The 72,089-nt window shown below is 40.0% G+C and overlaps 2 long non-coding RNA genes across 3 annotated transcripts; one reads left to right on the forward strand and one right to left on the reverse strand.

Moving 5' to 3' along the window:
* Nucleotides 1-1,015: 1,015 nt before the first annotated feature.
* Nucleotides 1,016-35,111, reverse strand: LOC149982863 (uncharacterized). Of its 2 annotated transcripts, XR_016496948.1 has the most exons (6): nucleotides 34,497-35,111; nucleotides 17,107-19,170; nucleotides 3,352-3,564; nucleotides 2,963-3,178; nucleotides 2,517-2,712; nucleotides 1,016-2,350 (listed from the first exon to the last, which is right to left on the reverse strand). It is a non-coding gene; the product is annotated as an uncharacterized LOC149982863 (long non-coding RNA). The 2 variants fall into 2 exon arrangements; XR_016496949.1 differs by lacking the exons at nucleotides 1,016-2,350; nucleotides 2,517-2,712; nucleotides 2,963-3,178; nucleotides 3,352-3,564 and adding an exon at nucleotides 16,432-17,015.
* A 19,219-nt stretch (nucleotides 35,112-54,330) lies between these two features.
* LOC149982864 (uncharacterized) lies at nucleotides 54,331-56,399 on the forward strand. The gene is made up of 2 exons (XR_016496919.1): nucleotides 54,331-54,624; nucleotides 55,306-56,399. It is a non-coding gene; the product is annotated as an uncharacterized LOC149982864 (long non-coding RNA).
* The last annotated feature ends 15,690 nt before the right edge of the window (nucleotides 56,400-72,089 follow it).

The raw sequence follows: 72,089 nt of genomic DNA on the forward strand, positions 1-72,089 counted from the left end.
CCATAAGAAGTTCGCCTGGCATAGAAAATATGCTCACTCGTCAGGACACTGTTGTTCAGAGGAGCTATCCAACAACACAGCTAACACAATCACTTCAAACTGTATCTGGAAAGACTGCAAACTAGCTGCTCTTCATTTCATTTGATCTTTTTAAAATGTACATGTCCATAAAAATTATGCCAGCTGATTCATGATCTCGATTGGCTGAGAAATGCTGCCTTCCTGTCTCATCCCGACTCACGACACATTCATTACTATGGCACAGCTGGAGATCGAATTTGAATAATGAAACAATGTTGCAAATGTCGGAGAGACAGAGAGAAAGGTTTATACAAACCCCAAGGTTTACATTGGAACAACATGAGCCTCCAATCACATGCGTCTCAGATGAGAAAGTCCTGATGAATTTGAAGTTCCTGATACAGCTCTCCATCGGGAGTTAAGAAAACTTTTCTGCTGGACCAGGGATGCCATAAAGTACTTCCTTGACAAGCAATGGAAGCATGTGTGTGTTACCGAAGCCTGACTGTCCTTTCAGGAATTATACCAACTTCCAATTAGGATCTTTTAAACAGCAACTGAAGCTAGCTACAAATGACTGGTTGGACGTCAAAGACATCCTGCCTGAAGCAGACATTGCTAAAAGTTGTGGGTAATTGATCAATTGTCTGTTGTAGTCGAGATGGTACAGGATGCTGAAAGTGGCTTGACTTCCATTTCAGGAAAGAGACTGTTGGACTGCTACATGCAGTTCATGCAAGATTTGCTCAAACATCTTGAAATCACTCCAATACCCATGGTCTGTCCACAGATCATTGAGCTAACTGATTCTGGATTGGGTGTGTCTTATTTTGAGATACGTTTTGTACAGTCATGTACAATATTGCTCAGAGCTCAAGATGTATGTGCAATGAAAATAGCTTACACATCATATGACAAAAGAGAGAACATAAGGGGACATTAAGTTTGATACCTGTCATGTTCGTCATACGAATGAGACCAAGGCGCAGCGTGGTATGCGTACATTCTTATTTATTAAAAGAATGAACACTGAACAAAATAACAAAATTAACAAACCGTGAAGCTAATATGAATAGTGCAGACAGGCAACAAGATCCCACGAAACACAAAGGGGAAATGGCTGCCTAAATATGATCCCCAATCAGAGACAATGATAAACAGCTGTCTCTGATTGAGAACCATATCAGTCCAACATAGAAATACAAAACCCCCTAGACCTACAACAACCCTAGACATACAATAACCCTAGACAGTACAAAAACTAGCATACCCACCCTAGTCACACCCTGACCTAACCAAAATATAAAGAAAACAGAGATATCTAAGGTCAGGGTGTGACAATACCATTTAAACTAAAATGGTGTCTTTTTAGGTATGATTTAGAGCAGCAGAGAGAGTCTGGATTCATTTAACACAGCTGCTGAGTCGCATTCACAGAACCTTTTGAATACTCCGGTCAAAACTAAGCAGAGATGTTGAATGCATCAATGGGTAAAAATATGCCTTTGTAACTTATTATAGGTGTAATACAAAATTGTTCAAGCTCTCCAAAGGCATTGTCATTCAAATGACAACCCGGCTGTTCACATGAGATTGACACTGCTGCTTTTGTTTACATTCTACTCTCATGTTTTCACATACAGAGCTAAGCACTTGGGCAGCCAGTGATGCTGTTTCACCCATTCCAGATTGCAGTTTATAACATTTCAAATTGTTTGACCCTCAGGTGACCCTATCTGTGATGGAGGTGCAATCCGGTGGCAAATATCTTCTGACATCCATGGTTTGTCAGAGACCGATATCGCAGCGATGACACAGTCAGCCCTTGACGAAAATGCAAAAAAAAATAGATGGAGAGCCATGCTTCGGTTGTGACAGAAGAAATCCGATTAAGAATTGACGAGTCATCTGCACCATCAGGTTTCACCAGAGCATTTACTGTGAAACCAGGTACTTCCAAGCAATTACTCCCATATTAACCTTTTTATTTACAATAAAACATTCTGGCACCTACATTGTAATTTGTGACATTAAATATTGCATACGTGTTTGAGTTGCTAAGAGTCTCTACACGTCGACATCTCATACCCGGTCTACTAAAGGCTTTTCTGCCATCATGCTACCCCTTTGTCTTTCCTTCAAGTGCCTTGTAAGGAAAGAATGACAGGGTTGCTGATTTGTACTGCCATACTGAAATTCTCTGTAGAAATGAAGGTATTGGTCCACTTGAGTGGGTTCTTTCTTCAGAACACGGAAGGCAGATGGTGTAATATACAGTGATGGCTCAGACAAGTCCTGAAGAGGTAGGTTTCTTTGACCCAGAAAATCCCTGTGTGAAAATATGAACAGTTGTGTTATTAACCAACACAACATGGTACCTTTACACACAACACATGTTGTGATGTTGTACAAAATGACTGGCTATTCAAATAGAGTCAATGAAAAAAACATTCAACAACAATTAATAACAACATGATCAAATCACTGGAACAAACCTGATGTCCCAGGAAGTACTGTAGGTAGGCTTTATCGTCCATGCTGATGGCCATAGCAAACTTTCTCCTTTCCCCAGCCTCAACTACAAACATGTGTTGTTGAGCAGGAGCCAAGTTTCCTCTGATGGTATGTAGATTCTTTGTCACACTCCTCCGTTTTAGGTGGTTTCTTTGAACGCTAAATCCCTAGACCCTTCTGTGGAATACATTGATGTGAAGACACTAAGAATCTGTCCAGACACATATCAAACAAACATACCATCATCTTTTACCCCTACTCCTCCTATTTCCACTACTACTACTAATACAAGAGGAGTCTGAAATAGTTGAGGCATGGCACAGATATTTCAGATGAATAGGGTGTGAGTATATGGATAAGGATATGGGCCGAATTTTGGCAGGATTTTATGAGTGGCATGTATCTCGAGATATGTTTAAACACTTACATGTCTCTTGCTTTGGATGCTTTGGTGTGTCACTGAGCAAAACAAGGACAGTCCTTGCTTCAGCCTTCTGTAATTGGCATGTTTCAGCAGACTCCTCATCGTCACTCTATTGTGAGTGTAGAGTACACTCATGAAAAGGCCATGAACTGTAGTTTTATCCTCGGAAACCCAGAGTGAATCCAAAATCCGTGGACAATTGACAGGTGGTCTTAAAAGCTATCAATTGTGATGTATAAAGTATAATGTGAGCAATGATAAAAGCATACCAACAATTCCTACAAAGTGGACTATTGTGGCTAGGCTTAATTTTTTTTTTTAATTATACAAGATAGTGTGTGACAGAGTATTTATGAATGGAGAACATTTTTCAAACAATGCACTTCACATACCTACGCACTTGGCCAATAAAATCTCATCCTCCGTATCAATCATATTTTTGGCACCCGCACCACAGGTCCTTTCCTTGATTCGCTGCTCATCTGTAATTCAAGCAAGCCTCTAGGCATCAAGATCTTCAGGAGTAGTTTTGCTGGCCTCCCATGCCACTAGCCTTTCCTCCAGATCACTCAACAGACACAGACACATATCCAATGCACCCTGGACTGAAAAGGCAGAAAGATAGGAGAAATGTGGTGGACCCTCTATTAAATAAAAAATGTCTTGAGGTAGGAAAATCGCAAAAATATAATCAATGGCTTATTAGAGAGAAGATAACCTCAGCTGTTATGACATTGGCCAGTATGAAATCTGACATGTATTATAGATGTCTTCGATCTAAAAGTTATCATCTAACTTCCAGTGTAGTGAAAGCAGCTTTATCACAATGCTACATAATACCGGCTGTATTTCTGCCTGCATGAACGGCAAGAGCTCAGATACACATGAAAACATGAAATGACCCCAGGAATCGATAGAACATCGCTTATAGATGCCCAAAAACAATATAATATCAATGAACAATGTGTGAATCTTTCCTTTAATGGGGATGCTGGTAATGGAAATGGCATCACTGACACAGTTTACAATTTAATAACACAATTTACTGGTGTAATTCACCCTTCCATTTCAAACATAATCAATGGTGCATTTTACAGTTCATACAAAAGTCTAATTCACACAACCCAAAGCCATGCATATCTTCATGCAACCTAGTTAGGAGATGGTGAACAAATCTCTTGCAAGACATACTACGCCTGTTCTGCATTTTTCACTAAAGATATGAGAGGTGGTTTGCATTGAAGGCTGTTTTTACTTGTATTAGAAATAGTCCATTCCCAAACTAGGTCTCAAACCATCTCACCCCTCTAATTTGACTTCAAACGTTTCCCTTCTCAATCTGCCTCATAATCATGGACAGGCTGGTTAACATGCTTTATGTTCACACAAAATCGATATTCACTAACAAATTACATGAAATCACCTGGGGACGTTGTTGTGATGCAAATCTCATACCCAAGCAGATCCAGCAACTCTGGCTCAATGGAGGTTATCGTCTCTTTTCTAGGCGGCTCAATTGATGTTTTGTTCACCCAAACTCCAGCCTTTCAAATTCCACAGACGTGTGTGTGTGTCTGTGTGCTTACGTGTGATGATGGAATTCTCTCTGTGTGTGTGCTTGTGTGTTTGTGATGAAATGCAGTGAGGTGAAGTTAGAATATTTACCTGCCACTGAACAACTCCCTGAGACTATCACCATAGGTGCAGAGGTAGGAGAAGAGGTGAGAGAAAGTAACAACTTGGAATTTCATAGACCATATGAAATCAGAGGCTCATAAACAAATCCCTGGCATGGAAGGAGTCTATTCACACACAAATTAGCGACAAGTTTGGAAATAGATTAGTAATCAAGATATTTTAATTTAATTGAAACACTTTTAATGTACTGTACGTGTTCTGTCATGAGGAGATGATAAAATTACAATGTTGAGTGATAACAGTAGCAAGTCATGAGGTGAAGTGAACAACAACTTTAATGTTTACTGCACATTTCCTCCATTTTGGGAAAACTTGCCACTGAAATCCTACACCTGAAATGAGTCACATTACCATAGCAATACAAGGATGAGGTGAAAAATAACTGTTATTTCATTTTTCGTCAATTTTTTCAAAGAAACTTGCCCTGCTTAGGTTTGAGTCACACATTGTGCCACTGAAAGACAGCCCAGTTTACTCAAGTGAGCAGCCTGCTCTCTCCTTTAGGAGTGTTGCGCCTAGCAACTCCTCACCTCGGGGTAACACAAACTACAAAGCATAATAAACGTCTGGGCTCATTTGCACTACTGTCAGTTCGCTACAGAGGGGAAAAGGAAGAAGAAACAAAAGTTGGGAAGTTATGAAGTGAAAAACAGCATGGCTAGTTTGTTTCATAACGTAAGTAACATCACAAACAATGTTGTTTAGACACTGGTAATTAGTGCTATGTCATGACAATTGACTAAATGCCAGATAATATGACCTAACGTAATGGTCGTCGGTGGAAGAAGGTGAGGACCAAAGCGCAGTGTGGTAATAATGATGTTAATATTTAATTAATCAAACTGAACACTGAAATACAAAACAACAAAGTGAATGAACGAAACCGAAACAGTTCTGTCTGGTGCAGAATACTCAACAGAAAAAAATCACCCACAACTCAAGGGTGAAAACAGGCTACCTAAGTATGGTTCTCAATCAGGGACAACGATTGACAGCTGCCTCTGATTGAGAACCATACCAGGCCAAACACAGAAATCCCAAATCATAGAAAAAAGAACAGACTGCCCACCCCATCTCACGCCCTGACCATACTAAAACAAAGACAAAACAAAGGAACTAAGGTCAGAACGTGACACCTAAAAGATGCACTCTATTCTGTTGGCCAGGCATGACACCATATCACAATACTGCTGAGCGATTAACCAACATTTCAAATCAAATCAAATTGTATTTGTCACATGCACCTGAAGCCTGTGCTGGTTTGAAAAATATTTTGATGTGGGGCGCCATCCTCAAACATTCGCATGGCATGCTTTCGCTGTAAAGTCTATTGTAAATCGGACAATGCAGTTAGATTAACAATAATTTAAGCTTTTAACTGACATAAGACACTTGTATGTACCTAGATGTTTAATATCCATAGTTTTTATGAATATTTATTTGAATTGCACGCCCTCCAATTTCACCGGAAGGTGTCGACAGGTTTCCCGCTATCCCAGAGAGGTTCTGTAAATTGCAGTTAAAACCTCAAGGATCCGCCCCTTTTCAATTTTCGCCTAAAATTACATACCCAAATCTAACTGTGTCACAACTTCCGCCGAAGTTGGTTCCTCTCCTTGTTCGGGCGGCGTTCGGCGGTCGGCGTCGCCGGTCTTCTAGCCATCATCGATCCACTTTTCATTTTCCATTCGTTTTGTCTTGTCTTCCCACACACCTGGTTTCAATTCCATCATTACATGTTGTGTATTTAACCCTCTGTTCTCCCCATGTCCTTGTCCGGAATTGTTTGTTGTAAGTGCATGTGCACGGTTATCTGGAGCGCCATCAATGTACCCATTGATTGATTGTTCGGTTATCTGGAGCGCCATCAATGTACCCATTGATTGCTTGTTCTGTTCCTGGTGTTTTTTATTATTAAACTGCTCTGTTGTAAACACAGTTTTTGCTCTCCTGCACCTGACTTCTCTGCCGTTCCTCTCCTTGTTCGTGCGGCGTTCGGCGGTCGGCGTCGCCGGTCTTCTAGCCATCGTCGATCCACTTTTCATTTTCCATTTGTTTTGTCTTCCCACACACCTGGTTTCAATTCCATCATTACATGTTGTGTATTTAACCCTCTGTTCCCCCCCATATCCTTGTCCGGAATTGTTTGTTGTAAGTGCATGTGCACGTTTATCTAGTGTGCGACAGGTTTTGTACCCATTAATTGCTTGTTCTGTTTCCGGTGGTTTTAATTATTAAACTGCTCTGTTGTAAACACAGTTTTTGCTCTCTTGCGCCTGACTTCTCTGTAGCCAGTACGCACCCCTTACAAACTGCCTGTAGCTCAGGACCTGAAGCAAGGATATTCATATTATTGATACCATTTGAAAGGAGAAACTGAAATTTGTGGAAATGTTTAATTAATGTGTGTGAATATAACACATTAGATCTGTTAAAAGATAGTACAAAGAACAGAACTTGCGGTTTTTGGTATTTTTTTGTACCGTCCTCTTTGAAACGCAAGAGAAAGGCCATAATGTCTTAATGCCAGCCCAGGTGAAATTGAGATCTTGGCCACGAGATGGCCGTGCAGTGTATGTGCAAAGCATTAGACTGATCCAATTAGACTGATCCATAGCATTTTTGATCAAAATGTTGTATCAAGACTGCCCAAATGTGCCAAATTGGTTTATTAATACATTTTCAAGTTCATAACTCAAACAACAGCATGGTATTATTTCACTGTAATAGCTACTGTAAATTGGACAGTGCAGTTAGATTAACTTCTTATGGGCTAGCGTCCCACCTGGCCAACATCCTGTGAAATTGCAGAGCGCCAAATTCAAAATACAGAAATTAAACATTCAGAAAAATACAAGTGTTATACATCGTCTTAAAGATTGTCTTCTTGTTAATCCAGCCGCTATGTCAGATTTCAAAAAAGCTTTACAGCGAAAGCATACCATGTGATTATCTGAGGACAGCGCCCCGCTTACAAAAGCATACAAACATTTTACAACCAAGTAAAGGAATTACAAAAGTCAGAAATAGCGATAAAATGAATCACTTACATTTCATGATCTTCAGATGGTTGCAGTCACAAGAGTCCCTGTTATACAATAAAAGTTTGATAAAGTCCCTCTTTATGCCCCAAAAACTCAGTTTTGTTGAGTAATCCACTGGCTCATAGGCGTTCACAACATGCAGACAAATACATCCTAATAGTACCGGTAAAGTTCGTCAAAACATGTCAAACAATGTTTATAATTAATCCTCAGGTTGTCTATTGTCTAAATAAAAGATAATATTTCAACCGGACAATAGCGTCTTCAATAGAAAGGAAAATCAACGAACGCCGCACAATCGGTCACACGCGCAAAACAGCTCTGGTTCATTCTACAGTCCACTTAGAAAATGGTCTAATTCTTCTGCATTTTCAGAATACAAGCCTGAAACAATGTCTAAAGACTGTTGACATCTAGTGGAAGCCATAGGAACTGCAATCTGGGTCCTATCCCATTCATTACTGTATAGGCATTCAATAGAAAAGTACCCACATCAAAAATGTCTCACTTCCTGGATAGATTGTCCTCAGTTGCCATATCAGTTATGTTATACTCACAGACATTATTTTAACAGTTTTGGAAACTTTAGAGTGTTTCCTAGCCAATACTACCATGCATATGCATATCCTGGCTTCTGGGCCTGAGTAACAGGCAGTTTACATTGGGCACCTCATTCATCCAAAATTCAAAATACTTCCCCCTACCCAATTAACACAAATTTAAGCTTTCTGCCAATATCAGATTTGTCTATGTCCTGGGAGATTTTCTTGTTACTTACAAACTCATGATAATCACATTACCCTACGTTAGCTCAACCATCCCTGCTGGGGACCCACTGATCCTGTAGAGGTTAACTCCTACATTCCCAATGTAATGCCAGTACATTATGGACTTTGAGCTACAGACTTCTGGGTTATAACATTAGATTAATATTCCAACCATTAGCTGTAACAACAAAATTAAACATTTGTTCACAAAAAAATTGTTTCACAGGGGCTGAGCTAGAGCGGTGTTTGTGAGATGAGGGCGGACCCCGAAGTGGCCTGGGTCTGGGTCTTTTTCATAAACATCTGCAGAGTATGAATGATTTGAGCTACAAACTATTTAACGCTATCTATGAAAAACTGAGAATCGGCTGTTTTGCTCAATGTTGCTCACAAGCTGCACAACAGTCGTTAGGTAAAGGGTTCTTCTACATTGAAGATCATAGGAAATTCCAGGATGTGGTTGTGTTATGTTCACATATTGTACCCGGTCAGATACGGTTGTTTTTCCCTCTTGAATCATGGTAGAAACAACATAGCCACTACCACTTCCTCAAAATAGTCAGAGTATTTCTTAATAAGTAAAAAAATGTGCATGAAAAAGTCAGTGCACTGCAGACAGTTTTGATTCAGCTGTTGATTTCCGGGAACATGTATACAACTTCATTATCAGCAAGCTGTCATACTATCGTAGATAAAGCACAAGCTGCTACATACATCTAAGTTCCATATCTGTGTTTGTCAATGAAGCTAGCTAATAGAAGCAAGCAGGCACATTTGAGGAGGCAGGCCACGCTAATGAAGTCAGCTTTTCAAGTCATTGAAGAAATCCCAGGACTTAGTGTCTATAATATTGTAATAAGCTCACAATTGTTGTTACTGAGTAATTGGATATTAATGTCCCAGTGAGCAAACAATTGATGTACTTACAGCAGTCATATAAATTAATTTTTTTATGCGTGTGCTTCAGTGATATTTAGTTGTTTTTTTACTATCAGAGTGTGCATCTGTCTGGCAGTGTTTTATAGTGAATCATGCTAATAAAACAAGTTGTGGTGGGACACTTGTGTACAGGTTTAGAAAATAGTTTTATATTGGCAAGGGACAGTTGGGATGCAAGTGCGCATCGTCTCAATTCTCATTTAGAAAAACCTCAACCAATTTCTAAAGATTGTTGACATCCTGTGGAAGTGGTAGGAACTGCAAGTGTGTGTCCTCGGGGTTTCGCCTGCTAAATCAGTTCTGTTATACTCACAGACATGATTCAAACAGTTTTAGAAACATAAGAGTGTTTTCTATCCAAATCTAATAATATGCATATCTTACTAATAATATGCAAATCTTATCTTCTGGGGATGAGTAGCAGGCAGTTGAATTTGGGCATGCATTTCATCCGGACGTGAAAATACTGCCCCCTGTCACCAAGAAAATAAACAGGTCAACATTCACAAGGCCAGACAGATTATCAGGACGTGTACTGCGAGCATGCGCTGAGCAACTGGCAAGTGTCTTCACTGACATTTTCAACCTCTCCCTGTCTGAGTCTGTAATACTAACATGTTTTAAGCAGACCACCATAGTGCCTGTGCTCAAGAACACTAAGGTAACCTTCCTAAACAACTACCGACCCATAGCACTCGAGTCTGTAGCCATGAAGTGTTTCAAAAGGCTGGTCATGGCTCAAATCAACACCATTATCCCAGAAACCCTAGACCCACACCAATTTACATAACGCCCCAACAGATCCACATGATACAATCTCCATTGCACTCCACACTGCCCTTTCGCACCTGGACAAAAGGAACACCTATGTGAGAATGCTATTCATTGACTACAGTTGAGCGTTCAGCACCATAGTGCCCTCCCTCAAAGCTCATCAATAAAGTAAGGACCCTGGGACTAAACACCTCCCTCCCTCCGCAACTGGATCCTGGACTTTCTGACGGCCGCCCCCAGGTGGTAAGGGTAGGTAACAACACATCCTCAACACAGGAGCCCCGCAGTGGTGCGTGCTCAGTCCCCTCCTGCACTCCCTGTTCACTCATGACTGCACGGCCAGGCACGACTCCAACACCAGCATTAAGTTAGCTGATGACACAACAGTGGTTTGACTGATCACAGACAATGACGAGACAACCTATGGGGAGGAGGTCAGAGACCTGGCCGCGTGGTGCAAGGACAACAACATCTCCCTCAATGTGATCAAGTCAAAGAAGATGATTATGCACTACAGGAAAACAAGGACCGAGCACGCCGCCATTCTCATCGATGGGGCTGCAGTGGAACAGGTTGAGAGCTTCAAGTTCCTTGGTGTCCACATCACCAACAAACTAACATGGTCTAAGTGCACAAAGACAGTCATGAAGAGGGTACAGCAAAACCTATTCCCCCTCAGGAGACTGAAAAGATTTGGCATGGGTCCTCAGATCCTCAAAAGGTTCTACAGCTGCACCATCGAGAGCATCCTGACGGGTTGCATCACTGTCTGGTATGGCAATTGCTCGGCCTCCGACCGCATGGCACTACAGAGAGTAGTGCGTAGGGCCCAGTACATCACCGGGGCAAAGCTGCCTGCCATCCATGACATCTTTACCAGGCGGTGTCAGAGGAAGGCCCTAAAAATGGTCAAAGACTCCAGCCACCCTAGTCACAGACTGTTCTCTCTGCTACCTTACGGCAAGCGGTACCGGAGTGCCAAGTCTAGGACAAAAAGGCTTCTCAACAGTTTTTACCCCCAAGCCATAAGACTCCTGAACAGGAAACCAAATGGTTACCAGGACTATTTGCACTGTGTGCCCCTCCCAACCCCTCGTTTATGCTGCTGCTACTCTCTGTTTATCTTATATGCATAGTCACTTTAACTATACGTTCATGTACATACTGCCTCAATTGGTCTGACCAACCAGTGCTCCCGCACATTAGCTAACTAGGCTATCTGCATTGTGTCCCACCACCTGCCAACCCCTTTTTTTCACTACTGCCACTGTCTGTTCATCATATATGCATCGTCACTTTAACCATACCTACATGAAAATACTACCTCAATCAGCCTGACTAACCGGTGTCTGTATGTAGCCTTGCTACTCTTATATTCAAATGTCTTTTTACTGTTGTACACACACACACACCTTTTTTTCGCACTATTGGTTAGAGCCTGTAAGTTAGCATTTCATTGTAAGGTCTACTACACCTGTTGAATTCGGCGCACGTGACAAATACACTTTGATTTGATTTGATTCACGAGGAAGGTGGATCCTTTTGAATATGAAAGTGGACGAAAAAGAGATTTGGCTCATTAATCTATATGGTCCAAATCAGGATGATCCACACTTTGAAAACATTAATACCAAATTATTGAACTTACAGGCAACAAATTATCTAATCATTATAACACAGTGTTAAGTACCTCAATGGACCGTAAAGGTAATCACTCTACAAACTATCATCACCGTGCCCTTAAGGAAATCACAAATATTATGGATATTTGGAGACTAAAAACGCGATCGGATGATCATCTAATTGGCATTCACATAACTCATAGATTTTCCACATGGACGGGGATATTGGAAATTTAATCAAAGTTTACTGGAGGACAACTTATTTTTTAACTAAGACAAAATAATTTATAACTGAAGTTTTCCAATTTTCATAAATCATAAAAAAGCAGTTTCTGGCTAAAGAAACAAGACTAACAAGGGAAATCCATGAACTAATAGTACAGGTAGATAGCAATAAAACGGTACTACAGAGATACAAAATAAGTTAGAGGAAAAACAAAAAGAACTTGAGGAACTTATTCAAGAACGATCTAATGTAATTATTACAAAAATAAAGCAAACTGGATGAAGTATGGAGAAAAATGCACAAAATTCTTCCTGAATCTCCACTTGTTACTGAAGATGGAGTCATCTATGATTCTCCGAATGATATTTTAAAAGAGGAAGCTAATTATTTTAGGCAGATGTTCTCTTTTTCATCTTATCCTCCCCCACTGAATGAAGATTACGGTAAGGACTTTCATCCAAATAACATGAAAAATTGAAAATTAACAAATGTACAGAAAGATCAGTGCGAAGGCCAAATTACAGAGGAATAGCATGATGCCGATGACTCAAGTTTTATGTTAAGTCCGCAAGCTAGATCCCTGCAATGTCTCATTAAAGATCTAGATAATTGTTCTGTACTCTCTGGACAAAAACCTAATTATAATAAGTGTACAATATTACATCCTTAAAAAATACAACTTTTACATTACCTTGCAGCTTACATATAAAATGGGCTGATGGTGAAGTAGACATACTTGGTAATCATATCACAAAATATAAGCTCTCCACAATGAATTTCAATAGAAAACTTGCAAAAATAGACAAGATCCTGCAATCATGGAGAGGTAAATAACTGTATATTATTAAAATTGCCCTGATTAACTCCTTAGCCATATCTCAGTTTACTCACTTACTTATGGCACTGCCTACTCCTGATGATTCATTTTTCAAATCATATAAGCAAAAAATATTTAGCTTTATCCGGGATGCTAAACCAGAGACAAAATAAAACAAGCCTATCTATATAATGAATGTGAATTGGGTGGGTTGAGATTATTAAATATAAAAGCACAAAACCTCTAAAAGATTAATTCATTCTAAAGTTTTATTTGAACCCTAAATGGTTCTCAAGCAGATAAGAAAAACTCATCCATTGTTAAAAATGGCCGTTTTGCCTTTGTGCAGATTGCCATGTCTCATTTTCGATTAATTGAAAATGACACTTTTTTCAAAGTATCTGTCTTTTTCAAACAAGCATTGCAGAGCTGGCTACAATTTAATCCCCCTGACAGATAGACCAAATATTACAACAAATATTATGGCTGAACTCAAATGTGCTGGTTGATAAAAATCCTGTACTTATGGGAAAGATGTTTGAAAAGGGTATTTTGTTCTTAAATTATATTGTAAATTGTAATGGTAGAGTTATGTCCTTCATGAAGTTATCAGAATTGTACTGGAAGGTCTGCTCAATCCAAAAGTACAAACAATTGATTACAGCATTGCCCCAAAAATGGAGGAGGCGGGTGGCAGTGGGAGGAGGTAGGGAACTGGTCTGCCCAATATAAAGGATCAAAACTGGCGGAGGAATACAAATAGCATAAACAGGAAAGTATTACCAGTTTCATTTGAGGACCAGGATGTTGACAACTTTGCCAGACAGATTGCAAAATAGTTGGGAAGAGATTTTTGATGAACCGATTCCATGGTACAGGGTGTATGAGTTGACATATAAAACAACGCAAGATTCAAATCTTCGTGCTTTTCAGCTAAAATTATTATATAGAATTCTTGCCACCAACAAAATGTTGAATATTTGGGGCATATAAAATCATTGAAGCTCTGCAGATTTTGTTGTGAGGATACAGAATCAATAAACCATTTTTACAGATGCACAATCGAGAGCATCCTGGCGGGCTGTATCACCGCCTGGTACGGCAACTGCTCCGCCCTCAACCGTAAGGCTCTCCAGAGGGTAGTGAGGTCTGCACAACGCATCACCGGGGGCAAACTACCTGCCCTCCAGGACACCTACACCACCCGATGTTACAGAAAGGCCATAAAGATCATCAAGGACATCAACCACCCGAGCCACTGCCTGTTCACCCCGCTATCATCCAGAAGGCGAGGTCAGTACAGGTGCATCAAAGCTGGGACCGAGAGACTGAAAAACAGCTTCTATCTCAAGGCCATCAGACTGTTAAACAGCCACCACTAACATTGAGTGGCTGCTGCCAACACACTGACACTGACTCAACTCCAGCCACTTTAATAATGGGAATTGATGGGAAATGATGTAAATATATCACTAGCCACATTAAACAATGCTACCTTATATAATGTTACTTACCCTACATTATTAATCTCATATGCATACGTATATACTGTACTCTATATCATCGACTGTATCCTTATGTAATACATGTATCACTAGCCACTTTAACTATGCCACTTTGTTTACATACTCATCTCATATGTATATACTGTACTCGATGCCATCTACTGTATCTTGCCTATGCTGCTCTGTACCATCACTCATTCATATATCCTTATGTACATATTCTTTATCCCCTTACACTGTGTACAAGACAGTAGTTTTGGAATTGTTAGTTAGATTACTTGTTGGTTATTACTGCATTGTCGGAACTAGAAGCACAAGCATTTCGCTACACTCGCATTAACATCTGCTAACCATGTGTATGTGACAAATAAAATTTGATTTATTTGATTTGATTTATTTTGGTATTGCCCTGGTAACCTGTTTCTCGTCTCAGGTTCAGGAATGGCTGAAAATGCATAGCATTGATCTAAAACTGGACCCTAGTACTGTTAGGAGACCTGGAGAGACCGGGTCAGTCAATTACTAATATACTAATACTCTTAGTAAAAGTATTTACCTTCAACATGCAATCTAATCTGCAGATTCTATTCGATTAGATAGATTGAAATTGTACGTTAAACATAATAGCATAGTTGAAAGATATGTGCTGCGTAGAAACACGAAGTGGGTGGCCAGCAGAGATAGATGGGATGGGCTGAGGGAAGCTGAGGGTTGGTATGTGGAAAATGGAGACAAGTGGGAGTGGAGTTGCTGTGTGAAAGAGAGAATGATGGTCAAAAGATAAAGGGAAAAAAAGTTTAAATAAAACATAATAAAAGTACATTTGAATGACACTAAGTGGCAGTGTTTTTACAACTAATGCCGGTTTGCCTGAGACTGATGCCGTGCAGGTGTTTGTACACATGCATATACACACACTCTCAAAATAAACACATACAAGAACACACACATACATGTAATAGTACCAGATATGCACACAAACATATAAAGTAGGCATTTTTGTTATGATTTCCGTTGTCCTTTGTTCTTTGTTTAACTTTTATTTTTTTTGCATTATTGTTTGCTGTTTTCTTCTGTCTTTTCCTTTTTTCTATTTGGTGCAATTGGGGGGGTTCTTGGGGGTGGAGAATGGAATTTTTTCTTCTAGGCGGGGACTGTGGGAGGGGTCTTGAATGGTTTAGGGACAGCTATTGGGGAAATGGGGGGGATCTTGGAGCGTTCAGGTTTCACAAGATTGTGATCGTGAAAAAGGAAACTATGACATATTTCATATCACTTTCATGCACACACACACATAAGGATGGCTCTGTTGCGGAAAGACTGCTACATGTTTGATAGTGTCTTGATGCTATATTGTTTGTCCTTCATGTTCTAACACTGTAATGTTACCCCTTCCTTGTGTTTTTTGTAATAAAAATATAAAAATATTAGATTTATTTTGCTCTTACTGTAGTAATGTAGCCTACACCTACACCGGTCACATTGTACATTGCCATTATGGGCTATTAGCAGGGCAATAGACCAATAAGCCAAGAAGGAGGGTAGGGGGAGAATTGTATCGTCAAATGTATTTCATAGTTAGGTTGGCTGTATCACAACCGGCCGTGATTGGGAGTCCCATAGGGCGGCGCACAATTGGCTCAGCGTCGTCCAGGTTTGACCGGTGTCATTGTAAATAAGAATTTGTTCTTAACTGACTTGCCTAGTGAAATAAAGGTCACATTGCACCGCGCCATATTTTGATAATGGAGGGTTTTGTTTTTCTTGGAATAAAAACACCATAATATTAATACATTTAATTAAGCAAAATCCCATATACTATGTTCTTACAAAAATAGGTTTTAAATTCTCTAGTATAGCCAAAAAATGTCGGTTATTTGAAAACAAAACAATCTCCAAAGCATCGTAAATGTTTTCAAACACTTGGTTTTCATAAGGGATATTAGCAGGACAATAGACACGATGTGGTCCCAAAAACACCTCTATGACATAGGGTCCAGCAGAAAAAAAGACATAAAAAGTTATTCTAAAGTAACAAACTGGGTTTATTTACAAATTAGTAAGAATGTCTCACCCCATATTCAAGAATGGCATTTTAATCGCTCACTTTCGGTTATTTGAAAACAAAATCATCTCCAAAATATTGTTATTTTTTAAACAAGCCATAGAAAGTTGATTGCAATTTCAGTTTAATCCACCAGAAAAGACAGAACAAATAATACAACAAATATTGTGGTTATATTCAAATATACTAATTGATAAAGTTTTTTTTAATCAATTGTAACCTTTAACAAGTGGAAGGGGGGAAAAGTATTATTACTATTATTATTATTATTATTAACCCTGCATTAAAATTATACAAAAGCCCTTAAAACATTGTGTTTTTATTTACAGTAGGGATGGACAGCTGGAGGCATTTTATTTTTCACAAGCGTAGCAGGCTGTGAATTTCTAGGATGGGCTATTAGCAGGACAATATTTATTGGTCATATTAGTCATGGCTCCCGAGTGGAGTAGTGGTCTAAGGCACTGCATCTCAGTGCAAGAGACATCAATACAGTCCCTGGTTTGAATCCAGGCTGTATCACATCCAACCACTGATTGGGAGTCCCATAGGGCGGCGCACAATTGGCCCAGCGTCATCTGGGTTTGGCTGGTGTAGGCCTGTCATTGTAAATAAAAATTTGTTCTTAGCATATTTCAACCCTGCAGGCGCTACACAAAACACTGAAATAAAATATAAAACATGCATTACCTTTGACGAGCTTCTTTTGTTGGCACTCCAATATGTCCCATAAACATCACAATTGGTCCTTTAATTCAGTTATTTCCATCCATATATATCCAAAATGTCCATTTATAAAGCGCGTTTGATCCAGAAAAAAAACTACTTTTGTAATACAACTTTAGGTATTTTTAAACGTTAATAATCGATCAAATTGTAGACGGTGCAATCTGTGTTCAATACAGGAATGAAAACAAACCTGCGCCACTTGTCTTACGCAACTCACAAAAGTGTATCCAGTTCCTAGTTGGCCTACTTCTTCATTGCACAAAGGAATAACCTCAACCAAATTCCAAAAACTGGTGACATCCAGTGGAAGCGATAGGAACTGAAAACGGGTTGCTAAGAAATATCCCTTGGCAATAACAAGGCAGGGAACAGAGAGAGGCAAAACAAATAATAATCTGAACAGTTAGTTTTGCCTGCTACATAAGTTCTGTTATACTCACAGACATGATTCAAACAGTTTTAGAAACTTCAGTGTTTTATATTCAAATATATGAATAATATGCATATCTTATATTCTTGGCATGAGTAGCAGGAAGTTGAAATTGGGCTATTTACGCTATTTATCCAAAAGTGAAAATTCTGCCCCCTAGCCCCAAGAGGTTTTAATTAACTGACTTAATAAAAAAATAAAAAAATAAAAATCATCAAGCAAGGGTATCATTTTCTTAGCAAGGGAGGAGAATTCTCCACCTAGGCGGACTCTTAGAGGATCACGTACAAATGCAATGATATCCATTGGCATGCTGTAGTCTTCAAATGTGGTGGACAAATTGTCCCTCAGCTGCTTGATTACATTTTTTATCACCTCTGTGACAAAGTCCTTCTCCTCTGCCTGTCGTTTTTTCAGTGTGTTGAAGTACAGTAGCCTTCCAGAACAAGTCAAAATCGAACAACTCAAGCTTCCTAGAAAAGGCCTCAAATTTCTCCACCTTGACTGTTTCCCTCTTCATTATAACTGCAGATTTAACCCATTTAAGTTACAGAATATGTCAGCAAAAAAAGCTGTGTGCAGCTTGCCGTTAACAATTCAATGTTTCTGTGTCGGGCCTCGATATGGGGCGGGAAGGACACTGAAAGATCCATGCTTAGATTTGTAATTAGTCTGAGATTTAATTATTTGCAAACAGCAATATTTTCATAGCAAATAAGACACAGTTGCTTGGCATTGGGAAAAGATGGAGAGATGAACGCATATCTCTCTGTACATTCTTCTCTGAGACTGACTTTCATTATCCACCTTTCTTCCTGATACTTTTTAAGAGGGACATTTTATCTTGTTATCAAGCAAATTGTTCTGAACAAATGTTGACGTTAAATAAAGTCGGCCTTGGACTGGGGACCCTTGCAGCGAGCCCCGAATAGGCGGGAGACTCCGGCAGCTCCTGACTGACGGGCGGCTACGGATGCGCCGGACAGGAGGGAGACTCCGGATGCGCCGGACAGGAGGGAGACTCCGGAGGGAGGAGACGGAGAGACAGCCTGGTGCGTGGGGCTGCCACAGGAGGCCTGGTGTGTGGAGGAGGCACCGGATGGACCGGACCATGTAGGCGCACTGGAGGTCTCGAGCACCGAGCCTGCACAACCTGCCCTGGCTGGATACTCCCCGTAGCCCGGCAAGTGCGGCGGGGTGGAACAGACCGCACTGGGCTGTGCTGGCGAACCGGGGACACCGTGCGGCTTCATTCCTCCTGGCTCGATGCCCACTCTAGCCCGGCCGATACGAGGAGCTGTGATGTAGCGCACCGGGCTATGCCTCTCGTCCCTGTTGCGCTGCCGTCTAACTCCTCATATCGCCGCCACTCGGCTTTGGCTTCTTCCAGCTCTTCCCTGGGGCGGCGATACTCCCCAGCCTGTGCCCAGGGTCCCTTACCGTCCAAAATCTCCTCCCATGTCCAGGAGTCCAGAACCCTCTGCTCCTGGTTACCATGCTGCCTGGTCCGGTTGTGGTGGGTAGTTCTGTAACGGCTGTTGGAAGGAGAGGACCGAGTTGCAGGGTGGTATGTGTCCATATTTTTTTAATGAACACTGAAATCACAAAAATAACAACGCGAACGACCGAATCAGTTCTGGCTGGTGCAGACACACAACAGAAAACAACTACCCACAACTCAAGGGCGAAACTAGGCTGCCTAAGTATGGTTCTCAATCAGAGACAACGATTGACAGCTGCCTCTAATTGGGAACCATACCAGACCAAACACATAGAAATACAAACATAGAATACCCACCCACATCACACCCTGGCCAAACTAAAACTAGAAACACATATTCAGAACTGTTTCTCACTGCTCTGAGACAAGCATGGGGACTGGTCTTGATAAATCAAAGAGATTTTCATTTTCACTGAATCACCATTTGGGTATTGGTTAGCCTACAATTATGGTGTGAAAACAGTCACACTGTATAGCACCATATTTTCCAAATGGAAACCTTAAGGGTCTTGCTTTTTGTTTTTCTTGGATAGAAACACCATAATATTAATCCAATTAATGAAGCTACATTTTTAATCAATCCCATATACTATGTTCTGAAATTCTCTAGTACAGCCAATATTACTGTACTACAGAATATCACGCCCTGAACTTAGTGATCCTTTTAATGTCTCTATTTTGGTTTGGTCAGGGCGTGAGTTGGGGTGGGCATGTTTTGTGTTTTATGTTTTCTATTTCTTTGTGTTTGGCCGGTTATGGTTCTCAATCAGGGACAGCTGTCTATCGTTGTCTCTGATTGGGAACCTACTTAGGTACCCTTTTTCCCACCTGTGGGTGTGGGACGTTGCCTTTGTTTGTAGCATTATAGCCCTTAGGCTTCATGGTCGTTTTTGTATAGTTATTGTTTTTGTCAGCGTCATCCGAAATAAAGGAATATGCACGCTCACCACGCTAAATTGTCAAAGACACATTGTTAAACTAGCTGATTCTATTTAGACTCTTTCTGCTTGTTGTGTCAATACTAACACTCCCAGCTTCCTAGACAAAAGTTTTTTTTTTTCTTAATGATGAATGGTGGGAAGGAAACGCAGGCCAGCATTGTGGAATTGCCTCTTCTCCATAGTTATTCACTCACAGACGAAGGTCTAATGTGGTAATTTCTAACCAAACGGAGAGTGTATTCTCAACAACTTTATTATAAGATTTTCAAAAATGGAGCAGTTAACTATGCACTTCAACTGTTGCGCAGTTAAAGGCCCAACGAACAGTGTCGGTATCAGCTTTTATAGAGAAGTACATTATTTTTGTATACGTGGCAGTCAGCAGATAGTGTGCAAAAGTCAATTAGTTGTCTATGCAGATTTAAGATAGCACAAGGTTGATAGCCCGAGGGCTCAACCGTCTAACTGCATTCACAACAGCAAACATTGTAATGTGCTCCTTTCTGAAAGTTTCCATAATTCCTGTAGATAGTACCCATGGGATGTCACATGCTGCGGTCACACCCAAACGGATCTTAGCTACACACCCAGTCTTATGACTAAGACACACGAAGACACCATGTTATAAAAAACACTAGCATATAACAACAGACTGTTCTTTAAGCATTAAAACACAGGATAGCATGACTAATTATTTAATTTTCCACGACAGGTCTACAACAATCTGCCATATCTGCCATAGGGAGAAAAGTAATGTGAAATTGTGTGCTTTTGCTTTGGACTCTGGGAAAATAAAAAATCCTGTTCAGAGACAATTTCCAGAGAACCCAAATTTATTATGGGCACTCCTATAAGTTGATTAACTTCACAAGGACTGAAATTAAACTTTTTCTGCTGACCAATTTCTTTGACTGGTGGCTCGCTGAATAAGACGGGAGCTGGGGAAATTAGATTCCTTACCACTCATCTCTCAAAGTTAACTTGAATCATCACAACATGCATAGGCATAAAAGGCTACAACTTTAGGAGGAAATGAACACAGACAGCTCAACTTAAGTTTCTTCATTAAATGTCTTCCCCGGAAAAACATCCCTGATTAGTTCTTTGTGCTCCTGCATGGTGTCTGAGTTATTAATTATAGATAGTGATCCTTACAATGCGCTGCCATGTCCGATTGACAGGGGCAGAGATAGCGACAAGTGGGGTCAGATTATAGAACGCTTTGAGCTGTCCCAGAATGCATTTGTATTCATGCCATTTGCGCCAAGCTCACAGGCATAATGTTAAGCTGATGGGGCAGTGGGGCAATATAATATTTTGTGTGTGTTTGTGGGGGGGTGGGGGGGGGATGTGTGTGTGTGTGTGTGTGTGTGTATGTGTGTGTGTGTGTGTGTGTGTGTGTGTGTGTGTGTGTGTGTGGGTGACAGAGGGAGTTTGGTTTGGCTTATTCGGATCTCTATTAGCTTTTGCCGAAGCAGCAGCTATTCTTCATGGGGTCCGCACAAAAACATAAAACAGGACAAGTGATAGACAAGAACACTCACACCAATTTGAAATACAATGATATACAATAAAACTGAAGACTAATGTGTGTGTGTAGATTGTGTTAGAGTGTGATAGTGTGTTTGTGTGTGTGTGTCATTTCACAGTCTCTATTGTTCCATGAAATGTTATTTTGTAAACATTTTAAGGTCATTTTGTTGTTTGCTTGAGTAATTGTCGGGTATGTATGGGTGTCTCAGTTGTATATTATTTTATTATGCAGAGAATCTGGAATTTTCATCATAGTAATATTTCTCAAAACTAGAAGAGAAGCAGTTAATCTCTCATCAACCCTCAACTAGGAAAGACTGATCGTGGTGTAAATTACTCAAGTAAAAATACCTTAAAGTACAACTTAAGTAGGTTTTTTTGGGTACCTGTAGTTTACTCAACTATTTATATTTTTGGCAACTTTTACTTTTACTGCACTACATGCCTAATGATTTTTTAATACATTTTTACTCCATACATTTTCCCTGATACCCAAAAATACTTGTTACATTTTGACATAAAAATTGTCCAATTCACACACTTATCAAGAGAACATCCCTGGTCATCCCGTTACTGCCTCTGATCTGACAGATTCACGAAACACAAATGTTTTGTTTGTAGATTGTGTTATGAGTGTTGGAGTGTTTGCCCATGGCTATCCGTCAATTTAAAAAACAAGAAAATTGTGCCATCTGGTTTAAATTATTAATACTTTTACTTTTGATACTTTAAGTACATTTTAGCAATTCCATTTAATTTTGATGCTTAAGTATATTTAAAACCAAATACTAGTATTTTACTGGGTGACTTTCACTTTTACTTGAGTCATTTTCTATTAAGTTATCTTTACTTTTACTCAAGTATGACAACAAAGTACTTTTTCCACCACTTCATTTTGCTGTTAGTGCAGTTAAGGGCAAGGCGTGCTGCTCTGTTTTGAGCCAGCTGCAGCTTTGAAGGTCTTTCTTTGGTGCACTTGACCATATTACCGGACAGAAATCAATATGGGACAAGACCAAAGCCTGATCAACTAGTACAGTTGATTTTTGTGTTTTTTATAACAGGCAAACCCCTCCCCATCTTGACAATAACTTTTTCAATATGACTTGACCATGATAATTGACCATCCAATGTCATACCTAGGAGTTTCGCTTCCACAACATGCTCAATGGTCACACCCTTTATGCACAATTAATACAATTAATACAATTAATTTTTTGATTAATTTAAGACCAGTTTATTATGACTCACCCATGCTGATACTCATTGTAACTCCTTATTTAGAATGTCAGTGAGCTCACTGGCTTTGGGTGCTGACATGTAGAGTGTGGAATCATCCGAATATGTAGTAATTCTAGCTTTGGGTAAGACCAGTGGCAAATAATTTGTAAAAGAATAGAAGCGTAACGGCCCAAGGCAACTGCCCCGAGGGACACAGCAGTGTACATATCTGATGTTAGAGAAGCTTCCATTGAAAAACACTCTCTGGGTTGTATTGGATAAATAACGCTCCAACCATGTGATGGCAGGTGATGTAAAGCTATAGCAATTGAGGTTTTACAATAACAATTTATGATCCAAAACTTCAAAGGCTACACTGAAATCTAACAATCCAGCTCCAAATGTCATCTTATTATCCATTTACTTTAACCAATCATTAGTCATCTGAGTCAGTGAAGTACATTTTGAGTGCCCTTATCTATATCTACGCTGACACTTGTTCTCTGTAAAAAAAAAAGTTAAATACCTCTTTTGCATAATTTCTTTGAACCATACCATTTTCAATTCATCATCAATCCAGGGGGCTCTAAAGTTCTCACAGTTCATTTCTTAACAATTGGCGTGAATATTTGTACAAATACTTCCGGAGCTGTATCTGGAATCACTTCCTCATACAAATCAGACCAACATCTTCAACAAAAGTTTTTGTATGTCCTCTTATAAATTACTTTAGGCCCAACTTTTAGCACTTTGGCTTTCCTTGTTATTGTCACAATATTATGGTCACTACAGCCAATGGGAACTGATATTGCTTTGGAGCAAACTCTGCAGCATTAGTGAAGATATGATCAATACAAGTGGATGTCATGGACTATTGGTATCAATAGCTAAGCTAAGGAGCCTGGGGCTAAACACCTCCCACTGCAACTGGATCCTGGACATCCTGATGGGCCGCCCCCAGGTGGTAAGGGTATGTAACAATACATCCGCCACACTGATCCCCAACACAGGGGCCCCTTCAGGGGTTGCTCAGTCCCCTCCTTGCACTCCCTGTTCACTCATGACTGCAATGGCCAGGCACGACACCAACACCATCATTAAGTTTGCCGATGACACAACAGTGGTAAGACTGATCACAGACAATGATGAGACAGCCTATAGGGAGGAGGTCAGAGACCTGGCCGTGTGGTGCCAGGACAACAACTTCTCCCTCAATGTGATCAAGACAACGGAGATGATTGTGGACTACAGGAAAATGAGGACCGAGCACGCCCCCCCTCCCCCCATTTTCATTGAATGGGAGCATCACACATTTTATCCAAATGCATACAGCAATTATATCCAAATACTTACAACACTTGGTGGCTTATAGCAGCACTCCAAAAGAAGAGGGTTTAGATGAGGCGGGTGAACTTGCAACCACAACACTTCTACAATATTTGACATGAGATCCTCCCTATAAGCTTTACAGGAGTATGGCTCTGAAATAAAGCAACACCTCTCCCATAGGCATTCCTGTCTTTTCTGTAATGTTATATCCTTGTATAGCTAGCTACTGCTGTATCATCAAAGGAATTACCTCAGTTTCAGAGATGGCCAGTGTATGAATGTTATCCGATGTTAGCAAGCCTTATTTCTAAGGCTACATATATCATTAATATGGGCTGTTCTTAGCCCTTTCCTGGGTAGCTTATCAGAGATAAGGGCTGAAGCTACTGACCCTAAAGCTTTTTCTCACTCCTCCCAGGCTTTTTTTGGGGGGAGTAGAAAATGAGCTTGTTGTAGAGGATGTAAGTAATGTGACATCAATGCAAATGCTTTCAAAAAATCTAATTGAACACTTCATGAGAGCACATGTTGCCCAAAATTTCTATAGGCTATGCAATTGCGTGATGGCCTTTTTTGAAGAGGACCTTATCAGCTTTCTATAAGCTAGGCCGACTTAAATGTATTTATCAACTTTCCTAATATTAAGGACATTGCTTTGCTTTTACAACAGGAATACAGCCTACCTGACTGGCATGAAAATTAACCACAGGAAATACATCATCCATTTGCTATTAAGTGCATACGTAGATGACATGTATTTTTTTCATGCCCCTGTTCCAATTTTACATAGATATTATTTAGTATATGTAAAGACGACATTAAATTAACAACAGTCTGATGGGTGACAATATTAGCCTATCACATGTGAATGAAACATTATCACCTGTGAATGATGCCCAGCATGTGCAGTAAAGGCAAAAAACAGTGCATGTCTTTTTTTTTGCAACTTTTTCAAATCATAATTGAACGCCTCATGTAGTAGCCTAGCCCATAGGCCTATATGTTTTGAAAAGGTTTATATCACAACTAAAGTGGGCAAATAACTTCTTAATTAAGTACATTAATCCGCTTTACAAATGGTGTAGATTCTAACAGGTGGCCGTGAGATTCAAGTTTAGGGAAAGATCATTTACACCATAAAAATGCACCTTTATAATAAAGCATTAACTTTAGAGACTACTGTGTGCATTGCATCGCTTATAATATGAAGAAATAGCCTAATAGTTTATCAACATTTTAAGCTAAATGTTCTGATCTTTTGCATTTTGCCTCATTGCATGTGAAAGGTTTTTTGATTTGAGTGGTTGTATTAATTTGGGATCTATCGCATCCCACAACTGTCCCAGAGTATGTTTGGAATATATATATTTTGCACATAAGGACAAGTTGACCAATACAATGGGTCAACTTTTGAACTAACTATGGGGGATAGTACATTCACATTGGCTAGTGTTTTTGCTATTCGTGTTGGCTGACGAAAAGTAGGCTAAATATGGACAGTTCTAACATCTTCAATATGCACCTCGGAATTCGATAAGAGGGACGCACAGCAGATGCTTTCCTTAATATGCCTGTCTTCACTTGTAGTCTACTTTTTAGCTGAGATGCCTGTGAGAAGGAATCGATTACGTGACAGGGATTGACAAATATGAATTGAGATATCTGAGAGAGCCATGTGAGTGAGATTTGCTTCGGAGCACGGCAGCAGGGAGAAGGGAATTAGGAGTATTATATTCAGCCCAAGGGCACACCGGCGACTTTGGCCGCAAAATGCATGGCTGTTTTAGGGGGCATTATGGCCACACAATGGGGATGCAGGCGTGAAATATGATGCTGGTGAGAATATTATCAAGTGCTTGTCAAATTGTGAACGAGAGAGAGAAGTGGGTGCAGCCTTGACAAGAAACAAATCAAAGCTCATGCCTTTCATGTGACTTTTCTCAAATCGCCATTAGAGTCGCATCATGCAGCCTTAGAATGTATTAAAAATCTAATCATACTGTATAGCCCAATGTTTGTATCACAACTAAAGCTGCATAAATAATAAATCACTCTAAATTAAGCATATAGGTCGGACCTGTTTCTTTGTTAACCGCTCAACACAGAATAGCGACCTATTTCTTTGGAAATCGTTTGGAGAAAAACAGGTCCGTTGTTCTAAGCAAATTTTGTCTGATAAATGAACTAGTGTAACCCATAGCCATATAGCGTAGCCATATCAGGGCCTAACATAAAAACAACTCATGAGTATGCTATTCTGTTTTGACCAGCAGGGTCAAATAATAATAATCACAGTGGTTGTCAACAGGTCAGGACCTCAAGAGTAAATGTCAGTTGGCTTTTCATAGCCGATCATTCAGAGTATCTCTACTGCTCCTGCTGAGAGTTGAAAACAGCAGGTCTGGGACAGGTAGCACATCCGGTGAACAGGTCAGGGTTCCATAGCCGCAGGCAGAACAGATGAAACTGGAGCAGCAGCACGGCCAGGTGGACTGGGGACTGCAAGGAGTCATCAGGCCAGGTAGTCCTGGGGCATGGCCAAACAGGAAGGATATAACCCCACCCACTTTACCAAAGCACAGCCCCCACACCACTAGAGGGATGTCTTCAACCCCTAACTTACCATCCTTAGACAAGGCCGCGTATAGCCCACAAAGATCTCCGCCACGGCACAGAGCCTTTCCGTTCACCTTCACACCCCTGGGCCAGACTACACTCAAATCATAGGACCTAGATGAGTCTTCAATAAAGACAAAGGTTGAGCCCGAGATGCGTCTATCACATGGGTCTGCCTGGTCCATTTCATAAAAATTTAGCTCTATAGGAGAAAGCCCTGCCTGCAGCTGTTTGTTAGAAATTCTAGGGACAGTAAGGAGGCGTGTCTTGTGACCGTAGCGTACGTTTAGGTATGTACAGCAGGACCAAATCGGAAGGGTAGGTTAAGATTAAGATTCTAGCAGTCGTGTTTAGCACTAACTGAAGTTTATTTGGTGCTTTATTTGGGTAGCCGGAAAGTAGAGCATTGCAGTAGTTTAACATAGAAGTTACAAAAGCATGGATACATTTTTCTGCATCATTTATGGACAGACATTTTCAGATTTTTGCAATGTTACGTAGATGGAAAAAAGCAGTCCTTGAAACAATTTTGATTTGTTCGTCAAAAGAGAGATCAGGGTCCAGAGAACGCAACCTTTCAAGATTAATTGTCAGATTCAGCAGAAGATCTCTTTGTTTCTTGGGACCTAAGAACTTCAAGCATCTCTGTTTTGTCCAAGTTTAAAAGCAGAACATTTACAGCTATCCACTTCCTGATGTCTGAAACACAGGTTCCAGGGAGTGCAATTTTGGGACTTCACCAGGTTTCATTGAAATGTATAGCACTGAAAGTTAACATGTCTCCTAAAACGGAACTTTGAGGAACAGCAAAATTTACAGTTGATTTGCCAGAGGACAAACCATCCACAGAAGACAAACTTATATCTTTCTGACAGATGAGATCTAAACCAGGCCAGAACTTGTCTGTGTAGACCAATTTGGGTTTCCAATCTCTCCAAAAGAATGTGGTGATCGATGGTATCAAAAGCAGCACTAAGGTCTAGGAGCACGAGGACAGATGCAGAGCCTCGGTCCGATGCCATTAAAATGTAATTTACCACCTTCACAAGTGCCGTCTCAGTGCTATGATGGGGTCTAAAACCAGACTGAAGCATTTCGTATACATTGTCTTCAGGAAGGCAGTGAGTTGCTGCGCAACAGCCTTTTCTAAAATTTTTGAGAGGAATGGAAGATTCGATATAGGCCGATTAGTTTTTTTATATTTTCAGGGTCAAGGTTTGGCTTTTTCAAGAGAGGCTTTATTACTGCCACTTTTAGTGAGTTTGGTACACATCCGGTGGATAGAGAGCCGTTTATTATGTTCAACATAGGAGGGCCAAGCACAGGAAGCAGCTCTTTCAGAAGTTTAGTTGGAATAGGGTCCAGTATGCAGCTTGAAGGTTTAGAGGCCATGATTATTTTCATCATTGTGTCAAGAGATATAGTACTAAAACACTTGAGCGTCTCTCTTGATCCTAGGTCCTGGCAGAGTTGTGCAGACTCAGGACAACCGAGCTTTGAAGGAATATGCAAATTTAAAGAGGAGTCCGTAATTTGCTTTCTAATAATCATAATCTTTTCCTCAAAGAAGTTCATGAATTTATCACTGCTAAAGTGAAAGTCATCCTCTCTTGGGGAATGCTGCTTTTTAGTTAGCTTTGCGACAGTATCAAAAAGGAATTTCGGATTGTTCTTATTTTCCTCAATTAAGTTAGGTTGAAAAATAGGATGATCGAGCAGCAGAGAGGCCTCTTCAATCTTGCACGGTACTGTCTTTCCAAGCTAGTAGGAAGACTTCCATTTTGGTGTGGAGCTATTTCCATTCCAATTTTCTGGAAGCTTGCTTCAGGGCTCGCGTCTTTTCTGTTTACCAGGTAGCTAGTTTTTCTTATGACAATTGTTTTTTGTTCATAGGCATGCAAGGTTAAATTGAGTTCCTCAGGAAAGGTGGTTAACTAATTTTTGTACTCTGACATCCTTGGGTAGGCGGAGGGATTCTGGAAGGGCATCTAGGAATCTTTGGGTTGTCCGAAAACTTATAGCACAACTTTTGATGATCCTTGTTTGGGGTCTGAACAGATTATTTGTTGCGATTGCAAGGAGGAGAAACATTTCATATCCACAACATTTATTCCACGGGACAAGATTAGGTCCAGAGTATGACTGTGGCAGTGAGTAGTTCCGGAGACATGTTGGACAAAATCCACTGAGTCAATGATGGCTCTTAAAGTCTTTTGGAGTGGGTCTGTGGACTTTTCCATATAAATATTGAAGTCACCAAAAATTAGAAGATTATCTGCAATGACTACAAAGTTCGATAGGAATTCAGGGAACTCAGTGAGGAACGCGGTATATGGCCCAGGATGCCTATAAACAGTAGCTGTAAAAAGTGATTGAGTAGGCTGCATATATTTCATGACTAGAAAGCTCAAAAGACGAAAACATATATCTTTTTTTGTAAATTGAAATTTGCTGTCATGTTAGCAACACCTCCGCCTTTGCGGGATGCGTGGGGGATATGATCACTAGTGTAACCAGCAGGTGAGGCCTCATTTCACCTCTCTGGGATAAATCAAACGTTCATGAAATCACACATGCAAGATAGCAAATTAAAGCTACACTTGTGAATCCACCCAACATGTCAGATTTCAAAAAAGCTTTTCGGCGAAAGCAAACGATGCTATTATCTGAGGATAGAACCATAGTAAACAAAGAGAGAAAAGCATATTTCCACCCTGCAACACAAAACATAGAAATAAAAATATAATTCAGGTCTTAAATTTGACAAGCTTCTTTTGTTGGCACTTAATTAATTCCGTCGATATCCAAAATGTCAATTAATTTGGCGCGTTTGATCCAGAAAAAAAACAGTTCCAACTTATGCAGCAAGACTACAAAATATCTCAAAAGTTACCTGTAAACTTTGCCAAAACATTTCACACCACTTTTGTGATAAATCTTTAGGTATTTTTTCTGTATTTTTTTCTGTGTTCAATACAGGAGGAAAAAAAACAGTAGCATTCTTCCTGGTCACGCGCCTCTATCTAAATAGTTCACTTCAGTTACCCTCGTTCAAGATAGCCATACTTTTTTTTTTACAAAGGAAAAACCTCAACCCAACCCAAAACTTTTGACATCCAGTGGAAGCGATAGGAATTGCAAGAAGGTCCCTGGATTTCTAATGAAAAACATTGAAAAGAGTGACCTCAAAAAAATCGGAATGGTTTGTCCTCGGGGTTTCGCCTGATAAATAAGTTTTGTTATACTCACAGACATGATTCAAACCGTTTTAGAAACTTCAGAGTGTTTTCTATCCACATCTACTAATAATATGCATATCTTATCTTCTGGAGATGTGTAGCAGGCAGTTGAATTTGGGCATGCATTTCATCCGGACGTGAAAATACTGCCCACTGTCACCAAGAAGTTAACACAGTAAATTCATCAGGCTTAAACCATGCCAATCACATCAAGATTATGATCAGTGATTAGTTCATTACATTAACTGCCTTGGAAGCGAGGGATCTGACATTGTAGCCCTATTTTGAGATGTGAGGTATCCACAATCTCTTTCAATAATCGCAGGAATGGAGGTCTTTATTCCAGTAAGATTGCTAAGGCGAACACTGCCATGTTTAGTTTTGCCCAACCTAGGTCGAGGCACAGACACGGTCTCATTTGGGATAGCTGTGCTGACTAGTGGCAGACTCCACTAAGCTGGCAGGCCTGCACCTTATCTCATTGTGAAGTTAGGGGAGTTAGAGCCATGTCTATGTTTGTAGATAAGATGAGAGCACACTTCCAGCTAGGATTGAGTCCATCCTCCTCAACAGGCCAGGCTTGGTCCTGTTTGTGGGTGAGTCCTAGAAAGAGGGCCAATTAGCACCATCTTCAGATTAGCCTTAACGTCGGTAGCCCTGCCCCCTGGTAAACAGTGTATGATCGCTGGATGATTTGTTTTAAGTCTAATACTGCGGGTAATGGAGTCGCCAATGACTAGGGTTTTCACTTTGTCAGAGCTAATGGTGGGAGGCTTCGGCGTCTCATACCCCGTAACGGGAGGAGTAGAGACCAGAGGAGTCTTGGCCTTTGACTCCGACTCGCTGCTTAAAGGGGAGAACCGGTTGAAAGTTTCTGTCAGCAGAATGAGCGACACCGGTTGAGCATTCCTAGAGCATTTCCTTCCAGAAGCCATGAGAAAGTTGTCCAGCTGCGGAGATTGTGTGATGGGATTTATACTACTATCTGTACTTTACTCGTGGCACAGACGCTGTTTCTTCCTTTCCTACACTTAAATTACCCTTGCCTAGCAATTGCGTCTGAAGCTGGGCTTGTAGCAGAGCTATCCTCGCCATAAGGTAATCGTTCTCCTGTATGTTATGAGTACAGCAACTGCAATTAGAAGGCATCATGTTACTACTTAGCTTCGGCTGTTGGAGGTCCAGACAATCCACGTCCAGAGAAAGTGTCCAGAGTAAAAAAGTTGAATGAAAAAAGGCGAGCGAGGGGAAAAACTAAAAATATAAACGGTAATAAAAAGTAAAAAACGGTAAAGCTGGCAGGTAGCAGAGTTAAGTTAGCAACAAAAACGCACAGCAGCACGTCAACAAGTCTACAAGTTGTCTAACCATGTTGTGGGCTGTGTTCAAACTGTCAAGGGAACCTGGCTAGCTTGGCAGCTAGCAGTTAGGCCAAATGCTTCGCCAAGCAACAGTTCTTCAGAATTTTGTGTTTGGGAGAGATAGTAAGCGGTCACATTAACTGAGGCTAACCGTGTTGCGGGATCCAAATGAAACAGGTAGACTTTCGAAACAACAAACAGAGCACTCTTGTTCTGTGTTTTGCATATGTCTCGCTCTAATGATGTAGAGCATGTGTATGTGTGTGTGAGAGGGAGGGAGAAGAGCAAAGGGAGAGAGCAAAGACAGAGCAACCAGAGAGAGAAAGAGAGTGTGTGTGTTTGTTTGCTTGTGTTTCAAACAAAATCAAGAAGCCTGCAAGAGGATAGAGAGAGAGGTTGTGGTGGGTAAATAAAGGAGACTGGGTTATGTTGAGCTATTTTTTACATTTAGCATCACCACGTCAAGGGAAATATAGTATTCTTTCAAGCAAAGATATATACATCTATTTCAGGATGTTGTGTATTCGTGTAAACACTGGGTAGGGGGTAAGTTGAGTCTAGGGACAGGGTAGGTTGAGTCGCCTTGGGGTAAGTGGGTGGTGGTGTCCTTGTTTAGAAAGCTCAGACTCCATGTCATCAGATAAGACCTTGTGTGCTTATGTTACTCTATCAAAGCTTCTCTTTCGTTCTCTTTTTTATCAATGTACCTCTTCATTTGTCATTCAGTCTATTTTTTCATCCTTCTTGCAGCTCAAATTGACTTCTTCCCTCCTCTCACTTCCTTAGCTGCTCTCTGAAGAACTTCATGTCTGCTCTGTAACAACCACAAAAAATGCATCTTGAATTCATATGCATGACACATTTTAATGTGGTTTCTTCCTTCACAGACTCAATTAAATTAAGACCTATCGCTAAATATTTGGCCACATTATTCATTTTGTGAATGGTTTCCTATAAACTATGGGTGGCTCAAATAACCCTCTAGCTCAACTTACCCCACTCTCCCCTACAGTAGCATGGAGCGTGTCATTTGGCAATGGATTGACATTGACAGGGAATGGGAGTTTATTGCCTGTGATAAAGCTGACAGCAGTTTGGGGGAAAAACAATCTTCATCCAGTCAGCGAAGACTCTTCAGTCGTTGTCAGATATTATTTGATCTGTAATACTCTCAGTATTTCTCATAATGCAGTAAAATCAAGGGGAGATCACACAGAACACACAACATGAAATAAATCTATGGACCTCAATCTATCAACCCCTCTAGCTAATTCATCCCCTATAAACAAGTTTTAAAAGCTGACTCATGAACTGACTCTATATTTATACTCCATTAAATCACACTCTTTTACAATGTAATTTTGATATTTAATTTTACTTTTTACTTTTGACTTTCAACATTTTAGATGTTGTTTAAGTTTTGAGTTGCATTTTGTCCTTATGGCAACTATTTTGATTCATGCGTTCTGCTACCAGCTACCAGGTGGTGAAATCCAAGATAGACTATCCAAATAGTCTGGGTGGAAGTGAAGTCTAGGTGGAAAGCAATAATTAGGACTGCTGATGGTTTTATGAGGGGTTGAGGCGATGCTACCCCCAATGAGTACCTCAGGGTATGAAATACTACAGTTCCGGTCCTCACTCCGACACTTGTAAATGAGTGGTTATCGCTTTTCCCATTCCACCAGAGGCACAGTAGAAACGTCCACCCAGGAGAGTGTAGCTTGTATCACAATGAACCCAGTCCTCTCTGAGGAGCTCCAAAAAGTGTCTCTCTCTCTTTGCGTGTGTGAAGGTATAAACTAAAATACCATCTGCAAAGTTGCAGTGTGATTCATACAATTTACACCTGAATATGCAAATTCCCAAACGTAGGAAATGTAAACCTGGCTGTGATTCCAAAAAATGTTTGGAGGGGGGGAACATTTCTAAAATGTTTCACATTGCTGACATGTAGCATGCGTTAGTTAGCTGGTAACCTGTGTATTTAAAGCCCTCTGACTGACAGACGGACAGGGCAACAGGAAGTTCATTCTATACAACTGGGAATTGTGGGTTGGAGGCAGCTGCTAAACTTGCACTACGGATGGATGCATACAACTGATAACTGAACATACTGATAACATCGCTTTATAACCAACATATGGTTTAATTTTTGCAGCTGCTAAACCTTAACCTAACCCTCTGAGACCTACATTGTTTCCTAGGTGATGAGTCATCTAATGGTTAATGCACAATGCAGGGGTAATGAAAAAACATAATGCCTCTTCAGTTATGTCCAATGTTGACTCATAACCTAGGAAAGAATATAGGTCATTTCCACATTACCACATTTCTCATTGTGGTGGATTTGAGCTACAAAACCAGCTAATAAGGAATGTAGGAAATATATGAAAGCGTTATTAAGGACTCTTTTAAAGTTGAAATGTTCTCACAGTTGAAGAGCCACGTATGTAAACAGGTCGACTGAGCACTAATATGAATTCATGCCTCATTATACTACTATATCATGATTCAAAACTAAGCTAAGCAGTTAGTTGGACATTACAAAGGAAGGCCATCCCTCTAGTATAAGGTGCTAATTCCAGTTAATATTTTTTGATCTGCGCAACATACAATGCTGCCAAATACAACAGCAACTCTTTGTTTTGATAACAAAAATGACCTCGCATCGCTTTTCTGCTCTTGCCTCCGAGGGGAAAATGACAACAATATTTACACTCCTATTCTGTCTACAAAAAGTTTGTCTTACAGTATAAAAAATAAAACATTCACTTTTACTTCCCAATACTTCCCAATGACTTTGGTCACTGAAAGTCATGACATGCTATTTTTGTCAGAAAGGAAGATACAAATATCTCTGATACCTTCTTATTCAACCAGGAAGGTACTTGAGAGCAGTTAGGGATTCAGTCTATTCTTTATAAACATAATTTAACCTTTTTAGAATAAGAATTTGACTTATTTTATTTATTTTATTCTGTTTATTCTGTTTTGGAATATCAAATATCTCCCAAATAGACCTCATATCCTCTCGGAAGCTACACTGAAAATATAGTTTACCTAGCTACAGTCCCAATTACTTCACAGTGGACAAAGTTAAGTTATTGTTCTGACCTTTATTTCAGTATGGTCAGGGTGTGAGTTGCTTTTCTTATTACAATTGTCATGAACACTTACCACGCCGCATCTTGGTCCGATCCTTACCAATCAGCGTGGTAACAGGCAGCAGCAGCAGGAGCATCGCAATAAGGAGAAATGGACATACTTAAAAACTAATTCAGCAAGCTTTGACACACTGACAGTCTGACATTCTAGATTGCAAGGGTTGTTACACATGGGACTAGATACTGGCTGGAAGGGATGGAGAGCAGGCGCAGAGGCAGCAGCTAAAGGGAGCCAGCGCTTTGAGGGAACACGGCTGGCAAGGAAGCCCGAGAGGCAGCCCCAAAAATGTCTTGGGGGGCACACGGGGAGTGTGGCTAAGGCAGGTAGGAGACCTGTGCCAAACCCCCATGCTTATCGTGAGCCGCCAGAGTCTCCCGTCTGTCCTGAGCCACCAGCCATCCAGGAGCTGCCAGAGCTGCCTGTCACGCCGGCGATTCCGGAATTGCTCCTCAGTCCTGAGCTGCCCCTCAGTCAAGTGGGGTCCTTTAGCAGGGTTGCCAGTCCTAGATTTAGCGGCGAGGGTCACCGTTCCTAGGAGGCCACAGAAGCGGACTAAGACTATGGTGGAGTGGGGTCCACGTCCAGCGCCAGAGCCGCCACCGCCACTCCCCTATAGAGGTGGGGGGGGGGGGGTACTGTCACGTTCTGACCCTAGTTCTTGTCTTATTTCTTTGTTTTAGTTGGTCAGGACGTGAGTTGGGTGGGTATTCTATGTTTTGGGTTTCTAGGTTGGTTTTCTTGTTTGGCCTGATATGGTTCTCAATCAGAGACAGGTGTTAGTCATTGTCTCTGATTGGGAACCATATTTAGGTAGCCTGTTTTCTGTTGTGGTTTGTGGCTGGTTATTTTCCAGTCTTTATGTGTCTGCACCAGATAGAACTGTTTTGGCTGTCACTTTGTTGTTTGTGTTTTTGAAGAATTCAGTTTTCCATTAAAAAGATGAACACTAACCACGCTGCCCACGCTGCGCTTTGGTCCTCTCTATCTCCAGACGACAACCGTTACAGTTGCAGTAAAGATACTCTAAGAAAAGTATAGTTTAGGTTACTTTGAAAACGTTCACTTTATCCAAACTATTTTGTGACAAATTATCTACAATCAACAAGCCAAACAAGCCAAATGAAACTAGTTCAGACAGGACAACCCGTTCAGTAAGGGAGAGGAATGGTTAAAAAAAAATAATCTCACTTAAAGGGAATGTTTCAACAATTTAACACATTTTTGCAGAAGCTTGATAGGTTGTCAGTAGATAATTACTTTTTTTTCTACTTATTTTGCAAAAATAAAATATGGGTGAAGTAAGCAAGAATTTCCTTTATTTTTCGGCCTCAGAATTGCCTAATTCTAACAAACAAAAAAGTGTTCACGTTTAATAGGCTAAATTACACATTCTGTTAATTAAACTCAAATGGCAAACGTCTTAACAAACCTTTAAATACACACGTTCCAATAACAGAAAGGGCTCTGAAAACTACTCTACATGGAATGTTCTATGAGCCATATAAGGAATGCATTGTGAGGATTTTCCTAAGACTGCATTTAAAAAACATTTTTTACTCATCTGTGCACAGGTGTTAGACATAACCTTAGAAAATGAGCCTGGAAAAGTGCAGGGAATCATAAAATAAAACGGACCCACAGTTTGGCTTCATACTGTTGAAGTCGGGAAGTTTACATACACAGCCAAGTACATTTAAACTCAGTTTCTCACAATTAATTCCTGACATTTAATCAGAGTAAACATTCCCTGGCTTAGGTCAGTTAGCATCACCACTTTATTTTAAGAATGTCAGAATAATAGTAGAGGGAGTGATTTATTTCAGCTTTTATTCGTTTCATCACATTCCCAGTGTGTCAGACTGATTTTCCCAGACATAAACAATGTAAAGGCAAATACTAATTGAGTGTAAGCCTGGGTCAAAGTTTTGGCTAGCCTTCCACAAGCTTCCCACAATAAGTTGGGTGAATTTTGTCTCATTCCTTCTGACAGAGCTGGTGCAACTGAGTCAGGTTTGTGGGCCTCCTTAATCTCACACACTTTTTCAGTTCTGCCCACAAATTATCTATAGGATGAATCAGGGCTTTGTGAAAGCCACTATAAATTCCTTGACTTTGTTGTCCTTAAGCTATTTTGCCACAACATTGGAAGTATGTTGTCATTGTCCATTTTGGAAGACCCATTTTGCGACCAAGACTTAACTTCCTGACTGATGTCTTGAGATGTTGCTTCAATACATCCATATAATTTTGCACTAGTGCACTAGTCCCTCCAGCAAAAAGCACTCCCACAACATGATGCTGCCACCCCCTGCTTCAAAATTGAGATTGTGTTCTTCACTTTGCAAGCATCCCCAAACATAATGATTTTCATTATGGCCAAACAGTTCTATTTTTGCTTCATCAGACCAGAGAACATTTCTCCAAAACGTACAATCTTTGTCCCGTAGACTTGCTTTTTTGTTATGGGGGTTTTGGGGCAATGGCTTATTCCTTCTTGAATGGCCTTTCACTGTCGATATAGGACTCATTTTAATGTTTGATATAGATATTTTTGTACCCATTTCCTCCAAAATCTTCACAAGGTCTTTTGCTGTTTTTCTGGGATTGATTTGCCCTATTCGCACCAAAGTACGCTCATCTCTAGGAGACAGGTCTCCTTCCTGGGTTATATGATGGCTGCTTGTTCCCATGGTGTTTAAACTTGCATACTATTGTTTGTACAGCAAGGTCTTGGCTGATTTCTTTTGATTTTCCCATGATGTCAAGCAAAGAGACACTGAGGTAGGCCTTGAAATACATCCACAGGTACACCTCCAATTTACTCAAATGATGTCAATTAACCTATCAGAAGCTTTCTGGATTTCTGGAATTTCAACTACGTTTATGTAAACCGGAAGCTGGAATTATATGTGAAGTAATCTGTCTGTAAACAATTGTTGGAAAAATGACTTGTGTCATGCACAAAGTAGATGTCCTCTAAACGGACATGCAAAAACTATGGTTTGTTAACAAACCATGAAGAATGGAAGAGGGGGTGTGATGGTGTGGAGGTGCTTTGCTGGTGACACTGTTTAAATGAATCTATTTAGAATTCAAGCCACACTTAAATGGCTAACAGAGCATTCTGCAGCAATACGCCATCACATGTGGTTTGCGCTTAGTGGGACTATAATTAATTTTTCAACAGGACAATGACCCATCACACCTCCAGGCTGTGTAAGGGCTATTTGACCAATAATGCGAGTGATGGAGGGCTGCATCAGATGACCTGGCCTCGACAATCACCCAACTTCAACCCAATTGAGATGGTATGGGATGAGTTGGACCACAGAGCGAAGGAAAAGCAGCCAACAAGTGCTCAGGATGTATATAGAACTCCTTCAAGGCTGTTGGAAAAGCATTCTAGATGAAGCTTGTTGAGAGAATGCCAAGAGTGTGCAACACTGTCATCAAGGCACGTGGTGGCTATATTTGAATTTAACACTTTTTTGCTTACTACATGATTCCATATGGGTTATTTCATAGTTTTGATGTCTTCACTATTATTCTACAATTTAGAAAATAGTAAATAAAGAAAAACCCTTGAATGAGTAGCTTTTGCCTGGTACTGTAGGTCTGTGTTATTTCTCTGAAGTGAAGTGTATACGGCTAGGATTTTTTGTCAAGGGTTCTATTTTGGTAGAAAAAAATAGGTGATATTAAAAGTATGGTAGATAATGCTGCGAGATGTGAATTAAAAACTGAACTTACACAACCTTTTCCATTCTCATCTTTCTGGCAAGGGAATTGTTCCACGACTGATGATGGAGGTTTTGTTTATAATGATGTTGGACAGAAAGAAAAGAGACAAACAGAAAAGACAACGTTTTCCTATAATGTCTCAACTCCAATCATTTGTATCATTAATGATCTAACTAGTGCACTTACATTTCTCCAAATCTATCTATGAGGTGCCATTAACAATATCGTCATCATGGCTCTTCTCTGCTTAAGGAGATACAGTGCTCCATCCAGGCTGGCCAAAATATCGTTGCCTTCCTCTGTGCCTCTCATATTCTGAAATAAAGACACACAGAGTAACATAACTATGTGACTATGTTGAATTTGAAATTTGAGAATCTTAGATATGACCTGTAGCTACAATGAAAACAACTGCGGACTTTCCTCTCTGCGGAAGTTTGTTAGTTGACAGTGGCTTTGTTGGTCCATTGATAGGGACTGAAACGTGTTCTGGTTCTTGATCCTGAGCCTTACAGAACATACATATGTTAGTCACCATTCTAAGTCAATGTTACTCTAAAATACAAGCTTTGCAGTGCAACATTCAATCAAGCAAAGCAGTCACATTAGCTTTCCTGAATTCCTCTTTCAGGATGATTCTGCAGGAGGTTTCGTTTGTAAGAATTAAGGTAACGAACTGAATGTCCTGCAACAGCCATCAGCATCAGCATTGATAGTGTGGTGACAAACTTAACATGGTGCACTGCTCTTAGATGATTTGAACAGATATTTCAGATATTTCTAGTTATTACTAGCAGACATCCCAAAAGTACATCTAAAAATAGTTGTTTTCGTGCTTCTCGAATTTAAGCCTTAGGCCTATCTTTGGGATTAATTTAGCAATCGTAGAGTGATCCAGGAGATTGAAAAGCTCTTGTCATCTGAAAAACAGGAGGGTGGGGGGGCATACAGTCACTTATTGTGCTGAAATGTACTATACTATGGCCTACTGTATTGTACTATAGTGTAGGCCAGGGAAATTCAATTATTTTTGATTACTGATTATGTCCGAGCAGTCAGCCAGAGGGCCAGAACATTTATAATCAAGTGATTACAATGAATAGATTACAAGAGCTGGGACAATAAATCATTGACCATACCATATCGATCACTTATCGTCGGCATTTTGCTGATTATGGCATTACGATATAAGTGGCCTATACTAGAGAAATGTGTTTGCTAATATGGGTAATTGTTAATGGAACAATTGATGGCTAAGACTGTCAAACTAGTAGTAGTAGTTTATTTAAAGCATCATAAAAAAAGTGGTGCACATTGTTATAAACGTATCGTTCTTGCATTCAATTCAGGCAATTTATAGCAAAATATATTTTTTTCCTTGCCACCCACCCAGCTCTAGTTAGAACCAGCCCGCCAGTGCCAAAATTAGACAAAATGTTTTTTTTAATGGTTTTGAAAGAATTCCAAAGCTTTTCCAAAATGATTTAGATATTTTGCTGTGCTCCAATCAAAAGGCATCGGTCCGGACGATACTGCGCATTTCTAACATTTCTGCAGCACTGCATCTAAGAACACAGTGGCCTCCATCATTCTTAAATGAATGAAGTTTGGAACCACCTAGAGCTGGCAGCCGAGCCAAATTGATCAATCAAGAGAGACAGACCTCCAAAGTTCCTCTGCGGAGATGGAAAAACATTCCAGGACAACCATCTCTGCAGAACTCCACCAATAAAAGGAACATGACAGCCCGCTTGGAGTTTGCCAAAAGCCACCTAAAGGACTCTCGGACCATGAGAAACAGGATTCTCTGGTCTGACAAAACCAAGATTCTGGAGGAAACCTGGCACCATCCCTACGGTGAAGGATGGTGGTGGTGGCAGCATCATGCTGTGGGGATGTTTTTCAGTGACAGGGAATAGGAGATTAGTCAGGATGGAGGGAAAGACTTTGGTAGAGAGAGATCCTTGATGAAAACATGCTCCAGTATGCTCAGAACAAGTGGCCCAGCCAGAGCCTGGCCTTGAACCAGATTGAACATCTCTGGAGAGTCCTGAAAATAGCTTTGCAGCGACACTCTCCATCCATCCTGACAGAGGATGGACAGAGGAGCTGCAGAGGAATGGAGGAAACTCCCCAAATACAGGTCTAGTGTCATACCCAAGAAGACTCAAGGCTCTAATCGCTGCCATGGGTGCTTCAACAAAAGTAAAAGTAAAGTGTTAGAGTACTTTTGTAATTGTGATATTTCAGTTTTTTTAAACCAAAAATTTCTAAAATCCTGTTTTTCTTTGTCAGGTTTGAGGTGTGGCTTGATGAGGAAAAACACGAATTAATCAATTTTAGAGGCTTTAACATAACAAACGTGGGAAGAGTCAAGGTACTTTGTGAATGCAATGTATATAGCACATTTCATACATTTCATACAATATTCAAAGTGCCCCACAGTAACCTACTGCCCTGTCTCAAATAGTGTGGCAAACTTCTTCAACCAATCACAAATTAGAGTAGTAGTAATTTGGGGATTTGGAAACATGATGAACATGATGTACAACAGACAGGACAAGTCAACCTGGGCATTGGTCAGATGGATATCCTAAAAATAATGTATCATTTGTAAATTAATGTTAGCTACTTACGTGGATCAGTCAGCCACCATTCAACCCCTCTGTCTGTTGAAAGGCCAAACAACACTGAACACTTTTGCTGCAAATCCTCATTTGCTCCCACGCAGTGTGGTGTATTGCGGATTATTGACTCAATGCTGGATTGTCAGAATTGCCTACACTGGCTGTGTCTATCTCAATAACCCAACAATTGGGTCAATTGTCCTGCCACAACCAAAGATGACCCAATAAAATGACCCAAAACCTGCGACCAATTGGGTCAAACACACAACCATTTTTGGTAGTTGGTTCTGCTAGTGTCAAACATCACTGGCACTTCTCTCACTTCTCCTAAAGGATCCTTGCATGAGTTCCACATAAAAGTTTTTGCTCTAAGCTACGGGGGATAAAAGCTATCAAAGTCTTCAAACACAACTGTGAAGAGTTACTACTTCTTTCAAATTTAGTTGTGCTTATTAGAAATATCACACTCAGACGTTTTCTGGGTTGTCTTCAGGCAAGGCAACCAAAGTTTTACATGTGAAACAAAAGTTTGGCAAAAATCCCATGAGTTGCTACTTTGCCGTGAGCGATTATTACTGAGAGTACAGTCATCCCACATGATACTCAAAAACATGGCTCTTTGGCTCTCTCAACATAAGATGACTCAAGTAGGTTTATATTGAAAACACAGTAACACAGTAACCTTGACTTTGCAAGTGACTAATTCTCAGGAGAAAGATGATGAGACCTACGGAGTTGTGTTGTAGGTGGGACATGTTCGGTTTGTTTTGTAAGGTTGATGTTGACATCGGAAACTGTCATTAAACAATTCTGTGACACACAATGGTGGAGGAATGCAGATTTGCTGGAAAAGTCATGCAGCGTTACATTGTGTTAGGTTCTTTAAAAACTCAACGAGAGGGGTCAATACAGCTGCATTAGACAAAGGCATGCACACAAGTACTGATATTAACCCTTTCTCCTTTGCTGAGTCTCCTTCTACAAATCTGAACAAATATTGTATCTTTATTGCTAGGCATGAAACTGAGTGATACAGACCATAAATATGTATTTTTCCTTTAATGTGACCGGACCTCGAACCCCTTCAATCCATGGCAATCTCCCCTTATCAATGCCTGCCACGTGATCATTCTCCCTACACTCCAAGCTTAATTGCACCTACCATATACCTTCTTCTTACAGATAACCATTAACCGTTTCACACGTACCGGGTGTGATCATTCTACAGTGGTCCCTATAACGTACGATCAAACCGGTGTGATTAGGATGCTTCATTAGAACGTCCAGTTTCGAATGAAGCGACAATCAGCATTTGAGCTGGCCACACTGTTTTTTCAGAAACATTTTGCACAAACACAGTCCTTACAAAGTTATGTCCAGAATGTGAGCAGTTTATTTTTGGATGCAATGTTTCGACATTCACAGAAGTATCTGCAGCATAACTTCAATCATCCAATCTGGAAAAATGTAGGCTACATTTGTCCTAGGGCTAATTTAGGAAAGATTGACGCAACACAAGCCGTCATATTTGTATAAATCTCGGCTGACATAAACTACAATATGAATTTGCTAATAGACTATTTATAATTAATCACATCATTAACAAATCACCATTGATCTAAATAATTGAGTAAAACACTCTCTAGAAATCTATAATAGTCAGACGATGGGTAGTAGGTTCTGCATGCTGCCTTGCTTCTTGTCCCTCACAGAAACCAAATATAATAAGAGAAGACAAGATGAGTTTGGTCTGTTTAAAGTATCCATGTTGAAGGGGGTGTGTCTACCATTGTTCACATCCCACCATTCATTTCCAGAACTTCTCAAAAAATGATTGAACCCTTACGCCTCATTTTGTTATAAGATCCTTACAGATGATTACATGAAACCGAGAATGCATTGCATGTCAACAAACATGGCTCCACACACAGCTGGCATTAGCTTAGCTCATAATCAGTACAACCCTCAAAAAAGTATTTTACACACATAACATGTGCCTATTACAACCTATGCAAGAATTGGAATGCATGATTTGTCACCTGTAATTGACATGTGCATAAAACCGTGAATATATAAATAATTACCATACAAAACATTTTCTGATGGTGATTTATTGATACAATTTGCACGTGCTGGCAGTCAATCACATAACCTCTCACTCCCACTCTGAACCATTCAGTGTTGTTGTTTATGTACAGTATGTAGCTAGTGAGCTGAATTTGAATTTAAATTTGAGCTAGTGAGCTGTAGCATTAGCAATGTCTTTCAAAAGGAGGCAACTCACAAATTAGGAAATTATGGCGATTTTTTAAAATTCCTGACAATATTTCTGAGTATGAAAGTCAGGAGTCAGATTCTGACAGTGGCAGTGAATCTGAGGACCCCTTGTCCACTGACGAAGTTCCAGGTCCCTTTGAAGATGCTGGTGGTGATGGAGGCAGTGGATGAAGTACAGTAGCTGTCCGGCAGCCATTTCACCCCTCCTGGTCCTGCTGTTTGCTTTGATGAGTCCCAGTCTGGAGTGCAACGCCTATTGCCATTTCCAACTGAGGCAGAGTGCTTCAAGTTGTTTCTGACAGAGGAGCTGGTGGGAGACATAGTCAATCACTGTGCCTTGGAGCTACAGGAGAAGAGAGATCCAGGAGTGGGGGGGAAACTCGCAAAATGGGTGACAACCACAATTAGTGAAATGTGTACCTTCTGAAACCAAAATTGAACTTTTTGGCAACAATGCAAAACGCAACACAGCTCATCACCCTGAACACACTGTCAAACATGGTGGTGGGCCTGCTTTTCTTCAGCAGGGTCAGGGAAGATGGTTAAAATTGATGGGAAGATGGATAGAGCCAAATACAGGACCCAATTTTTCAATTTTTGATTTGTTAAAAAAGTTTGAAATGTCCAAGAAATGTCGTTCCACTTCACGTCCCACTTGTTGTTGATTCTTCACAACAAAATACAGTTTTATATCTTTATGTTTGAAGCCTGAAATGTGGCAAAAGGTCGCAAAGTTCAAGGCACTGTATGTCTCATGTCTCATCAAATAGGTTTATGTGAAATTTGAAGAGGGGTTTAGGGCTGCGCTAACGTTAGCCTCGCAAATGATCTGCAGCTGTTCCGGATTTTGAGTGTCATGATGGCTCGCAGTAATGACGTGCAAAAAAATGCAATTTGCCCCCTTGTCATGAAATATTAGCTTAATATTAGTAGTAAATACATTAATTTAGACAAAAATCATGAATAATGAAGTTTTCTTACATGTTAACCATCATTTTAATCTGCAAGCACAAAATGAGTTGCAAATGCACGATGTACATTACCTAGTGACACCTCAGAGGAGTCAGTTTCATCTTTTCTCAAATACTGTTAGTCCATTACCATGTCAATCAACGCTGAATCGAAACGTAGTTCACACCCCGGATTTTTATGCCAACACAGTCACTACAGTCCCATCCGTTTTCATTGCAGCCTCGTTTGAATGTCGTGGTTACACACATTTGTACGAAATGGGGTGAGTATACATTACCTAATCACGATTGAATATAACACCATAAAGTTTATGAAATTAGTTGCGTTACCTCGCGTGTCCACAGATAAGGAATATACACCCATATATTATGCTCCATACACACAGTGAGCTACAGTAGAAACGGCTACAACTATGACTGGGATGCGGGCAAAGAGACGCAAAATGTGAACAAATCAAATCAAATCAAATCTATCATCCTTCGTCCTTGTCAGCTGATATCTCAAAGTGCTGTACAGAAACCTAGCCTAAAACCCCAAACAGCAAGCAATGCAGGTATAGAAGCACGGTGGCTAGGAAAAATTCCCTAGAAAGGCCAAAACCTAGGAAGAAACCTAGAGAGGAACCAGGCTATGTGGGGTGGCCAGTCCTGTTCTGGCTGTGCCGGGTGGACATTATAACAGAACATGGCCAAGATGTTTAAATGTTTCTAAATGAGCAGCATGGTCATAATAAAAGGGACACTGTGGCCTCATCCGCGGACACCCCCGGACAGGGACGACCAACCCAACCCACTTTGACAAAGCACAGCCCCCATACCACTAGAGGGATATCTACAACCACCAACTTACCATCCTGAGACAAGAACGAGTATAGCCCATAAAGATCTCCGCCACGGCACAACCCATATGACCCACTGAAGAGATGAGTCTTCAGTAAAGACTTAAAGGTTTGAGACCGAGTTTGCGTCTCTTAATGGCAGACCATTCCATAAAAATCATCATTTTTGGACGTTGTGTTTTGCACGTTGTGTTAGCTAATGCAGGTTTAGCATTTTAAAAGGCATTTTAAAAGGCTAATTGATCATTATAAAACCCTTTTGCAATTGTTAGCACAGCTGAAAACTGTTTGTCAGAAGCAATAAAACTGGCCTTCTTTAGACTAGTTGAATATCTGGAGCATCAGCATTGCAGGCTCAAAATGGCCAGAAACAAAGACCTTACGTCTGAAACTCATCAGTCTATTCTTGTTCTGAGAAATTAAGGCTATTCTGTGAGAGAAATTGCCAAGAAACTGAAGATCTCGTACATCTCTGAGTACTACTCCACCGAACAGCGCAACCTGGCTCTAACCAGAATAGAAAGTGGAGAGGTGCACAACTGAGCAACAGAACAAATACATTATAGTGTCTAGTTTGATAAACAAACACCTCACAAGTCCTCAACCATTCAACTGACATCCACTCTGGGATGCTGGCCTTCTAGGCAGAGTTCCTCTGTGTTCTTTTGCCCTTAATCTTTTACTTTTTATTGGCCAGTTTGTATCACGGTAAATATTAACCACTATTGTTAGCCTTTCTTTCCACTGTCACATCCGTGTGGTTATTCCCTGAGGATCGCTATCAATAGTGGAATTTGGGACATTTTAATCAGTATGGAATGCAGACAATATGTAGCAGTTTAAACCTGGAGGGGTGCACGGTTCACACCAACTGGACCATTGTCATCTCAGTTCCATTGTCTTTCTGTGCCTCCTACAGTTACAGTTCTAGGATTAGTGGAACTACTGTCACCTTCGAATATTTAATGGATTGAACAATTGAATATTGCAACTTTCAGGATGAATCAAACCACTATTTTTGATTCACCAATATATTTGGTGCGTTATTTTATTATTTATACTTTTCTAACCCCTAAATAATATACAAGATCAGAGTGTGGTAGCCACTTCAACAGAGGGAATCAAGCTGATTCTAAACCAATTTACAGAGGCAAGGGTATATGACAAATCAGGACATGTCGTTTCACTGAGCAGGCTGTAAAACAGTGATCACTAAGGTCATTACAGAAAATACTAGATAACATGTTGACATGAGTACCCTGATATCGGGGAATTTGTGCCATTCTGAAAAAATTGTTAGAAAACAATTAGTGCTTTATTCAATCTGTATCCCTGAATTTCCGATTCAGCTGACATATTGCCTTTAAATCACTAACGCTGAACTTCTGCCATATGGATTGAATAGATCACCCAACCATTTTGCCACTGAAGGATCAGCAATATTGTCTCATGGCCTCACAGGCGGTCTACCCAGTGTGGGGGGGAAAAATCCACCATTAGTGTTCTTATCAGGCCATACATTATGGTCTTGTAATATAATAAACCTATTTTTGTCAGGATAAATCAGGATAAATTGTGAGGATAACATCAAGGATCGTAGCATTTTCTGGGTGTTTGGAGTCATTTTTTGTGGGATTGGTAATAATCAGGGAGTCCCAATGCTGTAGGACTTTCAGGAGAGACTTCAGGAGAGAGAGCTATTTATGAAGAACCTGGTTGCAGTTCATATGGCTTCCACTAGATTTGAACAGTCTTTAGAAATTGTTCGATGTTTTTATTTTGAGAAATTAAGAAGTAGTCCTATTCATTGTAAGTGTTTCTCCAGGTGGAATCTACTGTTTTGCTGCACTTGAACTGGAGCGTTGTCACATTGTTTTTATCCGGTATTAGAAACAGTTTATTCCGTCTTATATTTTTATGATTATTTACGTTTTAGGGTACCTGAGGTTGTTTGAAATGTTTGGACCATGTTTACAGGTAACTTAGAAAGTTGAAACCGGTGTATTTCTGAATCAAACGCGCCAAATAAATTGACATTTTTGGGACATAAAGAAGGACATTAAGGACCATTTGTGATGTTTCTGGGACATTTTGGAGTGCCAACAGAAGAAGATTATCAAAAGGTAAGGCATTAATTATATCGCTATTTCTGAATTTTGTGGCGCACCTGCTTGGTAGAAATATGATTTTCATGTGTTTGTATGCGGGACGCTGTCCTCAGATAATCGCATGGTTTGCTTTGGCTGTTTTAGATTTTTGAAATCTGACAAACCGGCTGGATTAACAAGAAGTTAAGCTTGTGATTTTATGAAAGTTAAATATTTATAATTCTGTAGTTTGAATTTCGCAGTCTGCCCACTCTGCCCATAATGTTCATTTGTCTACCATAAGTGTTCTCCAAAGTGATTTTAGAGAATTTGGCAGTATATCCAACCTGCCTCACAACCGCAGACCATGTGTATGGCGTTGTGTGGGTGAGTGGTTTGCTGATGTCAACGTTGTGAACATATGATGATGGCGGTGGGCTTATGGTATGGGCATTTATCGATGTCAATTTGAATGAGATGAGATACCGTGACGAGATCCTGAAGCCAATTGGCATGCCATTCATCCTTTGCCGTCACCTCATGTTTCAGCATGATAATGCACGGCCCCATGTCGCAAGGATCTGTACACAATTCCTGGAAACTGAAAACGTCCCAGTTATTCCATGGCCGGCAGACTCACCAGACATTTCACCCATTGAACATGTTTGGGATGCCCTGGTTCAACGTGTACGATAGCATGTTCCCACCAGTATCCAGCAACTTTGCACAGCCATTGAAGAGGAGTGGGACAACATTCTACAGGCCACAATCAAAAGCCTGATCAACTCTATGCGTAGGAGATGTGTCACGCTGCATGGGGCAAATGGTAGTCACACCAGATACTGACATGCCCCTAACATTTTTTAAAGATACATATCTGTGTTCTCAGTCATGTGAAATCCCTAGATTAAGGCATACTGAATTAATTTAAATTGACTGATTTACTTATATGAACTGTAACTCAGTAAAATATTTGAAATTGTTGCATGTTGCGTATACAACCAACTCCTGTTTACCTAGGAAGCATGATGAGCATTAATTAGCTAGGTCTTTAAAAATGTCTCTGTTCCATTTTACCTTTGTATTATGCATGCTGATGTTCATTCAATTACAGATCTATCCGTGAGCTGTCAAATGTCTTAAGAGCTGTCTGGCTTTGGATGTGAGACAGACTTCTTCACACTTGTTGAGTGCAAGTTGCTCAAGTTGCAGTAGCCGGCTCTTGTCCAAATGGAGTTTCTGGTGGAGAACAGCAGGCAAGAGAAGCAGTACAGGGCCAGTTTTTCCGTTGATACCACTCAGATTATCGTGTTATTTTCTGTATCTTCCTTTGATGTAGATCCCTAAGCTCAGGTGTTCCTTTGATGTACAGTATGTCCCTAAGCTTACACTTCCATCCCTTATTACCCACTGTTTCGCTGGAGAATCATACTTTTTCAGATGCAATGTTTTAGCAATCCTGATCAGTTTATCTTTAGCTAGCAGTAAAACGAAAGTAACCGCCAATAGGCAACATATGACATATGCTGTCCATAGGAATATGACATATGCTGTCCATTGCTATGCCTATCCTCCTGCCTATCCCATTACTTTTTTAACACCAATTCTCATGCACATTGTTTTGAGTGAATGAGACCTCTCGGCCTGCCTTTTGATGTCCGTTAGCTGGCAGTGTAAGGCACAAGTTATGTCAGTGCCTTGCATTGAGTTTGAAGAGCTGGAGAAAGGCACATGTTGAGGGTGACTATCCCCTGGCCTCCTTGTGCACTTTGTACCAGATCACCACAAATTTGGGAAGTACTCTAATTCAGAAATAAATTATTTCATGCAGAAAAAAAACAGAAAGATGAAAAATTATAAAATGCAAATATATTTTTCATGACTGTTCTTTTTTCATTATTTCACACAGGGTAGGCATTGCCTACCCATGCTACCTTGACCACACGTCACTAGTGTGGGGTTACTCTCCTCAATTGAAGGTTGAGTGAGAGAGAAAAATGGTTATCAGCTACACCTGATTGTATTGTCCTTTCAGAGCATTTATCTATGTCCTGTTTTCTTCCACTTCAGGTGACGGATAGCCAAGTGAACAATTGTATCACAGATTTATCAAGTCCTCTGTCCGATCCACTGATGGGTGGTAGTCATACGATCCACTTTCGATAAACCATTTGTAGATGGGCTGCTGCAACATGAACACACAGACACAGGGGGTGTACTGAGGCCTACGGTAAGAGTTCAACATTTGCAAAACAATCAGTTTTCATAACTTCATAAGTCTGAATATTCGTAATTTTTTTGTCCAAAATGAAAAGGCATGCTGTCGTACAAGGTTAGTAGCTACATTTTACATCAGATACATGGTTTCCGGATACTCCCGTAAAGCCTATCTCATTGGTTATCTAGCTAGCTTTGTTTGACCCCGATTGGTGCTTATTTGAGTTAGAGTCGTTCAAGTTAGAGTCGTTCAAGTGAAGACCAGCCGCGTCATCGGCGTGCCATGAAGGGGTCGCTCTCTGACCACATATGGTGTTCTATAGGATATACTACACCCCTATTGATATAGTGAAGTCCAGTTACATTTTAGGATATCCGCAGAATACATACAAATATGATTTAACTTATTGAAATAACGTTTAGGGTGAGATTTTCACATTCCTTTCATGGCAAATTAAATGATTGGAAATAAAAAATGTATTGTGCATGCTATATGGACTTTTTTAGGACATGAAATATGATTTTATCTAACAAAACGATGCTTCAGGTTATCTCTGGGACCCTTTGGATGATAACTCAGAGCAAGATTTCAGAATGTAAGTACACATTTCACCATCAGAGGTGAATTCATCAAACCTATCGCGGTTAAAACGTTTTTTTGTTGTTTTTGTTGTCAAACAATGCCATTTTTTTCCGCAGTAATAGCTACTGAAAATTGAACAGTGCTGTTAAATTAACAATAATTTAAGCTTTCAGCTGATATAAGACACATATGTACCAACATTTGTTTTTTCTCTAAAATCTGCGATGGTGACACAAGACGTCATTTACTGCATGATTTACAACTGTCCTGTTGACGAGTAGACGATCCCTAAGAAGTGGCTTTAACAACTTTCAGTGGGCACCCACATGGGTGCCTTTCAGAACCCCTTTTGAAAATCATTCTGTTTTGTTTGGTTGTCAGTGATTTTCTTTTTTAATTTCCCTTTGTTGTGAGCGACATAAGACTCACCCACTTAACACTCACCCACTCCTCCGTTGACATGACATGACATCCTCCTAGCATCTAGCTGGGCTGACGTTAGGCTCCGTATTTTTAGCTTGCCAGCCTATTAGCCATGTTATGACTGACTTGTGATCAGTCACCGCCCTTGCTAGTTTGATTGTAATTGACATTCCCAGCCTTAGTTACATTCGTCAGTTTTTGTCCAAAATATTGAGTCAGTGAACTGAATGGAGCCAGCAAATAATTTCAGGCCAGCTGTGATGTACAACCTATTAGCAATATTTTTTGGAATACCAAGAAATGAATTGGTGAATAACAGTATATTAATCATGCATTGAGCTGACAACAATGCCTAAGTGTACGTCATGGAATGTTGAGTAAAATACAATCTATTTTTAAAATCTCAATCAAGTTGGTTTTGTATTATAAACTGGGAATTTTATATTTTATGACAGATTATGATTGTCTGTGTTTCATATCTGCAAAGTACTTAAAAAAGATGTCAGTACCACTTTAAGCTATTATTTAAAACTACAAAAAGAATGCTCAATATATGGGACATGGAACAGTCAGCCTTGTGCTTATTCTGCCACGGGGGCAACAGAATCAATAGATCATATTTTCTGGTACTCTCCATCGGTTGCTCACTTTTTTGGGGAGGCAGCCAAGAAATGCAGCCCACCAATATAGGACAACAAAAACACAGTTTTGCATGATAAGTTTATTGTTATGTCATCACAGAGGTCTGAACAGGTTTTATATATTCACATACAGTAAAAACGTTCATATCAAACATTTGTGTCCCGTTTCACAAGCAAAACACCCAAGTAGCACCGAATCTATAAATTCACTTGGGAATTACACTTTGTCTGGATTTCAGTTACGTAATGCATGCGTATCGTTTAATGATGCTATCATTTAAGGATGCTTTTAAACACCGACCGTGAAACTTCCGTGACATATTTTGAAGACTATTTTCTGACCAGCAAACTGTTAGACTACTATTCATTCACCATGTACCTCTGTGCTCTCTTTGTTGATTACACAATGAGAACTTGGAAAGGGGGACATAATTCTAATAAAAAATCCTTTCCACGAGTAGCAAAGTGATCCATGTTCCAGCCAATGAGTCGAATGAATCACAATTGTTGGTATTGCCTGTAGAAATCAATGGACCTGCTTAGAACTGAATATACAACTCAGGGATGAACCTTCCCCCAATATTTACCAATCTCTATGTATAAAGCCTTTTGCTTGAGTAATTACTACTCTTTACGTCTTTGCTTTGAAGCCAAAGGACATTTTCCCATCTGCCTCGAGAGAGAGTCCAATCAACCTCAAGCTACTGGTCTTTCTCAAGGATGGCGACATCCTATTTTCTTCCAAAGAGAGAGTGTTTGCATCCCAAATGGCACGCTATTCCCTATGTGGTTCCGATAGAGTATTACAATAGTAGTGGGCCCTGGGCAAAAGTACTGCACTACATAGGTAAAAGGGTGCCATGTGGGATGCAGCCAGAGTGCTTCATTTTCAAAGGAGCTATTACTTGCCCTCTATCGGCGTTTCGTCCTTGAACCAAAACATCATCCTTCAAAATATTTCTTCCTACCTGGGTCATTCTTCTTCTTCTTAACACTAACAATCAGAAATAACTGAACTAAATAGGGAGCTGATGAGACCAGGTGAGAAACTAACACAGGTGAAATCAATGAACAAAATTGAAAGACAGGGCTACTTTCCAGAACACAAAGAAACAGGGCTACGTTCAAGAACACAAAGAAAAAGAACACAAGGTTGACAAAGAAAAGAAAAGCAGAACCTTACAGACACTCAAAAACACATAATTATTTTTGTTGTTGTGTTGTTTGTATATCATTGTATTTTACATTTGTGTGACTGTCCTTGTCTATCTGTTTTGTTACTTGTCACTGTTGTTGATGTTACTTGTCAGGTTTTGTGATTTTTTATGGACCCCCAGGAAGAGTAGCTGCTGCTTCTGCAAAAGCTAAAATGGGGATCCAAATAAACATCTATAGATGTAAAGTTGTGCCATAGTTAGATGTTAATGTTCATGTTATAATTACACACACCTGCAGCATTCTGAATTACATTCAATGAACTAGGCGCAACAATTATGTCCCCCTTTCCAAGTTCTCATTGTGTAATCAACAAAGAGAGCACAGAGGTACATGGTGAATGAATAGTAGTCTAACAGTTTGCTGGTCAGAAAATAGTCTTCAAAATATGTCACGGAAGTTTCACGGTCGGTGTTTAAAAGCATCCTTAAATGATAGCATCATTAAACGATACGCATGCATTACGTAACTGAAATCCAGACAAAGTGTAATTCCCAAGTGAATGTATAGATTCGGTGCTACTTGGGTGTTTTGCTTGTGAAACGGGACACAAATGTTTGATATGAAGAACGTTTTTACTGTATGTGAATATATAAAACCTGTTCAGACCTCTGTGATGACATAACAATAAACTTATCATGCAAAACTGTGTTTTTGTTGTCCTATATTGGTGGGCTGCATTTCTTGGCTGCCTCCCCAAAAAAGTGAGCAACCGATGGAGAGTACCAGAAAATATGATCTATTGATTCTGTTGCCCCCGTGGCAGAATAAGCACAAGGCTGACTGTTCCATGTCCCATATATTGAGCATTCTTTTTGTAGTTTTAAATAATAGCTTAAAGTGGTACTGACATCTTTTTTAACTACTTTGCAGATATGAAACACAGACAATCATAATCTGTCATAAAATATCAAATTCCCAGTTTATAATACAAAACCAACTTGATAGAGATTTTAAAAATAGATTGTATTTTACTCAACATTCCATGACGTACACTTAGGCATTGTTGTCAGCTCAATGCATGATTAATATACTGTTATTCACCAATTCATTTCTTGGTATTCCAAAAAATATTGCTAATAGGTTGTACATCACAGCTGGCCTGATAAATTATTTGCTGGCTCCATTCAGTTCACTGACTCAATATTTTGGACAAAAACTGACGAATGTAACTAAGGCTGGGAATGTCAATTACAATCAAACTAGCAAGGGCTGTGACTGATCACAAGTCAGTCATAACATGGCTAATAGGCTGGCAAGCTAAAAATACGGAGCCTAACGTCAGCCCAGCTAGATGCTAGGAGGATGTCATGTCAACGGAGGAGTGGGTGAGTGTTAAGTGGGTGAGTCTTATGTCGCTCACAACAAAGGGAAATTAAAAAAGAAAATCACTGACAACCAAACAAAACAGAATGATTTTCAAAAGGGGTTCTGAAAGGCACCCATGTGGGTGCCCACTGAAAGTTGTTAAAGCCACTTCTTAGGGATCGTCTACTCGTCAACAGGACAGTTGTAAATCATGCAGTAAATGACGTCTTGTGTCACCATCGCAGATTTTAGAGAAAAAACAAATGTTGGTACATATAAGTGTCTTATATCAGCTGAAAGCTTAAATTATTGTTAATTTAACGGCACTGTTCAATTTTCAGTAGCTATTACTGCGGAAAAAAATGGCATTGTTTGACAACAAAAACAACAAAAAAACGTTTTAACCGCGATAGGTTTGATGAATTCACCTCTGATGGTGAAATGTGTACTTACATTCTGAAATCTTGCTCTGAGTTATCATCCAAAGGGTCCCAGAGATAACCTGAAGCATCGTTTTGTTAGATAAAATCATATTTCATGTCCTAAAAAAGTCCATATAGCATGCACAATACATTTTTTTATTTCCAATCATTCAATTTGCCATGAAAGGAATGTGAAAATCTCACCCTAAACGTTATTTAAATGAGTTAAATCATATTTGTATGTATTCTGCGGATATCCTAAAATGTAACTGGACTTCACTATATCAATAGGGGTGTAGTATATCCTATAGAACACCATATGTGGTCAGAGAGCGACCCCTTCATGGCACGCCGATGACGCGGCTGGTCTTCACTTGAACGACTCTAACTTGAACGACTCTAACTCAAATAAGCACCAATCGGGTTCAAACAAAGCTAGCTAGATAGGCTTTACGGGAGTATCCGGAAACCATGTATCTGATGTAAAATGTAGCTACTAACCTTGTACGACAGCATGCCTTTTCATTTTGGACAAAAAAATTACGAATATTCAGACTTATGAAGTTATGAAAACTGATTGTTTTGCAAATGTTGAACTCTTACCGTAGGCCTCAGTACACCCCCTGTGTCTGTGTGTTTATGTTGCAGCAGCCCATCTACAAATGGTTTATCGAAAGTGGATCGTATGACTACCACCCATCAGTGGATCGGACAGAGGACTTGATAAATCTGTGATACAATTGTTCACTTGGCTATCCGTCACCTGAAGTGGAAGAAAACAGGACATAGGTAAATGCTCTGAAAGGACAATACAATCAGGTGTAGCTGATAACCATTTTTCTCTCTCACTCAACCTTCAATTGAGGAGAGTAACCCCACACTAGTGATGTGTGGTCAAGGTCGCCTGGGTAGACAATGCTCAGAGGAGCTACAGGCAGTTAGATTTGTGTATGTCATTTAGGCGAAAATTTAAAAAAAAGGGGCTATCACAGAGAATTTTAATGCCACTAGTAAGGGGTTTTAAAAGACACCCACCATGGATGCCCACTAGGTTTGCCTCCAAAAGACAAACAAAGATAAACCTACAACATCTTAAGATGGGCAGTAAAAAGAATATGGAGCATAACAAACAGGGGGAATCAAAACTCAGGTTTTTTCATATCTCGTGGCCACTTTTGGGATGTGGCAACCCTCTCAAACAGAGTAAAATATACATCCACTTCCTTTTCATTGAAAGGCATTGCAAGTCGGCTGTTCCAACCAATATCAAACTGTTGAGGGTGTAGGATGGCCTAATTGGTTTTGGAGTATTTCCAGATCTATCTCCCTTTGTCGTGCTTCCAGCTCCATCTCTTTCAATCAAATTACATGCACACATTCTTCTTGTTCTAGTCTGGCTGCACTCTCTCGTTTTTGTTCTCTTTCCCTGTACTCAAGCTTTATTTTTTTTTGTTCCAACTTTGCCTTTAGTTCTAGCTCCCTCAGTTGCACGTCTACAGGATGTACATCAACCTCCCTTTCCGGAAGGATTTCCTCCTCCACCAAAGCAGCACCAATCAACTATTTTACTTCCGCTTTTGGATAGTTAGATGCCACCTTGATGTCATAATGCTTTGCAATGATGAGCAAATGTTCCTTTGTACATCTATCAAGCATCTCCCATGTAATGTTTTCCACAAATGCTTCCAACTGGAAGTCCATGGTTTTATTTTAATGAATGAATATGTCAGTAAATGTAAGCAAAAAAAGTAGTTTGTGACTCTGGATAACAGGTAAACAGCCTAGCTAACCAGCTCTGCTAGGGTGAGTAAAATGGTCAGAGTGAGGTGTTCTCTCATTTGTGTCTGAAAGTAGCTAGCTAGCAAGCTAGCCAACTTTAGCCAGTTGTCTTGGATGCTTGGTCTGCCTCCTGTGTCTGCATCTGGGTCTCGCCATGTGTTGTTATATTAGTAGTGGTTTCTTTATAGCAATTAAACCATGAAGGCCTGATTCACACGGTCTCCTCTGAGGAGTTGATGTTGAGATGTGTCTGTTTCTTGAACTTTGTAAAGCATTTATTTGGGCTTCAATTTCTGAGGCCTGGAACTATAATGAAGTTATCCTCTGCAGCAGAGGTAACTCCGGGTCTTCCTTTGCTGTGGCGGTCCTCATGAGAGCCAGTTTAATCATAGCGCTTAATGGTTTTTGCGACTGCACTTGAAGAAACTTTCAAAGTTCTTGAAATGTTCCATATTGACTAACCTTCATGTCACGCCCTGGCCTTAGAGAGCCTTTTTATGTTTCTATTTGATTCGGTCAGGGTGTGATTTGGGGTGGGAATTCTATGTTTTGTTTTCTATGATTTTGTGTTTCTATGTTTTGGCCGGGTATGGTTCTCAATCAGGGAAAGCTGTCTATCATTGTCTCTGATTGGGAACCATACTGAGGTAGCCCTTTTTCCCTGCTTTCGTTGTGGGTAGTTAACTTTGTTTGTGGCACATAGCCCTTAAGCTTCACGGTTGTTTTGTATTGTTTATTGTTTTTGTCAGCGTCATCCTGAATAAAAGGAATATGTACGCCCACCACACTGCACTTTGGTCCTCTTCATTTGACGGCCGTGACACTTCATGTCTTAAAGTAATAATGGACTGTCATTTCTCTTTGCTTATTTGAGCTGTTCTTGCTATAACATGGACTTGGTCTTTTACTATCTTCCTTATACCCTCCTACCTTGTCACAACACACTGATTGGCTCAAACGCGTTAAGAAATTCCACAAAATAACTTTTAACTTTTAAGAAGGCACACCTGTTAATTGAAATGCATTCCAGATGACTACCTCATGAAGCTGGTTGAGAGAATGCCAAGAGTGTGCAAAGCTGTCATCAAGGTTGGTGGCTATTTCAAGAATCTCAAATATAAAACATATTTCTATTTGTTTAACACTTTTATGGTTACTACATGATTCCATATGTGTTATTTCAGGGTTTTCAGAAACCAATTTCAGAAACCAATTGCCAACCATAGTTCCTCATGTGTAATTAGGCCTTCATACTATTTTTTTGTGTTGCAGATAGTTTAACATGATTTTTGGAGAGAAGGATATAACAAAACGTGTTGTCAAGTGAGGTTGGAGGAACTTGACTGTCACGTCCTGACCATAGTGAGCTCTTATTTTATATGGTAGAGTAGGTCAGGGCGTGTCTGACAGAAACCAATTGCCAACCATAGTTCCTCATGTGTAATTAGGCCTTCATAATATTTTTTTTGTGTTGCAGATAGTTTAACATGATTTTTGGAGAGAAGGATATAACAAAACGTGTTGTCAAGTGAGGTTGGAGGAACTTGACTGTCACGTCCTGACCATAGTGAGCCCTTATTTTATATGGTAGAGTAGGTCAGGGCGTGACTGGGGGGTTTTCTAGTTATTCTTTTCTATGTGGGGTTCTAGTTTAGTTTTTCTATGTTGGTGTTTGGTATGATTCCCAATTAGATGCAGCTGTCTCTAATTGGGGATCATATTTAAGTAGCATTTTTTCCACCTGTGTTTCATGGGATATTGTTTTGAGTTTGTGTATGTTACACCTCTTAGTTTGTTTCGTTCTTTCTTTGTTGTTTTGTGCATTTTTAATAAATAATATGTGGAAACCATATCGCGCTATAGCCTGGTCCGATAATTATTCCAACGATTGTGACATTGTCAACAGAATATTTGTTGAAAATATTATACTTCCTCATTCAAAATATCCATTGGCGAGACAAGGATTTTTCCATCATTTGTAAAAAATAAAATAAAAAAAAATGTGAGGTTATTTTTGTTTGTTTCTATATTGAAGGTTTAGGAAAAACTTTGTGCATGGTTTGTCATTCTCTATCAGATTTTCTCTAGGTTTTTTAAATAAAATAAACCTAATCTTTCCTGAATAAGTTCCTCAAACTCCTCTTGCTTCTGTATCTATCTACACCATTCATGTGTAATGTTAGATTTTCTATTTCTGTTGTAAGTCTTTTCTCCGTGAAGCAATAACGTTTCCGTTTTTGGGATGAAAATGTAATTCAGTGGCCTCTAAAGGCACATTTAAAGGGATCCCATATGATAGTGGGTCTGCTGAACCTGTATTGTGCAAGAAAAAGTCTGTTATAATGTTCCTTTTTGTTAAGAAAGTAGTGTCAGTCAAACTCTGGTTAAATTTCCAATATACCTGTCCTTGGTTGATGATCTGATCACAATCAATCCTCAATCAATACTTTATTCACTTTTGGCACCATAGAAAGGGATACCAGAAAATAATCAATCTGACTAGCTTGATTAAGCCTCCTTCAAGTACAGTGCATGTGAAAAGTATTCAGACCTCTTGACTTTTTCCACATTTTGTTACGTTACAGCCTTACTCTATAATTGATGAAATGAATGTTTTTCCTCATCCATGGGAGAATGGGAGAAACTCCCCAACTACAGCTGTGCCAAGCTTGTAGCGTCAAAGCCAAGAAGACTCAAGGCAGTAATTGCTGCTAAAGGTGCTTCAACAAAGTACTGAATACTTTCCGTTATCTTTTTTTTTATTACACATTTGCAAACATTTCTAAAAAACTTTTTTTTTTGTCATTATGGGGTATTTTGTGTACATTAATGAGGGAAAAAAAACAATCTAATACATTTTAGAATAAGGCTGGAACGTAACAAAATGTGGTACGAATACTTTCTGAATGCACTGTATATTTTATGAAATCCAGGTTTTAAGCCTCCAGATACCAGTCAATTCCAACATGTGCATAATAGTTGTGATCTCTTCAGGTGCCAGATGGTGATAGTTGGTATTATGACGCCTTTACGGTCTACTGACATACTTCAAACTGTGTTGCAGTCCCCTACCATTATAATATAGTTATTGTATCTCGGAGACTAGTTTGATAATTATAAATATTTTCAAATATTTTTTGGTCCATATACTGTAGATTTATGAGCAATATTGGTTTATCCTCAAGTCGTATGTTCAATGCAATCCATCTTCCTTGAAGATCTATTTTAACGGATTGAACCTAAAGATCTGGAGTTTTTTAATAGGATTATTACACCTTTTAAATTCCTTAGCCCATGACAGAAATATATTTTACCATCCCACTGTTATTCCCAGGCCACTTCACTTTTTAAGTCATGCACCCCTCCATCCATCCTTGACTTTTCCGAAATAAGTCTATGTAACACACTGCTGTTAGAATCTTAATATCACAAACAGATCTGGAGTTAAAACCAATTTAACTCACTTCTTCAAGATTGGTGGGTCCCCTGCAGGACGGTTGAGCTAACGTAGGCTATTGCGATTATCATGAGGTTGTAAGTAACAAGAAAATGTCCCAGGACATAGACATATCTGATATTTGCAGAAAGCTTAAATTCTTGTTCATCTAACTGCACTGTCCACTTTACAGTAGCTACTACAGTGAAATAATACCATGCTAGTGTTTAAGGAGAGTGCAGTTTTGAACATGAAAAGTGTTTAATAAACAAATTAGGCACTTTTGGGCAGTCTTGATACATTTCGAACAGAAATGCAATGGTTCATTGGATCAGTCTGAAACTTTTCACATACACTGTCATCTAATCTAGTGGCCAAAATCTAAATTAAACCTGGACATAATACATGATGGCCTTTCTCTTGCATTTCAAAGATGATGGTACAAAAAAATACAAAACAATGGTTGTTTTTTTTCTTTGTATTATCTTTTACCAGATCTAATGTGATATTCTCCTACATTCCTCTAACATTCCCACTAATGTCAAAGTGTTCCCTTTCAAATGGTACCAAGAATATGAATATCCTTGCTTCAGGGCCTAAGCTACAGGCAGTTAGATTTGGATATGTCATTTAGGCGAAAATTGAAAAAAAAGGGGCGATCCTTAAGGACCATTCATGTTTTGAATGGTTTTCCCCGTTGTCCCTCCTTCCCCCGATAGTAGGGCCTGCTCCGTTCCTTCTCCCAACAGTGGAAGGTGCCATGCCCAGTTTATAATCTGCTCGATAATTGATTCGAAACTGAACCTAAACCATACCAAAAAAAATGTCACATACTCAGAAAAAAAGAAACGTCCTCTCACTGTCAACTGCATTTATTTTCAACTTAACATGTGTAAATATTTGGTTGAACATAACAACATTCAACAAGCGAGACATAAACTGAACAAGTTCCACAGACATGTGACTAACAGAAATTGAATGTGTCCCTGAACAAAGGGGGGGTCAAAATCAAAAGTAACACCAGCTGTGGCCACCAGCTGCATTAAGTACCGCAGTGCATCTCCTCTTCATGGACTGCACCAGATTTGCCAGCTCTTGATGTGAGATGTTACCCCACTCTTCCACCAAGGCACTTGCAAGTTCCCAGACATTTCTGGGGGGAATGGCCCTAGCCATTGTACCACATGAGGGAGGATGCAACACACAACGTTGAGATTGCCTGCAATTTTTATTTTACCTTTTTTTAACTAGACAAGTCAGTTAAGAACAAATTCTTATTTTCAATGACGACCTAGGAACAGTGGGTTAACTGCCTGTTTGGGGGCAGAACGACAGCAATGACAACAAGTTCAGTCCGATGCTGTGACAAACCGTTCCAGATCATGACGGAACCTCCACCTCCAAATCCATCCCGCTCCAGAGTACAGGCCTCGGTGAAACGCTCATTCCTTCAACGATGAACGAGAATCCGACCATCACCCCTGGTGAGACAAAACCTGCGTCTTGTCAGTGAAGAGCACTTTTTGCCAGGCCTACAAGCCCTCAGTCAAGCCTCTCTCCGCCTATTGTCGACAGTCAGCAATGATGGAGGGATTGTGCATTCCTGGTGTAACTCGGGCAATTGTTGTTGTCATCCTGTATGTGCGATGTATTGCCCTGGCCACATCTGCAGTCCTCATGCCTCCTTGCAGCATGCACGTTCACGCAGATGAGCAGGGACCCTTGGCATCTTTCCTTTGGTGTTTTTCAGAGTCAGTAGAAAGGCCTCTTTTAGTGTCCTAAGTTTGCATAACTGTGACCTTAATTGCCTACCGCTTGTAAGCTGTTAGTGTCTTAACAACCGTTCCACAGGTGCATGTTCATTATTTTTTTATGGTTCATTGAACAACAAGCATGGGAAACAATGTTTAAACCCTTTACAATGACGATCTGTGAAGTTATTTGGATTTTTACGAATTATCTTTGAAATAAGGATCCTGAAAAAGGGACATTACTTTATTTATGTTTACGTGCGGAGTTGAGGTAGTGCTTTAAAAATGTTGCACACAGAGTGAGCATGCAACTTTATGTCATCTGTTAAGCAAATGTTTACTCCCAAACTTTTTAAGCTTGCGATAACAAAGGAGTTGAATACTTATAGAATCAAGACATTTCAGCTCTTCATTTTTAATTAATTTGTTTAAAAAAAATCTAAAACCATAATTCCACTTTGATATTATGTGGTATAGGCCAGTGACACAAAATCAAAATTCAGGCTGTAACAGCAAAATGTGGAAAAAGTCAAGGGTTGTGAATACCTTCTGAAGGCACGTATTGTTCCATACTTTTAAATATTGTAACAGTTATAAGTGATATATAACAATGTGTACCTACACCATAATAATGTCTGAAGCTTCTTGCATTAATGTACAATATCAGAAGATAAGGTATTCTGCCTCCATGATAGATTTGATTTACCAGGGATCACCACTGCCTGGCAAGGTATTTTGTGGAGAGCTACACTGGCTGTTGAGAAAGTGAGAGAGTGAGCGAGTGAAGGAGTGTGAGAGAGGCAGAATAGAGCATCAGTGCAGTCACATTACGTAACTCAAACTGTAAGACTTCCAACATCATACAGTATTTGATGCATCTATCTTTCTGAGTAGACTTGTGTCACTTTACTTACTCTTTAACCAAAGGATAGTAAATGCAAGCCGGTATTGTGACACACCTAATGAAGGAGTTTTCAGTTAAAAAAGTAAACATGCATAGAGTTACTCAAAGTTCTGGTTCAATCTGCTGTAACAAAGTTAACATTTTGTTTTTTTCTCTGGTCGTCAAAATATTACATGCAGTGTCCATACAGTGTCCTAATGACATTGAAGCAGAATAATGTAATAATTATGATGATTTTCTTTTGTATAATGTTTTGTTTTCATTTTCATTTTTCATAAGAAAACATATCAATTGCATATGCATAAGATAAAGGACATCTGATGCACACCTAGCTATACTGTAATGGGTAACAGTGAAGCCAAAACTACAGTACAGCGATTAAATGTCAAAGGCATGATTAACACATGGGACAAGACCAGTGATCATCACCCCCCGACACCGGTCTCGAGAACGTCGGGACCGGTTGCCGCTGCCGAAGTTGCGGCGGCGCCGGACGGACCAGTCGCAGCGTCGTCGGAAGGGCCATTCCCGCTGTCTCCCTTATTTGTCGATTATTCTGTCACGTTGGCAAAAATGGATTTGGGAGACAGGCGCAGGAAGTTGTAATAGGGTTTTTTATTCAGCCCAAATTACGGTATACAGCACAGGGACGAAGACCAAACAAACACGAAACAAAAATACAGGGTTGAAACCCAAACAAAGAGCGAGGAGTACCTTGAATAAATAACACATGCGCAAGATTATTAACCCACGGGACGAGACCCGTAATCATTTGCTCAATCCACAAGGGCACGAAAGCCCAAAACACACAGCACACGTTCACACGCACCAACGGACATAGGAACAATAATCGACAGCACCATGTTGAACAAAGGGCACATACAGTGGGGCAAAAAAGTATTTAGTCAGCCACCAATTGTGCAAGTTCTCCCACTTAAAAAGATGAGAGAGGCCTGTAATTTTCATCATAGGTACACTTCAACTATGACAGAAAAAATGAGGGAAAAAAATCCAGAAAATCACATTGTAGGATTTTTTATGACCTGAACTTTAGTCACTGTTACTAGCCGGCTACCACCCGGTACTCAACCCTGATTCTTAGAGACTGCCCTATGTACATCATTGAACACAGGTCACTTTAACCTTTTCACACGGGAGTTGTTTTATGCACATTATGTCAAAATGCTCTCTCTGTTCCAAAATGTGATTGTTAAGCAACAGGACAGTTACACGCACTGTCATCAAGCCAAGGCACGCTGCCTGGTAATTGTCAACAGGCTGTGTTTCAATTTGTCAATTTCAAACTATTTTCTAACAAAAATTTGAATTAAGGTGTTCCCAGACAATTTGCATAAGAAGTAGCCCATTTCACTCTTGCAGACAATTTATGATGAGAGCCCAAGCACTTCCCTAGTGTTTACCCACATCAAGTATGAAGACATTGCACATCTCTAGTCAGAACAGGCCTTCCCCGGCACATTTTCTGGCTGGCACCCACATTGCCTTCATGGTTGTTTGTCTTACAAATTGGGCTTGTGTGCGTTCCAATCAAAGTAAGTGGCTTATTTTCTGTATTTTCTGTGGCTTATTTTCTGTATGTTGTCGTGACTGGCCTGAGGATCATATTACCGTGGATCACAGTTCTACAGAGATATCTCTCACTCCTGCATAGGGGGAGAGGTATAGAGGGATTGATGATGGCGGGTTTTATGACCTCACGCCCATCGTAGAGTATAAGGCAGCAGCCCAACTCCATTCTGATCTCTGATGTGAGAGACTGGAATGTCTGTAAGCTTTAGGAAGAGTTTACAGCCCAAAACTACAGAACATCAAATTAATGGACTTTGGGACAATATAGTTCATCAGCCAAAATGGTGGTAACAATGATAGATGGAATATGAAAATGAATGTCGTTTTTTTGTTATGTTAAGTTAAATGACGACATTATAATGAAAACATTGTAACTTGAAGAGTTTTCATAATATGTACATGAGGTTTACATACTGTTGTGTAGAAAATATTCAGATCAAAGAGAATGTTTTTGTATAGATGAGCTGTGAATTCATTTGTGTAAACCAGATTCTGGTAAGTTCTGATACCTTTCCTTGTAATGAGCTACACCCCAGGGAACCCAGAGAGGATGTTATAAAGACGGAAAAGCCCATTTGTGACCCGAGGGTATAAAACTTGTGAGTTAAGGATTTTCATAGCAGACTAAGTTGGCCGCGTGCTGCAGCAGCCAAGGTCTGTGGATAGTCGTGATCCCAAAATGCAACAAGAGGAAGAGGACAAAGGAACCTCGTAACAATCAGTGCTATGGTTGATTACTGTATCTAAGAAGGTGAATTCAAGATGAACCAACCGGTTATTCTCTTCCAGTCATTGGTTGTCTATACGGCCCTCCTACCCAAGCTGGGTCGTCAACACAGCTGATTAACCTCCTCAGAAGTCCACTTTCACAGAATGAGAAAGGACACTGACATTGTGTGGACAATCAGAGACTTTACACCCGGTAACGAAGGACATGTGGCCATCAAAATAAAATTTGTCAGCCAAACCTTTTCCACTAAGTGGAACTCTATCCAAGAGATACCCAACAGAGACCTTCAACAAGTAAATACATTCATTATAATTCTAACCCATAAGAGCGGCAGTTCGGGGCAAGGTGTTGGGGCTAAACTAAGCATAGTTTACAAATGTATCCATCTGTGCTTTTATCTCGTGCACTTTTTCTCTCTCTCTCTCACTTTCTTTAAATCTCCATTTTGTGTAACAAAACTCATATTGTGTTGGTCCGCTAGGGACCTGTTGCCATTGTATTAACATACATACACAAACATTCTTATTGTGTATGTTATTGTATGTGTATCTTATATTATAATGTATCTTGTAAGTAAATAAATAATCAATTGCTGTGGTACGGAACGATTTAGTGGCACCCGTGTTTGTGCAGATTTATGAATTATGTGACGTTCAGAATGAGACTGATTAGGAAATTAATGAATTAGAGACTGCTAGGAAATCAATGTTCTGATATTCTTTGAGTTAATTTGGGAAACTGTAACTCATTAATTAAGGAGAGGTATATCTATATTTCCATGACTAACAATTGTATTTATCAACATTTATAATGAGTATTTTTGTAAAATGATGTGGCTCTCTGCAATATCACCGGATGTTTTTGGAACTAGTGAAAGTAACGCGCCAATGTATACTGAGATTTATTGATATAAATATGAACGTTATCAAACAAAACATACATGAATTGTGTAACATGAAGTCCTATGAGTGTCATCTGATGAAGATCATCAAAGGTTAGTGATTAATGTTATCTCTTTGTGCTTTTTGTGACTCCTCTCTTTGGCTGGAAAAATGGCTGAATTATTCTGTGAGTTGGTGGTGACCTAACATAATCGTTTGTGGTGCTTTCGCTGTAAAGCCTATTTGAAATCGGACACTGTGGTGGGATTAACAACAAGATTACCTTTAAAATTTTAATTAGGAGATTTCTGTTGTTTTGAATTTGGCGCCCTGCACTTTCACTGGCTATTGTCATATCGATCCCTTTAACGGGATTGCAGCCCTAAGAAGTTCCAACTTCATTGTATTGCAGTCAAGGCTCATCCTATATAACTACTGCAGTACACACCTTTTATATTCATAACTGTCCTTAATGTCTATACACTCCATCACATACATATATATACATATATTGATATTCCAGACAGACATTGATTGTTCTATATAATATTTATATATTTCTTAATTCCTTTATTTTTGGGATTCGCATGTGTGCAAATAGGAACATAAACAATTCACTACACCCGCGATAACATCTGCAAAATACAATATGATTTGAATAAGTTCAGGAGTAAAAATGTGCTAAATTAACAAGCCACATAATAAGTTGCATGGACTCAAACTGTGTGCAATAATATTTATTTATTTTTATTTCACCTTTATTTAACCAGGTAGGCAAGTTGAGAACAAGTTCTCATTTACAATTGCGACCTGGCCAAGATAAAGCAAAGCAGTTCGACACATACAACGACACAGAGTTACACATGGAGTAAAACAAACATACAGTCAATAATACAGTATAAACAAGTCTATATACGATGTGAGCAAATTAGGTGAGATAAGGGAGGTAAAGGCAAAAAGGCCATGGTGGCAAAGTAGATACAATATAGCAAGTAAAACACTGGAATGGTAGATTTGCAATGGGAGAATGTGCAAAGTAGAAATAAAAATAATGGGGGTGCAAAGGAGCAAAATAAATAAATAAATAAAATACAGTAGGGAAAGAGGTAGTTGTTTGGGCTAAATTATAGGTGGGCTATGTACAGGTGCAGTAATCTGTGAGCTGCTCTGACAGTTGGTGCTTAAAGCTAGTGAGGGAGATAAGTGTTTCCAGTTTCAGAGATTTTTGTAGTTCGTTCCAGTCATTGGCAGCAGAGAACTGGAAGGAGAGGCGGCCAAAGAAATAATTGGTTTTGGGGGTGACTAGAGAGATATACCTGCTGGAGCGTGTGCTACAGGTGGGAGATGCAATGGTGACCAGCGAGCTGAGATAAGGGGGGACTTTACCTAGCAGGGTCTTGTAGATGACATGGAGCCAGTGGGTTTGGCGACGAGTATGAAGCGAGGGCCAGCCAACGAGAGCGTACAGGTTGCAATGGTGGGTAGTATATGGGGCTTTGGTGACAAAACGGATTGCACTGTGATAGACTGCATCCAATTTGTTGAGTAGGGTATTGGAGGCTATTTTGTAAATGACATCGCCAAAGTCGAGGATTGGTAGGATGGTCAGTTTTACAAGGGTATGTTTGGCAGCATGAGTGAAGGATGCTTTGTTGCGAAATAGGAAATGACTACCCCATCTCTGTATCCAACACATACAATTGTCTGTAATGTTCATCAGTCAAGCAGTGAAGTTCAAACACAGATTCAACCGCAAAGACCAGGGAGTGTCACGTCTGCTCCCGCTCCCCCTCTACGGTGCTCGTCCACCATTCAAAGATCCTTACTAACAGACCTGAGAGAACTCAGAGGAAAAACAAAAAAAAATCATGTGGATGCTGTAGCAGCAGGTCAGAATTGCTGTGTACCCTGTGGCAATACCATCAGGCTCATTTGCATGCCAGCCATACTGGCCCTTTGCCCCAGTCACATTAGCATTTCACAGGTGTAGCGTGGCTGCTGCAACCTCAACCGTGACACATCGATATGCCTTTGCTGTTGACCTGAATGGCTGCAATTCTGCACCATCGGTAACAGGTTGTGAGTGTGAGTGCCTCCATTGTAGCCCTAAAAAAGTAAAGAGAGGATAGAATGCCAGGGAGGCAGACATCCCAGCTGTTTAATTAATTTGACCGACTGAAGAGAGGACAAATAGTGTTAAGTGGCCAGTGATAGATGATGCTGACATCTAGCTTCTTATAAAGGATGATTATTCCACAAGACCTTAAAGCTATCAAAAATATAAACACTCTTTACACAATAGACAAAATTGTTCAAGACCGTGTCAAAATCGAGATGGGAGGGGGCGAGGGGTCCAAGACCAAGTCAAGACCGAAACCAGAAAAATGTGAGTCCAAATTGCCACCATAATAGGATTTCAAAATGCCCAGTATTTCTGTGTTAATTTTTCAGAAGAACATATGGATTCTTTAGACATTCAGAATGGTGAAATAATGCATGCTGAGCTCAAATAGCGCCACTACAATCGATCACTAACCCAAAACAAGTCTAAAATTGCTAAAAATAAAAAAAAATTGTTACAAATTCCCCGTCTCCCCTTACTAATAGTGTGCAACTTTCAAACAATGTCCCCCCACACTTCCCTACCAGCGAATCAGTGAAATTCTGATGAGTGTGAGTGAGTTTTTCAACAAAAGTAAAGGACAGTGTTGTTGCAGGTAAAGTAGGAAGCCCAGGTTTCAATAGGCGATAAGATATTCATGTGTCTTGAAATGTGTGTGGCTATTTGTCCTGGCAAACCGGTTTTATGGGTTGACTGGGAACTGATTTTTTCTTTCAATAAATTATGAGTCGTTATTGTCCGAGACAAGTAAAAATGTACCCGACACCAAGACGAGACCGAGACACTCAATGTGGTCTCAAGACTGGACTACTGTAACTACAGGACAACTACTGTCTGTCTCTCTCTGGTTGTCATTGTTACAGTCCTAATTAGTCAGTTTATTATCTGAAGGATAAGGCAACTCATGTTTGCTAGGTGTTAATGGTTGACATCAGTAGCTTAGGTTGGCTTGTATTACCTGATAGCATATTTATTGCTCATCACCACATTTGAAGTTGAACAGTTTAGTAAGTATTGCGCTGTTTTTCTAACTTCCACTAGTAGCACAATCCATATATCCAATTTATACAGGTAATACTCAATCTTTCCCCTTTGAAAGTGAATCTCCAAAAATGTGTCATAGCTTTCTGAATACCTCCCCAGCCTTGAACTTGTCAAGGAGATTTGGAGATGTTACATCATTTATCTCTGTCGAACTTAATGCTAGACGGCAATCCTCCGGTTAAGCTGTTAACCCCATGGTGAATTCACCTCTGTTAAAATTAAGGTTGAGGTAAAATAAGGGGCAGCTGGCAGATGTTACATACAGAAGGCAGAGGGAGAGGGAAGGAGAGAGAGTGTGTGTGTGTGTCAGAGATCCCCTCAAACAGAATTCTGAATCCTGATTTAAATCTATTTCCCTGGATGTAGATGAGTCTTTATACCTTCCTGTCTCCCTCCCACAACACAAACACATATGCTATTGACTAAAAGACATGCCGGCGATGATTCTTGTTCACATTAAGAGTATTGTCATAATCAACCCATCAGATAAACAATAAAACCCAAGTGGGGATGTGTAAGGTTTAATGTTAATTGAATAATTTATTACATCTGTGAGTGCGTCCCAAGTCTCACCCAATTCCCTATCACCTCCAAAATTATTGGCACCCTTGTTAAAATGAGCAAAAAAACTCTATAAAATTAACAATACAAACAATGAGCAATGTGTTATGCTCCAAAAATGTGCAATTTATAATATTTTATACTTTTACAATTGCTAAGAAAAATATATTTTGTTTAACACGTAATACAAAAAAAATCTAAAAAAGATGGGTGTAAAAAATATTGACACCCCTGTTTTCAATTCTTTGTTACTTTGTGCACCCACCCTTGCAAGGATAATGGCTCTTAGCCTTTTTCTATGATGTTTTATGAGATTGAAGAAGATTGAAGGGATCTTAGGCAATTCCTTCTTACAGAATATTTTCACATTTTTGATATCCTTCAATATGCCCTCTTCAATTCACACCAAATGTTTTCAATGGGGCGGCAGGGTAGCCTAGTGGTTAGAGTGTTGGACTAGTAACTGGAAGGTTGCAAGTTCAAACCCCTGAGGAGGTTTGTTGTTCTGCCCATGAATAGCCAGTTAACCCCAATGTTCCTACGCCATCATCAAAAATAAGAATTTGTTCTTAACTGACTTGCCGAGTAAAATAGAAAATGGGGTTCAAGATTGCAAACTGAGAAGTTGAACATTTTGAAGTCACCTAACCATTTCTTTGTGGATTTTGATGTGTGCTTGATGTCATTGTCTTGTTGGAAGATCCACTTGCGGCCAAGTCTCAGCTTCTTGGCAGAGACAACAAGGCTTTTGTCTCAAATGTCCTAGAGTTCATGTTGTAATTGACCTTAACCATGGCCCCAGGACCAGTGGATACAAAACAGCCTCATATATAATTTTTTTTCCGGCAACCCTTCAAAATAGCCAATTGGCATGGAGGTGTTGTCTAATTGTACATTTGGAGACTTAGTGACGCCAAGATGCGACCAAGTTCTATAATTGTCCAACTGTGACTCTTTTGTAATTTTCTTTGACTCCCGAACCATCTTCGTCACTGTGCGTTCGGACATGTTACACTTGCATCCTCAACCAGGCAAGTTTACACATCTTAATTGATGCCCTAATAGTGGTAAGTAATAGTAATAGTGGTAAGTATTTGTTTATATTTGTTGTTTTTTTCAGTTGGTTTTTACCCATTGCCTGATTTATGAGTCCACAACCATTTATCTATTTTCTTTTGTGAGTACTTTGCCTTTCCCCATGGTGAAGAATGAAAAAGGGATTTTAGCCATCAGCATACCCCTCTGCATCCCCTGCTAGCTTGCCTCTGAAGCTAAGCAGGGTCTGGCCTGGTAAGTCACTGGATGGGAGACCAGGTGCTGCTGGTGTTGGAGTAGGTGGTAAGACGTATAATAATTTTAAATTCTGAATGTTCAGTAATACGTTCACATTTGACCTTAAGTAACACATTAAACAGATTCATAAATAGATCATTTAAGACAAGACCATATATAAACTCAGCAAAAGATCATTCGTAAATATCCAAATAACTTCACAGTTATGTAAAGGGTTTAAACACTGTTTCCCATGCTTGTTCAATGAACCATAAACAATTAATGAACATGCACCTGTGGAACAGCTTACAGACGGTAGGCAATTAAGGTCACAGTTATGAAAACTTAGGACACGAAAGAGGCCTTTCTACTGACTCTGAAAAACACCAAAAGAAAGATGCCCAGGGTCCCTGCTCATCTGCGTGAAAGTGCATTAGGCATGCTGCAAGGAGGCATGAGGACTGCAAATGTGGCCAGGGCAATACATCGCAATGTCTGTACTGTTAGACGCCTAAAACGGCGCTACAGGGAGACAGGACGGACAGCTGATCGTCCTTGCAGTGTCAGACCACGTTTAACAACACCTGCATAGGATTGGAACATCCGACCATCACACCTGCAGAACAGGTACAGGATGGCAACAACAACTGCCCGAGTTACACCAGGAACGCACAATCCCTCCATCAGTGCTCAGACTGTCCACAATAGGCTGAGAGAGGCTGGACTAAGGGCTTGTAGGCCTGTTGTAAGGCAGGTCCACACCAGACATCAACGGCAACAACGTTACCTATGGGCACAAACCCACCACCGCTGAACCAGACAGGACTGGCAAAAAGTGCTCTTCACTGACGAGTCGCAGTTTTGTCTCACCAGAGGTGATGGTCGGATTTGCGTTTATTGTCGAAGGAATGAGCATTACACCGGGGCCTGTACTCTGGAGCGGGATCGATTTGGAGGTGGAGGGTTCAACATGGTCTGGGGCGGTGTGTCACAGCATCATCAGACTGAGCTTGTTGTCATTGAGGGCAATCTCAACGCTGTGTGTTACAGGGAAAACTTCCTCCTCCCTCATGTGTTACCCTTCCTGCAGGCTCATCCTGACATGACCCTCCAGCATGACAATGCCACCAGCCAAACTGCTCGTTCTGTGCATGATTTCCTGTAAAACAGGAATGTGTTGTCAGTGTTCTGCCATGGCCAGCTAAAAGCCCAGATCTCAATCCCATTGAGCACGTCTGGGACCTGTTGGATCAGAGGGTGAGGGCTAGGGCACATGTTAGGTTTGCTGAAAATCAACGTAGTTGACAGTGAGAGGACATTTCTTTTTTTGCTGAGTTTGTATTTCTATTATTTATTTGTCTTTTTGCTCATCTTCATCAATGGTGCCAATCATTTTGGAGGAGACTTTAGTGCACCAGTTTTGACCATTGGGTTATTCATAGAGAATTAGAGTGCATTTCGGATGGAGCCAATGCTACTGCAACACCTGTCTCTTTCTTTTAAAGGTGTTTTCACTTTGGTTATCAAACTGTCTTGTAATTTTTTATTGAAATTCATGGACTCGCTTTATGCCGGGGTGGGTGATTGCAGTGGGTATAGGAGATGTATCCCGGCTGGAAATGTAATCCTTTCATCTGCTTTAACCTGTTCAGGGAATTCACCCCTCCTTTTTGATATACACACTAATAATGGCAGAAATGGTTGCCACCCCACCCACACACACCAACCTATACATGTTTAAGCCAAGGCTCAGTAGTAAACTTGTGTACAGCAACATTGTAGCCTTGGTTTTAGTACTATTACTTTAACCCACTGAGACTTTTATTGTTAAGCACTTATTCCCAACAGAAGGCACCTGTGTGTGTCAGAGTGAGTGAGAAGAAGCTTTGATGTTGGAGGTGATTCCTACTTCGTTCTACCTACGTTAATGGAAAATATTAAAACGAGATCAAATACTTTGTTGTTATTTTTATTCTAAGGCCGACCCACACATCCTCCTCATGACACAGATTCACATTTCTGCTGCAATGCAGGTTTTCTCACATCTCTCACTGCTCTTTGAATCTTCTTTGAATTCACACCGCATAATATCTGAGTTCCACGGAGGGAAGACTTCAGTCCTCATCAGCAGGGCTTACAGAACTCCTGTTGAAACAAAGCAGGATGCATGGGAATCCCCGAGTT

The sequence above is a fragment of the Oncorhynchus mykiss genome, chromosome 6 (genome assembly GCF_057628025.1).
Source record: "Oncorhynchus mykiss isolate SJ-2025 chromosome 6, ASM5762802v1, whole genome shotgun sequence".
NCBI classification, from domain to species: Eukaryota; Metazoa; Chordata; class Actinopteri; order Salmoniformes; family Salmonidae; genus Oncorhynchus; species Oncorhynchus mykiss.